The following is a 60,948-nucleotide window of genomic DNA, read 5'->3' on the forward strand; positions in this document are numbered from 1 at the left end:
ACAGAGTTGTATAGTGGGGAGGTTCAGTGATGGAGAGATCTGGATTTAAGTCATGGCTCTGCCAGTTATTAGCTGGTGACTTTGGGCTCAGAACCTCAGTTTTGTTAACAGCAAAATAAGTTTTTACTTTCCAAGGTTGCCATAAGGGCTGCAGGTTCATAGAGTGGCTGGCTGAGCACCGGAGGGGTGGTGCTCAGTATGGTTCCCTTTCTCCCCCGTTCATCGTCCTAAGACTCACAGTAGAGGCAGGAAGGCTTTCCTCTGTGGGCCCATTTCCTCCTGCATCAATCACTTAGGTTCCTGAACACATCACATCCTTCTAGGACTAGGCTTTACCATGCTTTTTAAGGGTAGGATTTCCTTAACTGAACATAGTAAACCTGATGATTTTCTGTTATGAGATGATGGGCTCCATATCGCCTTGAATTTCCACCTTTGGACACTAACTCTTACACCCACTTCATTCTATTAGCCTTTGTGCTGTGAAGAGAAACACAGAGACCTTTTTATACCTGCACCATTATGGTGGTTGCTGGCATCCATCAGTGTTAGAGAGGAAGGGACAGCCTCTCAGAGCTTGGCCTGTAGGGATAGCCCTTTGGTGAATAGCGATGGTAAAATTTATATGTAGTAGGATCCCAATTTCGTTTGTAAAAGATTACACACACACACACACACACACACACACACACACACACACACACTCACAAACATGCACAACTGATCTAGTTCTCTTTCTCAAAAATATTGTTTGGAAACCAATATTAGAATATTGGTTGAAATATTCTGAAATATTAGAAATAGTTATTATATCTACATTCTAGGGCTGTTGAATAAAGCATGGTTTCTTTTTTTTTAAATTTATTTTTGGCTGCATTGGGTCTTCATTGCTGCGCGTGGGCTTTCTCTAGTTGTGGCGAGCAGGGGCTACTCTTCTTTGCGGTGTGTAGGCTTCTCATTGCGGTGGCTTCTCTTGTTGCAGAGCATGGGCTCTAGGAGCGCGGGCTTCAGTAGTTGCAGTACATAGGCTCAGTAGTTGTGGCACGTGGGCTTTAGAGTGCAGGCTCAGTAGTTGTGACGCACGGGCTTAGTTGCTCCGCGACCCATGCGATCTTCCCGGACCGGGGCTTGAACCCGTGTCCCCTGCATTGGCAGGCAGATTCTTAACCACTGTGCCACCAGGGAAGCCCAAAAAGCATGGTTTTAATGTTTTTCTTGATACTTGCCTTTATTTTCAAAATCTAAATTGAAGATGTTTCTAATTCATTTTTCTGTCAGCTAAAACCCCAGGCCTTGCGTTTGCAATTTCATCTCTAGAACTGGTTTGGAATATAAATGCCAAGGTTAGCTTCAGTGCCAGCAACTGGGGATTTCTGCTAGTTTCTGGCTGATAGTGTGCAAGTTGTGTTTCTCGTTTTGTTTCTTTTCTTAAGCCATCATTCAGACACCAGACTTCCATGGCAACGAGGAATAGCAACAACTATTGTCTATCAAGAATTTTAGCCAGGATTACTTCAATCTGCTCCTCATTTTTTGCAATCTCGTTGGTTCCTTTAATGAGAACTTTTCTTGAGGTATTATGCAGACTTAATTTAAAGCATTGATCTCATCACACTTTTTAAGCTTCTGGTTAAAAATAGAATATCTCACATAATTCCCAAGGAAAGTCAGTGCTGTCCAATCTCATTGATAATTCATGAAGGGCATTTGAGTGTTCAAATAGAAAAGTGCAAGAATCCAATGGATGTTTCCTAAGTTATTGTTCCTTAAAGGAGTTTAACACCTTATCTTTGGCAACTGTGTGGACCTGAACCAGTTAAACTTAATCCAATGGAGATAAATTTGATTTTGCATGAAGGGCAGGATTTGCAAAGCTCTTGACAGATGTTTCATTCATATTCAGTTCCAGTATCTTTGGCTTTTCTTTTAAGTTTGGGAAGAAAAGGGTCTCAACCACACATTGTAGGCAAATGTGTTACATGCTTTAATGTGGAGGGAACATAAGTTGTTATTATGATAATTTTAATAACACTTTTCATGTATTACATTTTGGTTGACATTTAATCCTAATTGAGAAAAATCTAAAATTAATCTTTGTAAGAAACAAGACCAGAGTGGCTAATCAGGTTTCGAAGTGGGACTAATTGTACCATAATCAGATTGATGGGCTGTTAAATATCTGATGTGAAAACCATGTCACGAAATGATAAGAAAGAATCTGTGCAAAAGTCCGCCTGAATTTTCCCCTTGTCCTTTATTTTGCAGTTTGTTCAAAAGGCTTATTACCTTGGCTTCAAAGCACAGATCCAAGATCTCTACCAGCTGGTTACTTTTATTTTTTAATTAGCTCAGCTTTCCTGAGAGAGATGCAAAAGGAGGCCAAAAAAAAAAAAAAAAAAGAGTCTTTATTACCTATTTGTCCAGGGTAAGATGCTACAGTGATGATGAATTGAGGGTGGGGGCACTGAAGACCTTGTTGATTCTGATGTTTTGTAGTCAATTTTCAAGCCTGCTTTTCGTTAAATTATTGCTTGTATGGGGTGTGGCAGAGAAGCAGAGCAGAAATGGGCCTGGGAACTTGCAGAGTGGGATAAGTCTGAGTGGCAACTATTAGGTTTTTCACCAAGGTTAAATCCCTCCCTTCCTCCTTGGGCTGAAAGTCTGTCTGGTGAGGGCCCTGGTCCTCAGGATCCTCCAGTCCCGTGAGGGTTCTACCAGGGTGATGCCAGACATGAAACACTAGTTCAACTTTTGATTTTCTCCTGAAACAGGCATAAGTCAGAGCTAGGTAGTCTATGGAAGGACTCTATGCATTTATATTAGAGACTATCTAAAAATCCAGGACTGCCCAAACCCATGAGAAAGGACAGTCGTTGTCACCAATCTGATGTCACTGATAAGGTCAACAGCCACGTGCTCACTGCTCTAGTCTGTTTCAGAACTGAGGGATTATATCAAGTTACAGAGCTGTCTAAAAGAACCAGGCTCGGGCTTCCCTGGTGGCGCAGTGGTTGAGAGTCCGCCTGCCGATGCAGGGGACACGGGTTCGTGTCCCGGTCCGGGAAGATCCCACATGCCGCAGAGCGGCTGGGCCCGTGAGCCATGGCCGCTGAGCCTGCGCGTCCGGAGTCTGTGCTCCGCAGCGGGAGAGGCCACAAGAGTGAGAGGCCCGCGTACCGCAAAAAAAAAAAAAAAAAAAGAACCAGGCTCAGTATTTGTGTACAGGATTTGAGGCTAAATATGGTAGAAGCAGTGGAAAGGCATCAGAAATGAACTCAGACAAGGAGAAGGGTTGTCAATGCTTTAGAAACATAGGAAAGTCTAACCCAGAGGAGAATACTGTGTATTTGTATATGCAAAATATACATGGAGAAAACATCCAAAGATCATGTAACTTTTATTGGGGGGAGGGAAGAAGGACACAGATTAATTACACAGGATTCAAACCACGTAAATCCCACTCCTCTCTACCCTGGTCCCCCCACCAGGTGAAAAATTACATGGAGGGCGCACTTTAACCCAGCATTTTGAAGAGAGATTTAATGAACTGGAAAAAAAAAACCCAACCCCCAAAAAACATCCATTAGCTGGGCAGCGGGGCCCCTGAGAAAACTGCTCAGTCTCCTAGTGACTGGGGGCTGGAGTCGGAGATTTATCTTGTTCTCTTCCCCCTGGGCCTTTCTCAGTGCTCTGGGCTAGGACTGGGGTCAAGACCACTTTCTCGTCTTTCTTAGCAAGAAATCTGGGGCACCTTTGAGCTTCTCCAACCTCCTGGCAGGGGAAGCTCTCCCCATTGCCCCTCCCACTCTCCTCCTGCTTGGTTAGAAAGCTCAGGACCTGCCTTGTTCTATAGGCGGGGATCTCTGCCTTGAAAGTGCTAGACTGGAGACTGGCAAAGACAGAGGAGGAGAATCCCATCGGAGGTGTGGTGTCTCCAGCTCTGACCTTGCTGGCTAACCTTGACTCCCTCACCTCCAGGCTCCCTTCCCAGCCCACCAGGACCACCTTCCACACTGCTCTTCCAGCCTCCCACTCACGCCTCAACCCCAAGGGCAGGTCAGCAAAGGAACTTCATTTGCAAATCATCTCTGTGGAAGCGGGGACGGGAGCAGGTGACACAAATGCCCAGGGTGGCTTCAGCTGACACCCAAGGCTCTGGTTGGGGAACCGAATACCGTAAGTTCTGGCCAAACCCTCCTCCGCAATGCAATGTCCAGGCACCCTTTTGCTTCATGGGATTGAATGATCTCAATGAGGTCTTTAAAAATGTGTTTGCAACATTCAGTGGAATAAATATCTGTTATAAAAAATAAAATGCACGGAAGCAGATAAAGTGAAAAGTGAAAGTTTCCATCCACCTTCTCCCTCACCCCCATCCTTGACTCCTCAATAGAGACATTGCTGGCATTGGAAATGAGTCCTTCCAGGCCCTTTTCTCTGCAATAAGAACAAAGAGCATTTAAGCCTCTGAGTGCTGAATCATTGTATCCACAAACGTGGAATCTAGAAGCTTCTTGGACAACCAGAATATGCCATCGGGTTATCAATCCCAAGCCCTCTCGACATTGAAGGCTCAGTTCTTTTCATTTTTTTCTTTTACTTCTCTATCCTATCTAAAAATGTAAAGTCCTAACGAATACGTCTGAGAGAACCTTCACTTGCCCCGAAACTCACACATATCAAAATTCATAGTATTTAATGCTCCCCATTCCTTCTCCTCAATCCCATCTGGATCTGTGCAGCCCACGGTTGAAATGAACTTAGCTAGACTCATTCACGGAAGGCTCTGGGCTTCTAGTTTCAGCCTGCCTTATATGTGATGCCTAGAAAACAATCTTAACTATTAAAAAAAAAGAAGAAGGAGGAGGGGGAGTGGGGAGGAGGAGGAGGAGGGAGGAGGGGGAGAGGAGGGAGAGGGGAGGGGGAGGGGAGGAGGAGGGGGAGGAGGAGAAGGAGGAAAAGACAGTAATCTTTCCCATGCTCCAGATCCTCAAAACTTCTTGTAAAATAACTGCTTTGAGAACTTCCTGATTTGGTTGCTTCAGGGTGGAAATGATGGTAACCTGGGTTCTGTTCCCTTTGCTGGGTCACGCAGCATGCATTGAAGGCTCCCCAGAAGTGGCCTTTTTTCCTTATCAAGAGACGGACTCAGCATTTCCTCTTTTCCAAGGGTCAAATGCTCTCCAGGGCCCACACAGGCTCACGTCTCTGAGTTCTAGTATCTTAGCTGAAAAGAGAAGCTTGTTAAAGTCCAGGTGACCGTCCTACTTTACTGTTTCTTTCAAAGAATGAGACCCAGGAAGGTGAGAGACTCTGCTAGTTTCATGAGAAATTTTTGAAAATAATAACGTAAAGGAGGGGCTTCCTTCTAGGGTCATGATCTGAGACTTCCCGGGCCAGGCTAAGTCAAGGAAGCTTCAGAGCATGAGAGTAGCTTCAGGGGACTCTCACCAAGGAGCCTATGGGACCTGAGAAAAAACCTTGGAAAGGGTCTCCGAGGCAGTTCTGGAATCTCAAGTATTACTGCTGAAAGAAACTCAGGCTTTTTCTAGCACAAGCTCCATATTTTAGAGATGAAGAGGAGAGGAGACGTGTAGGTGCTCCACGGCTGGAACAAGAGGCCAAGGCTCTGGCTTTTCACCCAGGGCACTTTGTATTATGTCCGGGTGCCCCTCTGCTGATGACTTCTCCAAATTCCTTTTCCTTTAAGTTTTTGCTTCAAAATTGTGAATGAAGTTGTATATATTGTTTTTCCTACATCATTTACTATGCTCATTTTTGAAATGATGTTTTCATTAGTTCTATTTGTGGCTGCCAAATAGGACCTGAGACACTTTAGGCTGGTGCTGCAGACCCCAGGAGGAGGGGCACGGGACACCCCTTGTATCTTATTCCTTATACCAAAATAAATTCCAGATGGATCACAGATTTAAGTATAAGAAAGTAAAATCATAAAAATGTTAGAAATAAACATGAAAGAATTTTAAATGAGTCCAGACTTTCTGAGGCTAAGATACAGAACCTAGAAGCCATAAAAGAAAAGACTAGCAAGTTTGACTACATCAAGAATTTAAGGGATTTCTCTGGTGGCTCAGTGGTTAAGAATCCGCCTGCCAATGCAGGGGACATGGGTTCGAGCCCTGGACCAGGAAGATCCCACACGCTGTGGAGCAACGAAGCCCATGCGCCGCAACTACTGAGCCTGAGCTCTAGAGCCTGTGAGCCACAACTACTGAAGCCTGCACGCCTAGAGCCCATGCTCTGCAACAAGAGAAGCCACCGCAATGAGAAGCCCGCGCACCACAACTAGAGAAAGCCCACATGCAGCAACAAAGACCTAACACAGCCAAAAATAAATAAATAAAATAAATTTATAAAAAAGTTTTAAATTTCTACATAGCAAAGAATTACCATAAAGACATTCAAAATACAAATAAAAACTTAGGAAAATATTTGAGACATTGCCCTAAGTTATTTGTATTTTGAATATTTTGCCTCCTATATATATATGGCAAAGACATAATTTACTGAATATATATTTCAAAAGTTTTACAACTCAGTAAGAAAAGGACCTACAACTCGGTAGAAGAATGGGCAAAGACCAGCTAGAGGCCAACAAAAGAAATACAACTGCTTTATAAACCTAAGGGAGAATGCCAAGTGCATGAATAATTAAATAAATGCTAACAAAAACAACAGCAAGATGACATTTTTCACCTATTAGATTGTTAAAAATCAAAAAGTTTTTATAACAAACAGTTTAGGTGAGACTTCAGAGAAAGGAACACTCAAACACAGTTGGGAGACCGGTAGGTTGGTACAACCTCTTTGGAGGGAAAATCGACAATATTGACAAAAATTTAAAATTTGAACACATTTCGACCTAGCAATTTCTTTGTAAGGAATTATTTTAAGAAATTTATGTAGAAAGATGTTCATCACAGAACGGTTTCTTACACCAAAAGTTGAAAATCACCTAAATGATTTTCAATAGTGAGTTGACTAAATAAATTATGTACCTTCCCAGGATGGAATACTGTGCAGGATATAGATATGTATGTGAGAGGACATTTGTAAAGACATAGTCATCTCAGCATTGTTTGTAAGTTGCAAAAGATGGAAGGGACACCCCAGGTGTCTTTCAACAGGGGCCTGGTTGAGTAGATTGTGGTACAGACCTATAGTGACTTGGGAGACAGATGAGAACAGGTGCACAGAGCTGTGCTATTAGTGTGGTAATCACAGGGACATATACATGTTTGTATGTGCTTTGACCATCTCAGGAAGTAATCACAGGAAGGTGATGACCTGCCTGCCTCTGGGGAGAGGGCCATGGTGTCTGCGGAACAGGGTAGAAAGGGAAGATGTGATTTTCATTGTCTATGCATTTGTACCTGGGACAGGGGAGGAGGAGGCATTCCTAAAGGGCTGGACCAAGACTGGGATAGGAAGGGATAGGAAGGAGAAGGGGGATAGGAAGAAGTCTATCTTTTTTTTTTTTTTTTTTTAGAAGTCTATCTTTGACTGAATCTTACTCTGGGTACTTAGCAGGCATTTGCTGACTTGAACCTCATAACCACACTGTGGGGTGGCTATTATCATCTCCACTTTACAGATGAGGTAACTGAGGCTCAGAGAGGTTAGTTCACCTGCCCATGGTCACCCAGCTAGTACATTGTGGAGCCACACTCTATACTGTTGGACTCAATGTCCGTGGCCTTAACCACTTGAGCATACTACCCAGGAGCCCTCACCTAGAAGGTTCCCTTCGAGCTTTTTTTAAAATTAATTAATTAAAAAATTTTAAGCTTTTTTTAAAAATTAAGTAATTTATTTTTTGGCTGTGTTGGGTCTTCGTTTCTGTGCGAGGGCTTTCTCTAGTTGCGGCAAGCAGGGGCCACTCTTCATCACGGCGCGCGGGCCCCTCACTATCGCGGCCTCTCTTGTTGTGGAGCACAGGATCCAGACGCGCAGGCTCAGTAGTTGTGGCTCACGGGCCTAGTTGCTCCATGGCATGTGAGATCTTCCCAGACCAGGGCTCGAACCCGTGTCCCCTGCATTGGCAGGCAGATTCTCAACCACTGCGCCACCAGGGAAGCCCCAGTTCCCTTTGAGCTTTACATCTTTGCCCTACCCGATTTTGGGAGGAACCATCCAGAAACACTTTATCTCTTGGGAGATATGACAGGTAAAAAATGTGATGGGGCAGGAGATGGGACATGTGCCTTTCTTTGAAATCTTGATGAAGTTTTATTTGCAGGTAATTCTATACAAAATGAATCAGACCTAGTCTCACCACTCTCTTTATCACCTCCGGGGAACTAAGGAATTTAGGTTCAGGTCAGAGACGTGACTGAGAAGATGTTAAATCGATGGCTCCTCAGGGTCTCTGGCACTATGTCTAGGCTCTAGGTTGCTGTGTGACTTCAGCAAATCACTGATTCTCTCGGTGACCTTTAGTCAGTTCATCTGTAAAGAGGTTTGGACTAAGGGTTTTTTCTTTTTAAACAAAACAACAACCACATAATTCCCCCAGCTAATTCCAAGCTCCATATTAAATTCCAAAACAATATGAATGGTGGGACCGGGTCTGATTCATTTTGCATAGAATTACCTGCAAAAAATACTTCATTAAGAATTCAATTAGTGGAGTGTTGATTTTCTTCTCAGCGTAATTGTTTTCTGACAAACTTGTGCAGGGGCATGGCTTAATCCTCCACTTTTTGTTTGGATTTCACAGTACATGCATAAGCAAGATCACTGTTTTTTGCAAAAGTATTCCAAGGCTTTATCAGTTTTTCCCAGGAGCTTCAGCCCAACCCTTTGATATATAAATAATCTCTTTTGAAGCACCTGTCTTGTCATCACCCTTAGATTTTCTCTTCTTCAATTGTTAGCTGGTATAGTTTTTCCAGATTCTCATTTGTTGATGGCTTCATGTGTCTGATTTGAGCACTTTGCCAATATCACTTTTACCCACTTCACAAAAGTTTATATTTCCCAACGTTTGCCATCTCTTTGCATGTTTGAATATATACTTGCAAAACAGTCAACAAAGAGCATAACATTCTTACTTCAGGGGAACTGGCTTGTGTAAAAATGGGACAGATGGCTGAGGAGGTCTGACATAGAAGAGTGGTCAGTTCCTTGAGTGAATATTTTTGTGTTATGATGACTTTTGCTTTTTCTGCGCAACCTCACATCTGAAACTTGGGTAGTTTAACAGCTATGGGAAAGTACCCAGCTACATACTTAGACAAGGAAGCACAAATAGGTGTCACCCTGTGGGCCAGCTCTAGTTGATTTCTAGTATACAGTTGTCTAAAGCATTGTGTTGAGAAGGACTCTGAAGCTCTTTTCAGCCTTACTAGGGAAGAGTAGTACGACTGATGAATAATGACTGATGAGGTGTGGGAGCAGTGGAGTGGCAGTCTGTTTGTTAACATAGCCCACACTAAATACTCAGCAGCTGCTAAGTTTTTCTCTTAAAATGTGGCAACGTTGGGAGAGATTTTTCAAAAATGAAAAACTTCCCTGGCGGTCCAGCGGTTAAGACCCTGTGCTTCCACTGAGGGGGCATGGGTTTGATCCCTGGTTGGCGGAGAAAGGAAGGAAGGGAGGGAGGGAGGAAGGGAGGGAGTGAGGAAGGAAGGAAGGAAGAAGAGAAGGAAAGGAAGGAAGGAAGGAAAGGAAGGAAAGAAGAAAGAAAGAAAGAAAGAGAAACTATGAACATTACTCAGAAGTAATTCGTGTCTGAGAAAAGATAGAAACCAGAGCTGGTTGAATATCTATTCTGGTAGCACCCGCCTGGCTGCTTGGCCAGCCAGATGGTAAAAAAAAAAAAAAAAAAAAAAAAAAAGCCTAGTACTTCTTGGAAACATTCATGACATTTTTATTTCTCTCTTTATCTTGCAGTTGTGGAAATGTAGACGTAAAACAAGGACGCGAGATAAGGCAGAAACGTTACTTATTGTAGCCCAGGCTCTGGAGTCAGAGAAAGTTGGGTTTAATTCCAGCTTCAATATTTATTGAACTGTATTGGGAAAGTTACTAAATCTGTCTAGACCTCGGTTGCTTCATCTGCAAAATGGGAATAATAATTGTAGGTGCCACACTGGATTGTCATGAGGACTGTCAGTGTGCGTGCAGCCATTCCTTCTTCCTGCGATGGGGATAGCAAATATTTCCCCCAGAAAAGTGGTAGGACGCATAGCTAAGGGTAATGCATGCAAAGTGCTGGGAGTTTGAATGCCACCAAACCCACACATCAAAGTCTTGCCCCTAGGGTCACCCACATGGCACTGAAGCCAGGGAGAGAATTTACAGATGCAAAAGAAGCTGGTGAGCCAGCGAGGCTACTGCTCAGGATTCTCAGCTCTCCCCTTCCTGCTTCTCTCCAGGAATGTGCTTGTTGCTCAAGTAATACTCTCATTGCCACTAATTATCTTAAAAGCTAATCAGATGATACCAGGAAATACAGCATTCTCGGCATGCCTAACCTTTGCCAAATTCTCTTAAATGCTATTGTTTGAGAGAAAGTTGTTTTAATTCAAGTCTATTCAATCTTTCAGTTTCAACCTTCTCTGTTTCACTCAGGCTAAGGGTATACTTACTCTCCGGCCTGGGAGAGAGCTCAAAGCTCGGTTTCATTTGCACTAGAAAAAAAAAGAGAAAAGAGGAGGGGGAAGACGGGGTGGGGAGAAAGAGGGAGAAGGCTAGTTATTTTACAGTAGGAGAGTAGATAGGGTGTTTGTTTTACCAGCTTGTTTTGAGATTTTTCTTGTTGACATGAAGAGTTAAGATTTTTCCGGGGTGAAAAATGAAATGATTCAGGAGCAAAGGAGAGCAAAGATTGAACAGGTCACAATTTAAAATATCAATAATTACTTTTGCAGTCATAAGGGTAGTAAGATAAATGATGTGAGCATTGATTACTCTCCTAACATAAATTGTCGATGAGTACCCTTTGTAAATCTGGTTCACTTGTAATTTCATCTTAAAGTGTGGGAGCATCAATTATGGGGCAGGGTGAAAGGGGCTGGGAGAGAGACTGCGCCTTCTGTGCATGGAGAATATGGAATCAGTTTTAACCATCCTCTGGGCTCTTGAGAGAGACAGTCCTGGCATCTACCAGTTCCGGGCTCTGTCACTTTCTAGCTGGAGGACATTGAGCCATACCTCTCAAAGCTTTGGTCTCCTAGACTGTAACACAGGGATAATAGTGGCTGTTATTAGGCCACGCTAAGCTGTGCTGCTATGCTTCCACTCCATGATGAGTAATAATTGTAATTAACACTAGGCATTTTATAGTTTACTCTCTCCATTTCAGGAAATAAAAGACTTGTCCTGGGTCACATGGTAACTAGAACAGCCAGGATTTAAGCACAGCTTTGATGAACAGAATCCCTTTCTCATTGATCTTTCAGGTGGGAAGCATAGGCACCACAAACAGTTGCTGCTCAACCAGACTGAAAGCAATTATCTGGGCTAGTCCTGGTATAGCCTCTTTGGAAAAGTAAACAAAAGGAAAATTACTTATGTGGCCTATACCACCAAGCACAATTTTTCGAAGAGGTCCATTACCCTTTGTTAATTGGGAAAACAAATCTCTTTTCTTTTACATTGCTTTAGGCTTCCTTTGAATGAACTGTATTCCTCGGGGCCTTGGCCTTCTGTGGTTAAAGGCTGAGAACATATGATAGTATGTAGAGGGAGAGGCACCTGTGCTGTCCTTTTCGTGGAAGAAGCTAAAGCTGGGCCCTCTTCCTCTGCCTCTTCATTGCCATCTACACCATCTCGCTGTGGCCCCAGGGGCTGTTTCTAGTTCTCCTGCCCAGTGAGTGGAAGTGGGCACTGAACTGGCTATAGCATTACTCCGTGTTTAAAGCCAGCCAGCACTTAGCTATCAACCTGTCTCAGTTCTTCTTTTTGCCTAACTTGCTCTAAAGCGGTGCTTTTAACACTATAAGTTGAACTCGAAGCTTCCAGGGATCTTGTTCAAATGCAGATTCTGGTTCAGTAGGTCTGGGCTGGGGTCTGAGATTCTCTGATTGTATTGGGCTCCTGGCTAGTCTCAGTGCAGCTGGTCTTCAGACCCAAATTACAAATAACATTTACTAGCTTTTCTGGCCAGGGCAAAATGGAGCATCTTGAAGCCACGTAGTTCTAAGAGATTTTAAAAAGTAATGGTAAAATAATGAAAGCTGCCCACCATGCACAAATAGTTTCTTAAATGGTCTACTCCTTAAAAAGACTCCCCCTGCCTCCCACCAGCATCCTGAGAATGCATTTAGAGTCAGCTGGCATGCTAAGATGTTTTGCTAGACTCTCTTGCCCTGTGTTTTATCCACATGTGCTTATATTAGCCTTTACCTAGTACTTCAGATGCGGGTCTCGCAGAGAGCAGTGCCTCTAATTTGATCTCTAAGTTAACCATCGGCTGCTGACGGATGGCAGATGAGGCTGACATTCTCCCGTCTGCGCCTTGCGGTGGGCTCTGGCCTTGGTAGCTGTCTGCAGTTGTGAAGTTTGGCTTGTAGAGCCATGGTTTCCTGACGTGGCTTGGCATCCCCTCTCCTTGACGCTGGTGACAAGCTTCATCCGGCACTTGACAGCCCAGGATCCACTTCCTTACAGCTCTCTCCATCAGGCTGTTTCTGCAAGTCAATGGGCTTTGGCTGAGCAGGTGCTCTGGAACGTTAGCCCCAGTATTTTTCACATTTTCATCTCTTTCCCAGTAGATCTAAGCAACTGCTGGCCTGCTTCTGTCAGTCAGACATGAACATCCCTTCAGGGGGAGGTATGGGAAGTTTGATTATTTCAGTCATTTTTTTTTTACCCACAACCCCTCCACTGCCACCCCACTCTGGCTGTGAACAGCTGAAAATGCAGCAAGAAGTTGGACACCCTAAGAAAGAAATCTGCAATATGGCTTTATGGACATCATCCGGGTATTACTTTCCTCCTGAGTCTCAAAGCCATGATGAAATGCCTTCCGGCCACTGTTCGGATGATACCCATTGTGCAGATTAAAGAAGCTCTCTGGGTCTCAGGAGTGCACAACCTCGGGGATGGAGAAGGAAGGCGTCAGGTAAACTCTCCGTTTGGTCTTTAAGCCCAAAGCCGGATGCCATAGCAACCACTGACCCTGGAGATGGGTCTATGGAGGGCCTTCCTGAGTCAGTAGCATCCCCAACGGGCCACTGCAGGGACAAGATAATGAACAAAGGGTTTCCCGTCAGTCACCAAGGCCTGTCCCTTCTTCACAAGGCTTTCCGCACGCAGCCTCTCCCCTCCATCCCCCCCTTCTCCTCCACCTTGGTTCAGCCCTCCTCCCTGCCCCCCTCCTCCCCCGCCCCGCCCTTGCCTTGAGGCCTGCAGCCCCCGAGCATATGCCAAGAGACAAATCTCTGCAAAGTCTTGCTCTCCTTGAGCTGTTTCTCCACTTGGAAACCTGAAATAGCTCCGCATCGCCTTGGAGGTGGAGCGTGAATCCCTCTGCCCATATCAAGGAGCTTTGCGCTCTGGACTTCCCAGGCTCGTCAGCCTGTCTTGCCAACACTCCCTGCGGCCGCTCCGGTCCAGCTCCTCCCCGCGATCCCTTTGAGACTAGGCTTCGGGACTCCCTCTGCCCAATTTTGTTCTTTGGGTGCTTTCAAATGCCTTGTCCTCGCCTTCCTAGTACCTGGCACAGTGGTCACTGAAGTATTGACTGTGTAATTTCTGTTTATTGTCTGTCTGTCTCAACAGACTCAAGCCCTGTGGGCGCTGGGGGCGCCGTGTTACTCTGTCAGGGCTGCCGTGACAAAGTACCGCAGACTGGTAGGCTTACACCGCTGTGTATTTCCTCACACTTCTGGAGGCTGGAAGTCCAAGGCCAAGGCGTCTGCCAGTTTGCTTTCTCCTGTGGCCGCTCTCCTTGGCTTGCAGAGGGTTCCTCCTCACTGTGTCCTCGTGCGGTCTTCCCTCTGTGCCCTGCATCCCTGCCGTCTCCTTGTGTATCCGTGTTTCCTCTTCTTATAAGGACACCAGTCAGATTGGCTTAGGACCTACCCAATGGCTTCGTTTTAACGTAATCACCTCTTTAAAGGCTCTGTCTCCAAACACAGTCACATTCTGAGGTACTGGCAGTTATGGCTTCAACGTGTGAATTTGGGGGAACACAGCTCTGCCCATAACGGGCACTACCCTTCACTGTCACTCGTGTGTCCCCAGCGCCCATCCCCGTGTCTGGCTCGTGGAAGGCAGCACTCAGCGTAGGCCTGTGGCTGGAATGACTGTATGAAAGAAGCTACTGTCTGTCCCTGAAGTGTCCTGTCCCTCATCCACACATCATCTGAGGCCTGGGTCCAGCCCTGCTTCACCTGAGAGGCCTTCCCACACCTGGCTGACTTCTCTGCACTTCTCTGCGCTTTGCACAGGCTCCTGCTGCTGACTCTTTCCGGGGTGTTATCCTTGACCCCTTACTTAGAATGGGTGACTGGGACTGTGCCTCCCATGGATTGCACACATAGACTCCCTTCCCCCACATGAATGTGTGGGTGATTTTCCCTTAGGACTGACCTGGATCTGCCATGATTAAAATCTTCGTTGGGGAGGTCCTTGAGGGAGCTCCAGCAGGGTCCAGGAAAAGGGTCCACTCAAGCCCACCCAGCCTCCCAGAGCAGAGATAGAACAGAAGCTGTGGGTTTGGGTCCCAAGTAACAGACTGACACATTTTACTACCTCAGAGCATTTCAAATCTGCGTGGATTGTGTTTTGTTTGCAACCACTATTCTCTTGCCAGCCCCGGGAGCATTTCTCCTGGAACTGAAGGAGTTAAGGTTCGTTATGTCTTGTACACATTCCCTAGCAACTTAATTATTGACCCAGCTTGTAAATCATTCATAGCTTTCCAGAGGTATCCATATACTCCTGCTGGCAGCAAACTGGTACCCTGGGCTCTTTGTGGAATGGAAGTTGGGGTCAGGGAGAGTGTGAAAAATTAAGAAGAACAACACTTCCTTTCCTGCCTGAACTTTAATTGCCCTTTTAAAGAAAGCCAGAGCTTTCTTCCTTTGCCACCTGCTCAGAGAACCTCAGTTCACTGCTGAAAAAGCTTTAGTTTCACTCACCATTCTCTACACCATGCCACCCCAAGGACACCAGGTGACTTCAGTTTCATCTAGGAGTGAAGTGGTTGGGACAGTCATCTTGCCTGGAGCCCCTCTGGGTTACAGCCAGGGCCTTAGGAATGTAACATCTTCACATTTAAGTAACTCTTCTAATCATATCCCTAAGGGGCTGGGTAGGAAGCAGCGGCATTCAGCTGGCCCGCCAGGGAGGCAGGTAGCTGGGTTTGTGGTTTACCAAGGCCACACACCCAGCAAGCAACAAGATGGGGTGTAATCGTAGCGGGGCTGGTGGGGGGCCGCACCTCTGTGGTGTCACGTATCAGCCAGGCCTGCTGACTTTCAAAGGGGAGGAGAGGTCCGGTCAGGTCTCCCGGCTGGCTGTGGGTTCAGCTTCAATGCCTGTGAAAACAGACACCAAAATAATCAAAGCACTGCATTCCTGTGGCTAAATGGCAGCTAATCCTCACTCCTTCAAGGAGCAGAAGCCGCAGGTGAGAGTCAAGCCCTTCGCTCTTTGGTTCATTTGTCCCCAAGTCATGTAGCCCTCAGAGCTGAAAGGAACCTTAAAGATGTCTCGGTCCATCTTACAGGTGAGGAAATGGAGGCTGGAACGTGTTTCTGGATTGTTTCTGGTAACCACGAGGGAGTGACTGGGAACCCAGTTCTGCAGTCTTCCGTTCCAGTGCTTTCTTCCCATCAGACCAGGAACTGTTTTTTCTCAAGTGGGTTAGATAAAGCTTCTTTCCTTAAGAGTTTAAATTAACACAAGCTGGAAGTAGGCCTATTTTATTCAACCCAGACAAGACATGAATGCAAGAGGCTTTTCAAGGTAAACAATTGAATATTTAAAATGCCAAGAGATGATGTCATAATGTGCCAAAGCTAGAGGCAAATCTTTCTCAGCTTGCTCAGTGAACGCAGTCTGGTTCCCAATCAGTTGCAGCCAAGCATGTCAGGACGCACATCTCCCCCCCTGGGGAAACTACTGGAATAGTTGGGCAGCTCCTTTGTGCTTTAGAATTGCTTCTTTGTTTCCCTTGGATGTGTAGTGGCTCATTGGTGGAGAGTGGGGAAGGATCTGGGAGAAGAGATCTGCTGGGAATTTTTAATAGGCTTTGAGTGTTTTACAAGCACCCTTGCAACCGGCGCTACAAGGTGCGGCATTGTGACTGCTCGTTCCCTTATAGAAGCTTCTAAGAGCCCGAGATTTCACAATCAAACATGGCAGGCGGGCGGGCGGCTCTCAAAGCCTCGTTACCAACCAGCCACCGCCTTTCTCACCAACCTCGTTTTTTCACCTTTGGAGAGCATCTGTTAGAGCCAAACAAATCCTTTTTCTAAATTCTACTGTTGCTTGTTACTATTTCTGGCCAGTTGCTTTTCATAGAGTAATTCGTTCATTTAGTATTCTTGCAAATTCTATAAGGCGGGTTTTATCATCCCCAAATTTTCAGATGAGGAAACTGAGGCTCTGAGCAGGTAAGTGGCTTCCTCAGGTAAATAAATAGCAGTATCATTGGGACTGCCTTTATTCCATCCATGATGCCTCTTTAGCAAAGTGCAATATCCTATAATTAAAAATAAAACCAAAAATCTCTTGACCTTAGTATAGAATTCTGCTTAGATAGATGATCAGTGAATGTTGGTGACTTTTAAGAGAATTCACGCTGTGTAATTTTAGAATCCTATGCCTGTAAATTGTGTGTGTGTGCGCGCGTGTGTGTGTGACAGACCAGATGTTTGTGGACCCCCAAAATCCATATGTTGAAATCCTAACCCCAATGTAACAGTGTTAGGAGGTGGGGGCTTTGGAGGGTGTTAAGGTCATGAGGGTGGAGCCCTCATGAATGCATTTAGTGCCCATATAAAAGGAGACATCAGAGCTTGCTGCTTTCTCTCTCTCCACCATGTGAGGACACAAGGAGAAGGTGGCCATGAAACAGGAGGAGGGTTTTCATCAGAACCTGATCATGCTGGCACCTTGATCTTGAACTTCTACCCTCTAGAACTGTGAGAAATAAATGTTTCTATTGTTTGAGATACCTGGTCTATGGTAATTTGTTATAACAGCTCAAGCAGACTAATCCTACATTATGTATCATCATCATTTTCTTGCCAGGGTGAAGTCCTTGGTGGCTTAAGGGTGAAGTCACTGACTATAGGCCGCAGGGCTCGTCAGTTTATTTGAAGCACAGTGCTGCGCTGAGTTGTTTTGGGGGTAGGTTGGAGGGGGGCCTCATGTTTGTTCCCAGAGGCTGTGCACATCTTGCCCTGGCTTAAGCAGTTCACAGAGGGATGTACCAGTTCTATGTAAGGGAGGACTTTACCAAAACTCAGATGAAAAAAGCTGCCTGGCTGCACACCAGAAATGCCACTTCAGGCTGTTAGGTTCCTGCTGTTCTCTCTCTCCACACCTTTTTGGCTTCAAGGAATTTGCAGGAGCTCCAACCCCCAGTTCCCTACCAGACCTCTCTCCTCTGCCAGTTTCGATGCTCCCGCCAGGCTGAGCAGTTGAGCTCAGCAGCCCTCATTCCTCAAGGGGCCCCGCCCCACCCCAGCCCCGATGTTGGTCAGGGAAGTAAAATCCTGCCCCAGAGTGTGTATACCATAATAAGATTCTACTTAAAATCTTGCTTTAAAAAATTGTAAAATGGGCTTCACAGACACTGGAATATTGGTGTGGCTCTAAGGGCTGGCACAGTACCTGGAATTTATGAGGGATGAATTCTATGATGTTTTCCCATGCTGGAGTTAGGGTGTAGCTTTTATGTGAGGAAGAACCTTCTTTTATCTGAACCCACACCCCTTCAAATTATCTAACATTACATCTCTATTAAAGGTAAGAGAGATAATTGGATACATATCAGCATTTATAATTTATTATTGTTATATTTATTTGTGACATTTATTAAGTCAAGTTTTGTTGCCTCTTCATGATTTTCAAAGCATGAGCTCTTTGACATATTTACTCTCTTACAATAAAGAAATAGTACATCAACCAACAAGGATGGTTGAAATATATGCTTTTTATGAGTGTGTGGCCCTGGATTCATTTCTGTCTCTGAATTGGGTTCCCCATCCTGATCTCACTATAAATTAAGTCCTCTTATCTCTCTCTGGCAGGGAGGGTGTTCAATGGGATAAAGATTGTTATGTGGGAATGTCTGCAGCCTTCCTCCCTTTCCCAGATAACAAAAAATAATGCTGTCCTGGCCTGCCCAATTTCCTCCCCCCTTCCCCCCCTAAAAAGGGAGTGGTTTTATTCCTTTTTTAATTGCTGGGAGAGGGGCTGTATCAACATACACAATCAAGAGATAGAAAAGGAGAGAAAGTAAAGAAAGGAAAGACAGGGGCTGGGTTTGGAAAAAGGAATGGGGAAATTGTGGAAAGAGATTCTTTAGAACAAATGCAGCAGCTATGAGTGAGATGGGCAGAGAAGAAAGGAAAATTCGTAAATGTTGCTGTGCGCCATATTGGCCTTCATGGTTTCCAAGAACCTCAACTAAAGAATGTGAGTCTTTGAAATTCCTTTTCGTGCTGGACTGTATTTCTTTCTTTTTTTTTTTTAAGAACACATTTTAATGAATGGATGGCTTTTCATTCAGGAGATTACTAAAATATATTAATCATATTTCTGTTTGTTTATAATTTTAATGGTATTAATAAATCCATAATATATACCATTGTAATGCATTTTCTATATTTTAATCTTTTCTTTAGTTTCTACAAGTTGAATTACAGGCTCAGAGTATGAATATACTAATGACTCTTGATACATATTGCAAATTGCTTCCCCAAAAAGTTCTGCTAACAAACACAGCCATCAGCAATGTCTGAAGGTGTCTGTTCCACGTCATCACTACCAACAAACCAATGTGTTGAGATGGAGGTGGTTTTTTTTCTGTATTCTCTTATGTAAAAAAAATTTTTTTTTAATTGAAGTATAGTTGATTTACATTGTGTTAGTTTCAGGTATATATATATATAATATATATATATATAATATATATATATATATTCTTTTTCAGATTCTTTTCCATTATAGGTTATTACAAAATATTGAACAGAGTTCCCTGTGCTTTATAGCAAGTCCTTGTTGGTTATCTATTTTATATATAGTTGTGTGTATATGTTAATCCCAAACTCCTAATTTATCTCTCCCCACCTTTCCCCTTTGGTAACCATAAGTTTCTTTTCTGTGTCTGTGGGTCTATTTCTGTTTTGTGAATAAGTTCTTTTTCTTTCTTTCTTTCTTTTTTTTTAGACTCCATGTATAAACAATGTCATATGATGTTTGTCTTTCTCTGTCTGGTGTTCTTCACTTCATATGATAATCTCTAGTGGACTGTATTTCTTTGACCACCACACCACTCTGAGACTGAACCATGTGGATCCTGGCTTTGTACAGGTTATCCATGAAAACTATTCCTGTGTTCCCTCCTTTTCTAAGCCTTTCTGCTACTTAGTTCCAATTCAGGGGCACAATATTATGATCACACAGCTTCATGATTTGGCTATCCTGAGGTAGATCACAGTCCTTTGGATGTGTCTACAGTAACTGTAGACATAGTTCATCTCTAACTAATCTGATGAATCTGAGAAGAACTATTTTATTACCATGGGTGAGAAACGTTCTTTTTTTTTTTTTTTTTTTGGCCATGAGGTGAAGCTTATGGGATCCTAGTTACCCTACCAGGGATTAAATCCAGGCTGCCTGCAGTGGAAGCGCAGAGTCCTAACCACTGGACCACCAGGGAATTCCCTGGTGAGAGACTTTCTAATCAGAGTTTATTTAAATAGTGAGGATCTGTGGAACTTATTCCAAATGTATTGACTGGCATATTTGTTAGATAAGTTTCAAAATATTCCAGGTTTGTTCCATCCTCTTGTCTGGAGAATCCTCTGAGGATCACACCTGTCTTGCAGAAGTGTAGTCAAAACAATTTTTTTAGAGGGAACAGTGTCCCTCTGGTGTCCTTCCAACTTGTTTTTTTAAAAAAATTATTATGAGAGAAATCTCTACTTCCATAAGCCGTCAGAAAGATGTGGTGCTATATTTATCTATAACAAATATCTTCAGCTATTTTTTCCCTATGTATTTTACTAGAGAAGTTGTTAATATGATTTATCAGGTTCAAAAATGCATTCTTAGGCCGTGTTCACCAACGCAGCCTGTAAAGAGCGCTCATGGAGTCCAGGAGATGTGTGTGTGCTTCCCTGAACTGCCGAAAGCCTCAGAACTGGGACTTGTCTCTCATTGTTATGGAATGGTGCGCTCTTAATCTGGGGGCAACGAACTAACAATTTATGTTCATCTGGTTTTTCCTCTTTTTTACCGTTCAGGTGTTTGTTACCCCAGCAAGAAGCTTGTGAAAGACAAGTTTTAAGCGATCGACAAACTAAAGGCTGATTTTTGGTGGTTAGAGTTTCCTTGGTTCTTTTTAGAACCGAAAATTAGAACTTGCCTGTATTTCCTACCTTTTTCTCTACAACATTTTAATCATTTAACTGATTTTTATGTACACAAGGCCTCATGCTCCAATTCTCTGGCTTCCCCCATTATCCAAAGTATTTTTTCCCTTCCAACCTGCCCAGCTCATCTCTTGGACCGTGAAATATAGCTGGGGTTATGCTTAAATTTGTACCAGTCCTACAAAGGTCACCTAATCCGGGAGGACTTCCCTGATTACCTTGGGTTGGTGGAATGGAGTGGGCTTTCCTCAAAACAGTTTAGATGCTTACATTGTATTTCTTATGTGGCTTAATTCCACTTCCAGGGTGTTGGGACCTTCATGTGGGGTCCCACTGGGAAGCACCATCGAGGTCATCAAAGTTGAAACTGACTTCGGTAGGAGCTGGGGCTATGGGTTCCTGCAAGATCCCAGGAGGTGCCAGGGTCCATAGGCAGACTGAGGTCCAGGTACCAGGGTGCACACAGATGAATGTGACATCTTGGGACCCCTCCTAAGGCCGGGATCTGAGTCAGGGCCTCAGAATCTAGAGCTGCAAGTTTGAGAGAGCAAGTGGAAGTGAAGGAAGTCTGGGGTCAAGGCTAGGGTGGGAGGAAGGAAAATGTCTAAGCAAATTTGTTGAACCATAGCTAATGCGTGCTTGAGTCCAGGTGGGGCATAGCAGGTGGGGCAGACATACCTCAGAGGTTAACCATACATCGTTTGTCCAGTAAATGAATGATTAAGCATTCGTAAAGACACTTCCCGTTTGAGGAACAGGCAGGATATTTGAGTGTCAGAGTAGAAAGGCCCAGTGTTACGTAGGATTTGTTGTTCCGGGTCGAGAATATATATTTTCATGCATCTCCACGGGGCATTTTTATTTCTTGCTCATTTTCCACCACTCCAATCAGTATACAGTTAACACTTGATCTTCTGTTCAATCAACAAATTCCACGTTCCGTCATTTAGAGCTTCTCTGAGAGGTAATCGGTACAGAAATCTGTGTCCGTCAGGGGTTGATCAAAGATGCAGGAGCACTGGAGGAATGTGGAATAGCGAGGACAGGGGTCCTGTCTTTGCATTTGGATGAGCTGAGGGAGCTGCCTGTGTGTACCTTTGGCCCCGCATCTAGGGTTAAGGCTGAAGTTGCTATGGGTCAACGAGATGGGCAGTTGAGAAGGGAGCTGGGGGTGGATAAGAACAGACAGACACAGCAAAGACACACTGGGACCTCCATCTGTCTCTCATTGTCCCCAACCTTCATTACGAGGTGACCTGAAGGAGAAGCTTGCTCTCTTTGCGACACATCTGCACTCGTACCTGGCCTAGGACTCAGAGAAACTGACAGAGGAGATCTGGCAGGAGCTGGAGGAACCTTGGACTGGATGTTGCCTCCCGCTAACCAGCCCAGCCAGCAAGTCAGTGACAATATTCACAGGCGACCACGGTGCCGCTACTCTGCAGGTACCTCCAGGAAGTGAGAACACGGCTACTGCTTTCCTGCCACCTTCCAAATCTGATGCAAAACATCGCCTGTGGCCAATGCAAACCTGGAACTCTACAGACGAGGGAATTCGTGGAAACGTAGTTCTACTGCCTCTCAGTTCCCATGGTACAAAGCCGCTACAGTCTAGGCCTTGTCGACTTGGCATTCGCATACCCTTCTTTTATTCCTGCTTTGCTTCCAAATAAAGACAATAGCAACGTTGTGTTTTTGCCTAACATGGTGTAATTATTCTTGGACCACCTAAAACATGCTACCCTCTCCTGTAAAGAGGTTCTAGAGTCCTTGTATCTCTCTTTGGGTGACGTTAATTCCTGTCCTAGAAAAGTCACACTCCCTTGTTGCTGTTCTGTGACTTGAATACTAGAGTATACAGTTAATTACCAGGAACGCATCTTACGTTACACGGGAGGAGAATGAGAGGGGATCTTCTTTAGACAATCAAACATTTTTGACCAAAGCTAGACTCAGTAAAACCTGTATATTTTGAATGAGATTATGGATGTGCTAAACTGATGACATAGTCCCTGAGCTTAAGTTGGCTATATCCATCCCTTTTTTTTTTTTGGTGGTACGCGGCCCCTCCCGCCGTGGAGCACAAGCTCCGGAAGCGCAGGCTCAGCGGCCGTGGCTCACGGGCCCAGCCGCTCCGCGGCATGTGGGATCCTCCCGGACCGGGGCACGAACCTGCATCCCCCGCATCGGCAGGCGGACTCTCAACCACTGAGCCACCGGGGAAGCCCTATCCATCCCTTTTTAATGCTGTTGAATTTATCCTGAGATGAGTGGGACTCCCAGCCAAGCCTAAACTTGTGATTCTGCAGTTTAGCCTAGTGGTAACTGATGCACTTGTGTGCAATGAACCCCCCAGGCGTCTGTTTACCTAGAGGATCTGGACACTGTGATGAAGGAGCTTTGAACAGAGGCCCCTGCGGGACAGAGGTGGAGACATAGGGAGGAAAGGCAGTGCCTGCCCAGCACAGCACTGGGGCTTAGAGCTGACCTCCAAAGACACGGGAATGGCAGTCAGAAGGGTTAGAGGGTGTATCATTCTGGCAGAGGCAATCTTGCTCCGGTACCCTGCTGGCAAACTGTGACGCAGCTGGAGAATGGGCAGTCTTTCCATTTCTTAGAGATCATCCTGGGTAAATGACACATATCATGGCCCCATCTGGCATATCCAAGGTTTGTAGGATTCGGGTGTTCCTGGAAACAGGAGGGCATGGACTTGGAGACAGCAATGGTAGAAGGGACAGTACTGGGCCTCCTCTAGAGGGCCTGTAGGAAGTGACGGTATCAAGCATGCTGGTGTGGGGAAACATATGTGAGGTTTCTCTGTGAGACATCTCCTTGGGACTCAAAAATAAATGGGGCCAGAGGTTAAGAATGGGGCAAGGAGGGAGGTGGAGTAGCACAGGGATCGTTGTGGAGATAGAACAGTTCTATATCTTGATTCTGGTGGTTGTTACATGAATCTACACAGGTGATAAAATTGCACAGAACTACACACACACACACACACACATACGCACACGAGTACATGTAAAATTGATGAAATCTGTGGATTGTAGCAATATCAATGTCCTGGTTTTATACAAGATGTTACCACTGAGGAAAACTAAGGGTACACAGGAGCTTTCTGAGCTATTTCTGCAACTTCCTATGAATCTATAATTATTTCAAAATAAAAAGCTGGGACTTCCCTGGTGGCGCAAGTGGTTAAGAATCCGCCTGCCAATGCAGGGGACACAGGTTCGAGCCCTGGTCTGGGAAGATCCCACATGCCACAGAGCAACGAAGCCCGTGCACCACAACTACTGAGCCTGTGCTCTAGAGCCCGTGAGCCACAACTACTGAATCTGTGCTCTAGAGCCCACGAGCCACAACAAGTGAGCCCACGTGCCACAACTACTGAAGCCTGAGTGCCTGGAACCTGTGCCCGGCAACAAGAGAAGCCGCCGCAAGGAGAAGCCCGTGCACCAAAACGAAGAGTAGCCCTCGCTCGCCGCAACTAGAGAAAGCCCACGTGCAGCAAGGAAGACCCAATGCAGCCAAAAATAAATAAATAGAGTAATTAATTTTAAAAAAGTATATTACAAAAACTGGGAGATATAATTGAACCGGAATATTTAGGACTGCGCCTGGGCATTAGTGTTTTTTGTTTTAAAAGCTTACCAGATTATTCCAATTGAAGCAAGACTGAGAATCATCACTTTATTGTGGAAACCCTGTGGGTCCGATTTTTGGATTTTAGTAAGGACATATGGTGCATATCCTGAATATATTTTTTTAATCCATTTATTCATTTATTTAATTTTTGGCTGCATTGGGTCTTCGCTGCTGCACACGGGTTTCCTCTAGTTGCTGAGAGCAGGGGCTACTCTTCGTTGCGGTGCGCGGGCTTCTCACTGCGGTGGCTTCTCTTGTTGCGGAGCACGGGCTCTAGGCACGCAGGCTTCAGTAGTTGCGGCTCGCGGGCTCTAGGGCACAGGCTCGATAGTGGTGGCGCATGGGCTTAGTTGCTCTGCACCATGTGGGATCTTCCCGGACCAGGGCTTGAACCCATGTCCCCTGCATTGGCAGGCGGATTCTTTTTTTTTTTTTTTTTTTGCGGTACGCGGGCCTCTCACTGTTGGGGCCTCTCCCGTTGCGGAGCACAGGCTCCGGACGCGCAGGCTCAGCGGCCGTGGCTCACGGGCCCAGCCGCTCCGCGGCATGTGGGATCTTCCCGGACCGGGGCACGAACCCGTGTCCCCTGCATCGGCAGGCAGACTCTCAGCCACTGCGCCACCAGGGAAGCCCGTTAAGTGTAATTTTTAAGCAGACAAGGTAGCAATAAATCTTTGTTAATAGTGATATCTATGGATGGTGAGTGTACAATTTTTATTTCCTATTTTATACTTTTTATACATTTATTTTTAAATGTTCTACAATATTTGACTTTTATCATTAGAAGTAAAAGAAATGTTGTTAGTTTTAAAGTATGCCAAGAAATGTTAGTGTATCAAAATAATGCGGATAGCGAAATTACAGTTGGTGATTTTCTGAGTTCTGCCTGAGGCTATCAAAGTATTTAATTATAGGTTATAAAAGTTCTTGGGAACACTAAATGTAAATCTGCATTGAAATGATAGCAATAGGGAAAGTAACCAATCAGGATTTATTATTCCTTCCAAAATGAGTCCTTCCAAAATACTTTTCTTGTGATAACTTTAATATCCATATGTTGCAGAGTACAACTTAATTTGAAGTTTTGTTTTTTTTCAATGTTTCTAGAACTTAAGGAAAACAATCTGTGCCCATTAGCCGAGGCAAAACCATAATAGAAATACAATTAATTTTTAGTGCAAGCTAACTATATGCTAGGGACTTCCTTTTTTTTTTCTTTTCTTTTCTTTTTTTTTCCCCATTTAATCCTGACACCAGCCCTACAAAATAGATGTTATTATTATTTGTTTTACAGATAAAGAAACTGAGTCTCGGTGAAGTCAGGGTCACACAGTTGGGCTGCCTGACTTTAGAGTCAGGACTGCTAACACTGCAGTCCTCAAGGAAAGAGACTTAGGCTGCACTGGCATGGGGAGTAAGGTAGAATGTGAACTCTTCACGAAGAAGGGCTTCTGACCAAGGCCTGTGAGGAATGGATGGAGCTCGAGGCAGGTTGAAGTTCTCTGTGGGAGAGCAGCTCTTGGAGCAGAGCGGGTGGACAGGGCCTGTGTTAGGGCCCTAGCTTTTGGTTCCAGACAAGTTCCACCTCCTAAACGACGTGGGTTTACTTATCTGCACAAAGGAGAAAGTAAATTATTTACCTCATAGGGTGGTTTTTAGAACTGCATGAGGTAAAACAGGTTTCTAAATCCTTCAACTTTCTGGAAATCATTTTTCTTTAATATCCACGTCAAAAGGCTCAAGCCTGCATCCCCAATTACACAAGGAATCTAGCTTCCTCCCAGCATGTTTGAAGATTCCCAGGGCATGTACGTTCCTATGGCCTCCCTCTCCCTCTGGGTCCTGCTCAGAGCAAGCCCTCAAGTGGCCCAGTGCTGTCTGGCTAGTCCAAGCCACCATCCTCTCTCTCCATTGCTTCCCTCCAGGCCAGACCTTGCTCCCCCATTTTGTTCTCCAGGCAACACATACCTCTGCTAATTAATGAGGGTAGGTGGTGTGAGTACATCTGGCTGCCTTTTACGGGAGATTTGGGAGTAGCAGAAGGGAATTACAGGTCTTCCCAACCCAGCATGAGCACATGCCAATAAGTCAACAGCAGACAAGTTTTTACAAGTTTCTAACAATCCTCCTTGTCTCTTCCCCAGGAAGCCCGGTCTCTCTTCATCAGCTGTGCTCTTTCTTGAAGATCTAGGGCCAATTCAGCAAATCTCCATCACCTTATTATGCCAGCTGGGTCCAACTCCTTGCCCAGCTCCTGGGGACAAAGGGAGATGCAGCAAGCCATTTTCTCTTCACTTTGGCCTGTGTGACCATGGGTGAGTTATGGAGCCATTCTGAGTCTTAATTTACTTGTCTGCATGGGGGTGGGGGGGATAGTAATAGAACTTAACCCCCAGGATTCTTGTAAAGATTCAGGGAACATAGTTCACCCAGCACAGGGATCAGAGCCCAGTGCCTGCTCGTCAGTATCATTTCTCTGACTTTATAGCTTCCGGAGACATTCAGTCTTGTCTCCTCCCCTGCCAAGTATTGAGTCCTGCTGCCCACCTCCTCCTGGTCAGAGGGAGTGAGGACTGTCCATGGGGCCTTTACCTCTGCTGTGACTGGCCCTTTTTTTTTTTTTTTTTTTTTTTTACTGTGGAGGCAGGAAAGAATCTGTGTGCCCTGAAACCAGCCAGGCCTGCCCCTGTCCAGGATGACAGGGAGAAAGTGAAAGGCACGATCACCGTGGTCCACTGCAGTTCAAGTGTTTGGATTTACAATGACCTCACAGGAGATCACAGATGGTCATAAGGCCCTGAAACTTGCAGAAAGGGCTAATTGAGGGTGACTCAAATGTTCGATTCATGATTTCCTTGGGAAAATACTGGGAGAGTGGGTGGAAGGGAATGGGATGGCGGTAAAGGAGGGGAACAGAATTTCAGCAGTAACATTTAAAGAGTCTATAGCTACTGAAGTGTGTTGTGCGTGAGATTTGGTACTTAGGAGTGAACATACAGGTGTCGGGCAGGACCTCCATAGAAGCAGGAATGGATAGAGGAAGAGGAAAGTCCAGCCGCCTTGCTGAGACCCTGCACGTGCACCCGAGGCGGGGCAAAGGGCAGAGGAATCTTTTGGGGGTCCCTCGGAGATCTTCAAACTCCACAGTAGGTTGTCCACTTGAAGTCTGGCCCACTCCTGGTGTCCTGCCCACCCCCTCCCTGACGCTGGGGTGCAGCCCCCTCTCCTCCCAGAGCCCCTTTCTCTTGTCTGCATCCCGATGGGTAGTGGTTGGACCCGGCCGGTTCCTGCCCTCCTGCTCCATTGCAGACCGCACTCCTTGGGCATTGGTTATCTGGGCCCAACAAGTGTTTTGCAGTGTGCCTGGCACAGAGGGCCTGCCTGTGTGCCGTGGTGGAAGGAAAGGGCTCTCAGGGGCACCTCCTGTGGTCCAGAAGAACACAGAGCCGGCCCTGTCTCTAGCTAATGGCCGCTACGTTCCCTGAAGAAACAGGGTAGCAGGTCTGGAGGCCCCGTGTGGGGATGGAGCTTGGAAACCTGGCTGGGAACTGAAATGGAGCTGCCCTGTTGTGCAGGGGACTTGGACAGGAGAGGGAAGAGATTCCCTTTTCTGGTGGGTGGAGTGTCTGGGGTGTCTGGGTTCTCCCACGCTGCTGGTGGAAGAAGGAAAGATGCTGCAGGGAGGACAAAACCCCATTCGGGACCAGACGCTGCGCCCTCAAGCCCTACTTGAGTTAGGAAGGGAGGAGGGAGAAAAAAAAGAAGGAAGAGGGGAAGAGGGAGGTGGAGACAGGAGGTGGAGGGAAAGAACCCTTCCTCAAAAAGCTCCCCTGGGGCTGGGCTGACTCATGAAGCTGCCCACCTGGGAGTAGGGGACCAGGAGAGGCCAGGGCAGGACCTTCCTCCCCTGGACAGGCTTAGAGCTGTGAGGCAGGCCGAAGAGGCAGGCTCTGGGCATCAGCAGGAGAATCAGCCCCTGCAAGAGAGAAGCAGCCTCAGCACGTGGGTGGGACCGCGCCTGGGATGAACCAAGGCAGGTACAGCCTCTGAGCCATCTCTTAGCCGGTCCCGAATGCTGCAGGGGCTGAGGCGGGGCTTGGCTCCCAGGAATTTTATTAGTGGGTGGTCAGCCAAGACCATATGTGTATTTACTTGTTGTTGTTACCAGTAGGACGGGGCTCACCTTCTCTGACTTTTACGCCTTTAGGTTAAAAGAACCTAGGGGATCAGAGGATTCCAAATAAGAGTTGATTCATCTTTTCAGGTCAAAGAGTTACAAGTGTCAAAACTCTCAGGAGAGATCTGCCCATGGCGTCATGACCACATTCCTCTACTGAAATTCCTCTTTGCAAGGAGAGTGGCATGTGTTTTTTCCAGCAGTGGAAATACAAATGATTCACTCTGGAAACCTTGGCTGTTGTACTGATAACTAATTTGTTTGCTGACAGTGATTACCCAGGAGCTGGGGCAGGGACCCAGATATCAAACTGCAGAAATTATTAAGTTCCCTCTGTGTGCAGACTAAATGCTTGGGGTGCTGCAAAAGAAGTAGGGGTACAGACCTCATCCAGGAGAGTTTATAGGCTAATCAGAGAAAGAAGACAGAGAAAACAACACGATACACACAGCTGCAACAGCCAGGATCTGTGCCTCTCACACAAGCCATGGTGTGATTAAAATAAGGTCAAGACAGGGAGGAAGACTTCTTGAAGGAGGTGTTCCAGCCATGTTTTGGAAAAGAGAAACCAGGGTCAGGCAGGGAGAAAGGAGGAGAGAAAACGAGCATTGAAACTGCCCTTATGGTATTTTTTAATGTTGCTCTTGTTCTTATTGGTTGATTGAGAGCAGCCATAGTACATGAAGGATAAGGATATTTGATTTAAGAAATCAAACAGGATCTTCTCAAATTAGGTCAGAGTTTTTGCCCAAGGAGAGGTCGGAGCCAGGTTTTGGAACTGTTTGGGAAATTGTTCGTTTTGGTCCCAGGACCTGATGCTTTAGTGGTTGGATAGGCCACGTGAATATTTGCCTTGTCTGCTCGTGCAAACTGTAGGTCTCCCAGACGAATAGCTCAGTAAGCCCTTCACTTCTCTGAAGGCGAGGATCTTGGACTGCCTTTGTGGGCAACGTGGACGCACTGGAGGATTTGAAGCAGAGCAGTTAGATAATCATATCTGTATCTCAGAAAGATCATTCTATCGTCAGTATTATGCTTGGGTATAATTTTGAAATACCAGCAGGCTTTCTTCTCCTAATATCTTTCTTCATCGTCTCACCTACCTCTCATCTTGCTCCTCTGAGCAAGGTTAGTCTGTGTTCATCACCTCAGTGAAGGATTCTCAACAGATAGAAGGGCCTGTTTGCTGGCTTTTGAGTTTCTCAAGTCTAAGCCCGTGTGTGTGAAGGAAGGACTCTGACATATACCAGAGGTTTGAGAGAGGACATGATACCCCACTTGAAGGTCCCTGTCCCCAGTCCCTGAGGACTCTGGGGGAAGAGGGGGCACAGAGGGAAAGCAAGAACTGTATACTCATTAAGGGATGTTTGAAAGCAGGATTGTGTGTCCCAGGTGAGTGGAAATGGAACCACCCCATGATAGAACCCACCGATTAGGTTGTGAGACTGGAGAGAGAGGGACCCGTTTCTTACTTCTAGGGTAGAGCCCTAGGAAAGTGGCAAGACCCTAAAGAAATGGATTTGGGGCATGTCTAGGCAGACAGGGCTGTAGAAACAGCCTCACAAAGTTCCCCATGCCACAGCATGGATTGAGAGTAAGGGAATGACCCCCATGCTGCTGAGAGGGGCAGGGCAGGGCAGAGTGGCTGGCTTTGAAAGGGCTTAGTGGGTAGGATGAGGGGTAGCTCAGCAGCCATCTGCATGGACGATGGCCAAGGTCAGATGAGGTGATGATGGTCTCAGCAGATGCCCTTGTGGACAGATGACTGAAGACTAGATGCCCGGCCTCACCGCCCTCCCACAGCCCTTTGTGCCCTAGAACGAAGATATAACCCCAAACTGATAAAGTTTTCACTCCTCTCGTGAAATGAAGGTTAGAGATTAAGTTGGGTTATAGAAAAGTAAAGAAACATTTACGTATCTGTAGACTAAGGTTGGTACCTGCTACTGTCTGCTGTTAAATGATAAAGATTTTCTTCCAGTTAATTTACCTAGGGTTCTAATCGGCTTTCTGGAGAATTTTGGAGAGAATTTTTAATGTCACAGCTTTTCGTTCTGATCCTGTGTTTTGGGCTCAACGTTGCCTTCTTATAACTCCTGAGAATGTTGAAAAGCAATTGTTAGAGTAGCCCAAGCTTATGTGAAGAGTAACCACAGCAGAGAGTTGGAAAATCAGCACGTAGTAGGTCCTGGCCAGGCCGGCTCATAAGCCCCTCAGTGGATGTAACTAGAAAATTCTTAGGTCCTGTAGAATAAGTGCAGGTAAAGGGAAGTTGCTTACCATGGAGCGCTGGCACAGGAAAAAAGAGAGATTGTTTACATACTGTAGAGTAAATATTTTATAATCCCAAACCTGGACATAGACCTGGGGTATGTGGCTTGTGGAGTGGCAGAATTATTGCTTGATACGGTGATACAAGTCATCTCTGGGGGCTGGCATGCCCCTTCGGGGGGATGCGGGGGGAGCCAGAGAACCCCTTAGTCCTGGGCTGCTGGGGCCCGGCCCACTCCTCACCCCAGGGGCTGCGCCCAGCACCATCCTAGGCTTATCCATCTGAGGAACGAAGGGGGACCCTGGGAGGCTGGCTGTTGTGTTGTATACGTGGTCATTTATTTTTAAATACCCTGGCATGAGTAACGTGATATGTGCATGAACAAGTAAATCCTAATCTGTTTTAGCTCTTCAGGGTGGGTTAATTAGTGGGTAAAGCAAGCCAATCAATTCTAGTCTCTGTCAACAATTTAAGTTGCCTTATTTGCATAAAAGTGTTCTAAGTAATTCTTTTTTTTAGAGAAGGAATTCTTGATTTAGTAGAACCCCCCGATTTTTTGGTGTGTGTTTGGTATGTGTATATAATAGGGCGAATTGCCTTGTGTGCATAAGGGTTAAAAATCAGCAAGCCTTCAGCTTAGGGCCCACTGGTGTGGTGTCTCCAGGGATAGGATGACTCTCACCCTCTCCCCACCATCTAACCACAGGAGCCCAGTCTTTGTGTTTGCTTCAAAGAACATGCCTCCAACAGAGGTTTACAGACCGGGGCAAGACGGCAGATGGAGACCCACATACCATATGTCCAAATATTGAAAAGCAGCAAATCTAGCCTAGAAACTATATTGTAGACTATGTTCTATCCTTTTGTCTTCAGAGGGACCTGGAATGCAGAGTCTGAATGTAGAATCCTCAGACCCCTCAGAGTTCCACCTGCTCCTCCCTGGCTGCCCCTTCTCTGCCTACCCCCAGCTCTATCCCACACTCCATGTCTCTGTGAAGAGCTGTCTCCCGGCCTTTCCTCAGGCCTAGGGGCGAGGCACAGCCATGGGCCAGTCCCTCCTCAGAACTCAGAGCCCGAGGAGAGGACCATGCAGGCTTTGGAGATGATTTCAGGACCCTTGGGCAGGGAACTCTGGGATCCCAGGTACCAAAGGGTGGTCTAGAAGGTGAGGTATGAGCTCTGGGTAGACACACTCCCTGGGCCCTGTGACTCATTGCCCTGTGTGGAGAGGGTGCCTGAGGAGGGCCAGAGAGTTACCCCTTGAAGGACAAGGCTGAGAACAGCAAGCCTTCTTGCCTGGGTGTTTCTGCTGATTTTTTTGTGGGAGTGAGAGGGGTGCAGGAAGAAAAAAGAGAAATATCTTCTGAACCACAAATGAGACTTGTTAGATTAATTTTGTCTGCTAGCTGACAGAGTTCCCTGCATTGGATGGGATTTGGTGTGAGCTGAGACTCGCAGTTATTGCAACAACTCCATTTGGCAGCAAGCTTGTTGGGGTAGAGATGTGCAGGCCCCACTTGTGTCCGACCGTAGCAGGCTACTGATATTTTCTATGGTTATGGGATCCTAACTTCCAGATGCAGAGCCAACCATGGCCTGAGAGTCCCGTTTGCACCTGCTCACGCCCACACTGGATTTAGCTTGTGCTGAATGAGTTCGTGTATGATCGGGTCATTCAAGATGGCTTTTCTCTTGCTCTCTGTACGTCCCCTGCTGGATCACGCCCTGCTTCACTCACATGACTATCCAATTCTCTTAATTATAAGGCTTAATAAGTAACTGCGTGTGTGCTTGCCCCCTGCCCCAGCCGCTGGTTTCCCTGGTAACTGATGAGCCAACCTGACATCAATTCCGCCTGTAAGTGGTAGCCTCCTTCTCCCGCTAAGTAGCGGAGGTTGCCGCCACGTGCTGCCTGCTATCTACAGTGGGGTGTTGCTCTCGGACCTTTTGCTGGCGTCTCTGTTGCTGTGTCTGGGCTCTTTCTTCAGTCTCTGGGCTGGGCAACTACGAGGCTTACAGGCCTGTGCGATGCAGCCCAACTGTTGGGTCTGGTAAGAGCTTTCATTTCTCCCCCTAAACTTGAAAATGGAGTTCTGAAAGGGGTGGTATAAGTTCACGAACCTAAGTTTTGTCTCTTCAAGCCCATCATGGGCCTTTGCCAAGGACCCCTTTCACACTGGTCCTTAAGCTTGGAGCTGGGGCACCTTGGAGGACAGCCTCATCCAGCACCACCTAGAGAGCTGAGGAAATAAGGATATGGGAATGCAAGCTCTGATAACTCCAGAGGTTTCAGAAAAGTGCAGTAAGCCAGGCGGGCCACTGGGCTCTCTGGGAGGCAGCAGAGGGGAAGGGAGGAGAGTGGCTCTGGGAGTCAGCTGGATTCTAGACTCAACATTGCCAAGAATTTACCAGTGAACTTGTACAAACTTCTTTCCCTTGCTGGGCCTCTGTTTCCCTGCCTATAAAATGAGTGTGAATTAAATGATCTAAAATCCCTCCAAGTGCCAAAATCCTTAGGCTACCTTGCTCTCATTGGGTAAGGTGACTCCTTCTTTTTTAAATTTTATTGGAGTATAGTTGATTTACAATGTTTTGTTTCAGGTGTACAGCATAGTAATTCAGTTATACATGTATTCATCCTTTTTCAGATTCTTTTCCCATATAGGTTATTATAGAATATTGAGTAGAGTTCCCTGTGCTATACAGTAGGTCCTTGTTGGTTATCTATTTTATATATAGTAGTGAGTGTATGTTAATCCCAAGCTCCTAATTTATTCCTCCCCCCGACGTTTGCCTTTGGTAACCATAAGTTTGTTTCTGAAATCTGTGAGTCTGTTTCTGTTTTATAAATGAGTTCATTTATATCATTTTTTAACTTAGATTCCCCATATGAGTGATATCATATGATATTTGTCTTTCTATGTCTTATTTACTTCACTTAGTTTGATAATCTCTATGTCCATCCATGTTGCTGCAAATGGCATTATTTCATTCTTTTTATGGCTGAGTAATATTCCATTGTATATCTGTACCACATCTTTTTTTTTTTTTTTTTTTTGGCGGTACGTGGGCCTCTCACTGTTGTGGCCTCTCCCATCGCGGAGCAGAGGCTCCGGACGTGCAGGCTCAGCAGCCATGGTTCATGGGCCCCGCTGCTCCGCGGCATGTGGGATCTTCCCGGACCGGGGCACGAACCCGCGTCCCCTGCATCGGCAGGCGGACTCTCAACCACTGCGCCACCAGGGAAGCCCTGTACCACATCTTCTTTATCCATTCCTCTGTCAGTGGACATTTAAGGCTGCTTCCATGTCTTGGCTATTGTAAATAGTACTGCAATGAACATTGCGGGGTGTGTATGTTTTCGAATTATGGTTTTCTCCGGATATATGCCCAGGAGTGGGATTGCTGGATCATATGGTAGTTCTATTTTTAGTTTTTTGGTTTTTTTTTTGCGGTTCGCAGGCCTCTCACTGTTGTGGCCTCTCCCGTTGTGGAGCACAGGCTCCGGACGCGCAGGCTCAGCGGCCATGGCTCACGGGCCCAGCCGCTCCGCGGCATGTGGGATCCTCCCAGACCGGGGCACGAACCCGTGTCCCCTGTATCGACAGGCGGACTCTCAACCACTGTGCCACCAGGGAAGCCCTCTTTTTAGTTTTCTAAGGAGCCTCCATACTGTTCTCCATAATGGTTGTACCAGTTTACATTTGCACCAACAGTGTAGGAGGGTTCTAAGGTGACTTCTAACGTAAGTGAAGGTAACACTCCTCTCTTCTCCTTCAGCACAAATGGACTTCATTCTGAAGTCGTGGTGGGCAGCCTGTGTCCTGGGGGCCCTGGAAAGAGACCCTGTCCATTTGCCCTGAGTCAACAGGGACCAGAGACCTTCCTCTCATCTTTTTGGCAGGTCTGGGCTGCTGTGCTCCTGCAGGCTTCACTGCACAATTTCTTTCCCCTCACGTCAGTTGAGTTGAGCATTCACTTGTGGGTCTGCATGTCAGTTGATACTCAGTGAATCATGTGGTTTATAGACGTAGAGATGTCATATGAACCTGGAATATCTTTCCTCTTGGCCTCCACAGCCCAGGTGATCTGTATGCCTCTCTTCAGCTCCTTTCCTTTTCAGGAAAGAAAAGTGATTAAGAGGTAAAAGAATACACCTTGAGAGGGAGGTATGCTGGAGCAAAAGCTCTTCCCGGCTTTAACGTCCTGTCAGGTGCCCAGTCTGTCCCCGCTCTTAGAGATTGTTCCAGATCTTAGATACTCGGCCGCTGTGCCCAGAGGCGAATCTAGCCTGGGCAGCAGCCAGACTCATAGATCTTCCAGCTGCCTCGCTGCCTCCCTTGAGAGTGGGCGCCCTTGAGTATCACGAGCTTGTGGCGGAGACTGAGTGTCTTAATTGCTGGAAGAAAGATCAACTTCCTCGGCCTTGTTTATGTGTCGCAAACTGGCAGTCGTGACCTCCAGGTGCGTTACAGGAGACTGGGAAGAGGTTGCATTGCCAAGACCTTGAGCAGCTGTGTAGTGCTGGAAGCAAACCTAGGTTTATGGGGCCCCTTGTCTTGCGGGTCACACCCCCCTCCCTCTTCTGGTGTCCACCTCAGTTCTCCTGCTGACCCTCTCCCTCCCTCAGCCTCCTTGGTCAGCTCAGGCCCCACAAGTGTCCCTCATCCTGACCCTTCTCCTCCCTGGGACCCAGTCCTTTGCTCGTTTGCAGGACTGTAGGAAAAAGAGGCCTAAGGGCCTCTCATATGAACCTAAGAAATGAGCAAAGGAATTGGGGGTGTGTCTGTTTCTCAGGAGGAGACCCACTCTCCTCCCTTCCCCCTGCTGCCTCCCCAGAGAGCGTGGCGGCTCTCCTGGCTAGTTGCAGTTCTCTGAAAACCATTAGGTCAGCCTCCTTTGAACAAGGTTATGAAGAAGGTTAAATGTACTTCAGCCCCTGGCTTCCCTTTCTGAAACATCTTTTTCACTCTCTGCTCCAGCCCGCATCCCCCAATCCAACGCTTTCCTATGAAAACGTCTTTCTGTAAAAATCTCCCCCATCATTTCTTTATTCTGCTAAGATGTAAAGTCAGTGCTTTACCCTCCTGAGAGATATTTGTATTTTAAGCCTCATCACTAATTGCGGAGTGAGCGAGAGTCTCTGTCCTCTGCTAAAGGAATTTCAGGCATATGCCAGCCCATGGGAGGATTTGGGAAGACATAGTGCCTTCTGTGATGTTCAGATCACACTGGCATTGAGCTCCCTGTGCCACAAAAAGGTCAGTTTGAAGTCTGCTGCTTGGTTGAAAATTTTCTTCTAGTCTTAAGGATTTTTGAAAACTCTTTCAATGTTGTACTATGGGATGCTAACTTAAGAGGAAAAAAAATCCTCCATAGATTATTTGAGAGTATCACTTAAAATTTATAAATGAGGGAACTAATTCTACACTCTACCACGACAATTTAACTTGGCCAGGTCATCTTACACTAAATGTGGATGATTTTTAATGACATCTTATATAACGTTACTCACTAGTAATTGATGTGGATGGAGAGTGTTCAGCTGAAAAAGACTTAAGTCTTTTTTCTTGGCTACTAGAGTGGGATTCGTTGATCAGCAGCATCGATGTCACCTGAGAGCTTGTTGGGCTACAGACGCCCAGGCTACACTCCTGAGTTGATGTATCAAATCTGCATCTTAAGATCCTTCAGGTGATTTGTATTCATATTAAAGTTTGAAAAGAAACACTGGCCAGGGGCTTTCCTGGTGGCCCAGTGGTTAAGACTCTGTGCTTCCACTGCAGGGTGCATGGGTTTGATCCCTGGTCAGGGAACTAAGATCCCGCATGTCACGCAGCGTGGCCAAAAAAAAGAAAGAAAGAAAGAAAACCAGGCCACCTATTGGAATTCCCTGATAGCCTTTAAAATCTACAGCGACTTGGACTCCACCTCCAAAGTCTTTTCAACATGTTGGGAGTAGAGTCCAGTGAATTCTGTATTTTTAAAAATCTCCTCAGGAACAGTCAAGTTTGGGAACCATCAATCTGGTCCATCTTTTCTGATGAGGAAAATGACCACCAGGGTGGTGAAATGACCTATCCAAATTATCAACAGATTAAAATCCAGACCCTGGACCCCCAGGCCAATCTAGCCTACACAAAAAATGTCACATTATCACATGAGGTTGAAAAGACTGTACGTCTGTGGTCCTTGTCCCAAGAAATAGAAGGGATTTTGTCGGACACAACACTGAAGCTTGGCAGTAATACGAAGGAATTAGAGAACTTGAGACCGGCTCTCAAAACGCTTCTGATTCAATGGGGCAAAGAAGATGGTGGCCATCCCATTAAATAAAAACGTACATAAAGGAACCTATATGTGCAATTTGCCGCTCCAGACTTGTGTATGTGCACATGCACGTGTTGGGATTGTTTTCCCCTCCATAACCCCATAGCATTTTGTTTCCCTAGTGGACCACTTCCAACCTCCACTTCTTTCAGAAATCTTTGTGTTAAGCTTTACGCTCAGCGCAAGTGCCGAACCTTCTCTTAATGACTGTTGTAGCCGGGCTGTCAGTTCTCCGCGCACGGTAGGAACTCAGTAGCGTTTGAGGGATGGAATGCAGGATGGGGGGCTGTCCTTGAAGTAGTCATGTGATCAATTACTTAATGGTCAATAGGTGCATTATGCTGAACTAAGTGGTGAGTAGAATACCAAGTTTATAAAACACAGTCCTGCCCCAAGAATGTTTATAATCTCGTAGGTGAGACTATGCATGGTCTCAAAAATATAACTAAGCTGATTAGGTAGTATGTAATAAGGGCCAACTGAAGAATGTAGCACCAACCCTACCAGACCCCAACATTCTCTAATACCTTAAAATGACTTCATTTTCTTAAAATAGAATCCATGAATTAAATAACTAGAATCCATGAATAATATAACTAACTCAATCTGTATAATGAATTCCTTAATTCTGATATGAAGGAATAAAATCAATTTGTAATAAAACAACATATTTCAATATATAAATGCTCAGGCATATTTATACCAAAAACCAATGAAGTCGTCAGATATAAAATCACTGTACTGGGACAGCTACCAAAGCACACTGATACAGATATATTGTCCTGGAGACTGAAATACTGTAAGCAGCATTCCTGTCAATAATGTGCTTCCAAAATGAAGAACGGGGCTTCCCTGGTGGCGCAGTGGTTGAGAGTCCGCCTGCCGATGCAGGGGACGCGGGTTCGTGCTCCGGTCCGGCAAGATCCCACATGCCGCGGAGCAGCTGGGCCCGTGAGCCATGGCCGCTGAGCCTGCGCGTCCGGAGCCTGTGCTCCGCAACGGGAGAGGCCACAGCAGTGAGAGGCCCGCGTACCAAAAAAAAAAAAAAGAAAAGAAAAACGAAGGTAAAATTCTGAACAAAACAAAGCACAGTCTTCCCTGAATTCTCAGAAGTTGAATTCCCAGAAAATTGAGTGTATATTAAAACTGTGCAAACAATACTTTGTGTCTGTGTGGAAAAAGGAATTCAGTTCCGGGTTCAGATAATTAAAAATAGGTTTTTCACCAACCTGCCTGCCTGGCGGCACTTTAGAAAGTCATGTGATGTATGAACCAAGTCTTCCTTATGTGGAGCTGTGCTCTACACTACAGGCTGCCCAGCATTCTCCCGTCCAGCATTCTCCCGCCCAGCACCCACCATTGTGACAACTCCCAAATCCCCCTGTACATTTCCAAAGCACCTGTAGGGGGTAACAACTCCCACTGAGAGCCACTGGTAGAGAAGGTCAGTGCGGGTAGAGCAGTGTTTCTCAAACTTCAGTGTGCTCCGGAGTCTCCTGGGATTCTTCCTAAGATGCAGATGCAGGAGGTCTGCGGTGGAGCCTGGGACTCTGCATTTCCACCACAGCCCCAGCTGATGCTGGAGAGATCAGAGGAGGAAGAAACGACCTTTGGCTCAAGGAGCAAGGACCTCACAGAAGAGAAAGGAACACAAACAGGGGCTTGAAGAACAAACGGCTGTGGCGCTGATGACGTCACATGAGGCCCAGGCAGCTGGGAGGCAGGCCCTGGAGAGGTCCAGTAGCAAACAGTGCCCGAAGCCAGTTAACAGCCTTGCGCTGACAGCTACAGTACTGCTCACCAGGCGGGGTAAAAATAACAACTCCCTATTGGGGTTGGGTCTGCCAGACTCTGGTTAAGTTCATTTCTTTCAATAAATCCAGCAGCTTCCCCTTTGATAAATACTGTCAAGGCTGGAACACGTGGTGCTAACAAAATATGGTTTCAATTTGGGGCCCACCGCACTCGTGGTTAAATACTGTGCGTGTGTGTACAAAAGTCGACTCAGAGCCAGCCAACTTAATATGCCTGGGCTGAAAATGGTTCCATCCAGGAGGATTCAGTTATACAGATTCTGCTGCTCTGAAAGACAACCTAATCCCCATCGTCAATTTTAATGCTCCAGAACTTCTCGTGAGCATGGAAGCTTTTTAAGCTCAGCCAGTTGTGCACTTGCATCCCGGGCAGAAGCAGTGCACGCTTGTTTTCCTGATATTTTTATGCCTGCTTTATGTTCATATGTTGTTTGACATTCAGGAAAAAACACCCTGTTTTCATCAACAACTCAACACTGCATTTAAACCTGATGGTCGTTAGCTTTGTAGGAAAGGGAGGTGGAGGCAGAGGGGGAAGACAGTGTGGGGAGAGGAAACGAGAATCATAGTTTAGCAACAGACGGAGGTTTGTTCTGGTGGGATTTGTTTCTGGGAACACAGAAACTCTCGGTGTTTTTGTCAATCTGCATGTGCCGGTCTTGGAACGGCTCAGTGAAAGAAGGAAACTGGCTAAACAAGTTTCGGAGGTGGACCCTACTGGTAACTGCACCTCTAGCTCATCGTGAATAATGAAGAAGTCTGCTCCAGAGTCCAAGTAGGTCACAGGAACTGCACGGAGGCAATTGCCCAGCAAACCAAAGATTACAGCACCTGGCCAATAAACTTATCGGGGAAACAAAGCTGAGAACGAGGTCAGCGGCAGGTGTCCTCGGCACGGTGGGATGCAGAGCAAGTGAAGAAGCTGGGTGGGCGGTGGGGGGGGGGGGCAGGAAAGAGGGCGAAACTACCAGAATATCTCTATGCTTCAGAAGACAAGCTCATCAGGAAGGTGAGGCTGAGGCGAGTGAGCTGAGTTGTTTCATCAAGCAAGCAAGGAGGAACTGATTTCCTGAAAAGACTAGGAATTTATCACCAAGGGCACCCGGGTATGAAAAGAGCTGACAGGAATTTTTTCCAGAGGCATCTTCCATGTTGCATTTTTAAATTCGTCAGAAGTATATTTCTCTTTTTATGATTAGATGTAATTGCAGTGACAGAAAAAGCCTGAAATGCTGCGAGCAGCGACTTTCAAGTCAGCCACTGGTTACAGAGGGAGCTTTGAAGGGGGCAAAGCGTTGTGGAAATTCTGAAACTTTGAATATCCGTACTTATTTTTTTTGTGGCAAAAGTGAGGCATGCTTATTGTAAAAAAAAAAAAAAAAAAGTGAGATCCTAAAAAGCACAGACGTTTTTGAAAAATTGGGGAGAGTTCTCTTCATTGCTTAGGGAAGCAATTAAGCCCCTTTCACTGGGCTATCTTAGAACCATTAGGTTCAAGTTAGAACGTGCTTAGGAGCAGTCAGTGGGGAGTGAGTGGATCGAGAGACTCCAGAGGTATTTTTCACTGGTCTCTGAGGTCGGCTATGTTTTCTCTGGTTTCCTGGAGGGGGAGAGAAAAGGAAGCCTCCACTTCCCCAGGCCCCCGCCCCCCCCCCCCCCCCCCCCCCCGCCAAATGCTGCTGGATGGTTTGGAGCCGGGGCAGGTGCCGGTCAGGCACTGGCCGAGCCAAGCGGACGTTCGGAAGCACTGCTGCATTTGGCGCAGTTGTCTTTTTTCCTTGGATTGCTTCCTCACTCATGGAAGAGATGGAGAGGGGGGCCTGGCAATTGATCTGGGAAAAGAATTCAGAACTCTAACGGTATAGAGAGCGTGTACCATTAGGAAGGGCGGGGGAGAGGAGGATTTGTTCTCGAGCATTCATCACAGTGATGAAATGCTATAGGGACAAGAGGTCAGTGGGCATTTAACCCAAACCAAATTTAGCAAGTGGAACAAGCCTCTCATTGGAGGCCTGGATTCCACATTAAAAGCCATTCTCCACCTGATACCTTTTAAAGATACCGCTGTGGTATCTAAATTTCATGGATTTTACTCATAGCAGGTGCCCAAGCACAGTCACCATGAAGCAATGACACAGCATAGCCCAGCCTCCAGCGGCCCTAAGCCAAGGGGCTAAGTGGAGAAAGAGGCAGGGTTTTTCCTTTAGGCCCCCTGCTTCTCTACTTGTAGCCTTTTAACCCCTTCCGGGTACCTTGGTTCCAGTCTCCTCCGATAACAACCTTAGTGGGCTTCCGTTGTTTCTGCCCCAGCGTGTGTCTGCCCTTCCAGTGAATAAGAATCCAGATATTTATCAGGGGAAGTGCCCCTTCCCCCCTCTCAGTCGGTGGGGGTCTGATGACACTGACACCCCTCTGACTGGGGAGTGGAGCATATGAGGCGCGCTGAGGCCAATCATTTCATCCTGTTTCATGGCCACGTGATTGCTTCCGATGGGCCCATGACCCAGGCAGAACCTATGAGAGGCAGTGAGATTTTCATGGGTATTTCTGGAAAATAGGCTTGCACTTTCTCCTCTGGACTGGACACTTGAGAGGACGCAGGGCTGAAGCTGCTGCCATCCTCTTGCAGTCACAGGAAGCTGAGATTAATTCTATCAATGCAACAGGCAGGTCTGAAAGCTGGGAACAGAAATAAAAAAACCAAACCCAAATCCCTCCATTCTGGGCTTCCCTGGTGGCACAGTGGTTAAGAATCTGCCTGCCAATGGAGGGGACACAGGTTCGAGCCCTGGTCCAGGAAGATCCCACATGCCGCAAAGCAGCTAAGCCCGTGCACCACAACTACTGAGCGTGCACTCTAGAACCCGTGAGCCACAACTACTGAGCCCATGTGCCACAACTACTGAAGCCCACATGCCTAGATCCCGTGCTCCACAACAGAAGCCACCACAACGAGAAGCCCGCACACTGCAATGAAGAGTACCCCCGCTCGCCGCAACTAGACAAAGCCCGTGCACAGCAGTGAAGACCCAACACAGCCAAAAATAAATAAAATAAAATAAATAAATTTATTAAAAAAAAGAAAAACCTGCATTCTGATGATACTATATGAGGTCTAAAAACTGCTATGCCTAGAGCCAGCCCTACCATGGAGTGTTAAGCTAGGCTTTTCAATAAATTCTCCTTTTGCTTACACCAAAATTATGTCAGGTTTTCTACCACTTGTAATCAGAATTCGGATACACCCAAGAACCTCTTGTTCCTTCTCATTAACCCCTATCACAATCTTCTTTCAGGAAAGGATTTTCCATTCTAAATTATGAACAACTGATAATGCTTCAAAGTATGGCTCCTTCAAGAGAATTTCCAGTTTTCAGCAAATTTTCATTAGCAAATATTGAGCCCCTTCTGGTACAAAGAGACGCAGGAGAGTATGTTAGGAGGAAAGGAGAGCCAAGCTTTCCCACTGAACTCAGTATTTTAGTGTCTAGTTTTGGCCATTCAGATCAGTTCCAGCTTTTGATAACGGCTGAGTAAATACTATCTGACTAATCCTTCTGCCAAAAACAATGATAAGTTCTGGACCTAAAACAAGACAATGACAAAACCTGTTCTAAGGTCCTGGAGGACAACCAAAATGGTTTGGTTCTGAAGACGAAAACTGGAGAAGATATGACCCTTGAAAAAAGTTGGGGGGGATCCCACTGGGCGAGGTCCATGTTGATCAGGCGTTTCCCCTGGCAGTACTCTCCTCTTCCCAGGATGGCAAGAGACAGAGCTCAAGTGGAAAGTGGCAGCCCTATGAGCTGAGGAGGCAGAAGCTGGGGTTTGGGACTTCCCCAGAAAGGAGGGAGCCTCAGAGGGGGAGCTCCAAAATCTATGTACAAACTTCCCTCAGCTCCTCAGCTGACTCTTGCACGGTGCATGTGCAAAGTGAGGTGCAGGGAGCCAGGGAAGAGCAATAGCTGGAAGGCTGAAATGATGGCTGCCTTGTGTTGGAAGATGGAGCTTAGAGTTCAATTCCTCCCCAGTTAGAGTGGTGTGGCAAATACCCAAGACTTTCCACGGAGACCACAGAGGGCGCACCTTAGGAGTAAGGACTACTTCCCAGGACTGAAGGTTGTGCCCTAGGAATAAAGGCAAAACCCAAATAGACCCACCCTAACAGATCTTAAAACCAATTGTTCACAGCTACACTATTCAATACAATAACCTCCATGTACATGTGGCATTTGAAATGTGATTAAAATTAAATAAAACTTAAATTGCAGTTCCTTAGTCACTAGCTACATTTTAAAGGCTTATAGCCACTTGTGGTTAATGTCCATTATAGTGGACTGCACAGAGTATAGAACATTTCTATATGGCATTTGAATGCCATAGCTCTAGGGGCTCAAGGTGGTATGCTAGTTATTTAACTGCTTACAACAAATCTCAACTTTCTTTAAAGAAAGATAGCAGAATCTAAAGTCTCTTTAATTTACTGTCCATAAGGCTCAGTATACGATAAAAACACTACTCAATGTGCGAGGAAGCAGGAAAATGTACTCCATAATGAAGGGAAACAATAGTCAATAAACACAGACCCACATAGGACCCAGATGTTAGAATTAACTAAGTCTTAATAATTATGATAAATATGTTAAGGAATCTGTGGGAAATATGCGAATAGTAGGTGAAGAGATGGGAAATTTCAGAAAAGATATGTAAACTTGAAAAAAGAGTCAAATGGAAATCCTAGAACTGAAAAATACAATATATGAAATTGAAGACTCATTGGTTAGGCACAATGAACACAACACATGAAATTATCAGTGAATCTATAGACAATCAATGGATATTATCTAAACAAAGAGGAAAAGAAAGATTAAAAGAAAAAGAATAGGGCCTTAATAACCTGTGGGATAGTATCAAGCAATCTAATGTACATGTAATTAGAGTCCCAGAAGGAGGGGAGAGAGCAGATGAAGAAGAAAAAGTATTTGAAGAAATATTGGAATTTTTTTTAATTTGATGAAAAATAGTAATGTCAGCAAACCTCAAATAGGATAATTTCAGGCATTTAGATATCTTTGACCCAAAACCCAGCCCCACCCACTCACTGACAAGATATAAAACTTCTGGGGTAGGATACAAATACTGAGAGGCAGTGGTGATGCTGACAGAATTCCAAAGATGTCATCCCAGAATTTGGCTGACTCCAGAAAGCAACTCTAAGGTACACTCTTCTCACATTCCTCTTTCAGGCTACCCTGAGATGGGGTCTCCAAACATTTTACCTTGATTTGACTCCAGCTTAACTTCAACTTGAACGTCATATTATATTTAGATGGAGAATAACTGATTTCTGAGAGGTAGAGAAAATGGGGTGGGGTGGGGAAGAAACAACGGAAAGCTAACTCAAAGCACAAATAATCTCATATCAGGAATCAGGTTGAGGGAGGGGAAATAGAGAAAAGATTGGCAGGAATTACCCCTAATCACTCACATTCCTGCTGGGTTCTCCTCTGCTACACAGCTCAGGCACTTGTGAGTACCTGTGATACCTGGGAGGCTTTCCATGGCCAATAATAACAATTTTAAAAAATTAAAAAACAAACTGTACCAAACTGACTTAAAGATAAAGAAATTCATTACCTCACAAAACTGAAATTTCCAGAAGTAGCGTGGGCTCCAGGGCTGGTTGATTCAGCAACTCCACCATGTCAACAAGGACCCGTGTTTTCTCCTTCCCTGTTCTGCTGTTCTCTGCAAAGCCTTCACCTTAAGATTGACTCCCTTCAGGTTTTAAGAAATCTGCTGGGGCACGGGGCTACGTGTATAGATTTGTTCACATCTAGCATGAGGAAGAAAAAGCAAGAAAACTCCTCCTTGAAGCAAGGAATATAAATCCTTCCCTTTGGTCTGATTCAGCTAACTTAAGTTGTGCCTATAATGAAAAAGGTATTTATCTTAAATGCTAACAATAAGGTTTTAGAACAGAGTTGTGTGGGGTAACTTTAAGCCTGAGTTTCTACTCAGGTTCCTAGGAGGGGCCTCTGATATCAAGAGGGTGTTGCAGTTACCTATCTCTATCACTTAGAAGTAAATTTCCTGTAGCAAGAGTAAATTACATTTTTCCTTTATGTTCCTAAAGGGTAAACTGACAAGCCCGTGGAGTTGCTGTGGAAGCTCTGTCTGATGGCCAGCACCGTGGGGCTTTCCTTAGGATCAGCCATCTCTCCTGCCCCTCGAGACGACCTCTGACAGCCAGCAAAGGTACGGTGTTTGAGACAGTTTAAGAGCATTTTAGGTAATAGATGATAATGATCATAGTGTCAGTAATAGAGCCAGTCTGCTCACAGTGTCATCCAGGAAATATTGAGGGCTCTCACAACAACAGCAACAAAATTCCCAACAATAATCACAAGACAACATGGGCGAGAGAACACTGAATTGAAGGTTATGTGAAGAGTTTTGACTGAGAGTACCCAAAGGGCAAGAACTTGTTGTGTGACTGCTCTAAGTCATCCTGTTGCATAAAGAAACCAGTTTGTTAAGTGCGTCTTTCACATGTGATTAGATACTGAGTTGGCGTGTTCACCATGGTGCGTGAGTATCCTTAGGAATGAGAAAAAACAACAGCATACACTGGCGATCTGTTTGTCAAGAGGAGGTCACAGCCTGCCTACTAAGAATTAGTAACCAAGTCAAACGGAAAGGAAAAAAGCTTATTGGGAAAGTCAAGGGGAAAATTGGTGAGTTCAGTTTCACCGTTTACACATTGACTTTTATTTTGCTTAGTGATACCTGCAGCGTTTGTTTAGCCATCTATGGTGCAACTAAAAAATCCTGAAAGTTTACTCTCATGTCATCTTTTTTATTGAGAACAGACATCAGTTACACTGTCATCCACCTGGTGATCTTAGAGGCACCCTGGCTGCCCCGTAACCCCATTCATTGCCCTAGATGTGCTGAAAATGGGTAAAGACAGAGGATGGATACCCACGCAGAAGTGAAGTGGGGGTAGAACAGCACAGAGAAATCTTTGGAGGACAAGAGCAAAGGATGTGACAAGGCCAAAAGATGTGGTGAGAGGCAGACAGAAACCCTAGAGAAAACTGGCCTAAACAGTCCTTGGTGGGAGGATTCTTTTTAAGAATCTCCTAACCAAGGAGTTTGGTAAACTAGGCAATATGGAGACAAAGGTAAAACTCATGCCAGACTCAGCAAAAAACAGCTGGAAACAAGGAAGCCCAAGGACAGCCCTGAGTGTGGAGAAAATACTGCTGGTTAGGCATTGTTCCCGAGTCAGACCACACACACAGCGGGTCACTGTTGAAAGTGAAGGACAACTGGGGCTGGCATATGTGTCTGTCTTTGAAAAGCAGTATAATGCTTTCTGGACTTATTATAGATTCTATACTTATTTCGAATCTTCCTAATGGCACTTTTTTTTTTTTTTTTTTTTACAATCCGTGACCCAAACGTACTCAAGTTGAAGCCTCCCCCTTCATCCCTGGTCACTTCTGCTGTCTCTGCTTGCATCGGCCCCCTGGAGAACCTCTGTCTCCTGGCCTGAGTTGAAACTCCGCTCTACCCAGAGGGTATCACTTCTTTTGCAGCTCTCTTAAGTATTCTTCCGCAGCCCACACCCCCAGGATGAAGGGGAATAGCCCGCTCCTCATTCCCTGGAGCAGAGTCCAAACATTCCTGTAAAAATGGCTGCTCTCTGAAGTGCTGGTGTCGTTGACAGCCACTGGCCGCTGGAACACTCCCTCTGCTTCCCTGAGAACTTTGCCTCCTAAGGCACACTATTCCCTCACACCTCAACTCTGCCATATTCCTGGAAGACGTGAGGGTACCCACGGATGACCCAGTCCGTACTCTGGCCTCCCAGTTCCTTAATCTACCCTGCCACCTCCAGCACCTACTTCTCTGTCACACTGTGGACTTTGTCATCTGTCAAAACTCCCCTCTGTTCACAGTCCCCTCTCATTCTAGTCTAGTCTGCTTGCTCACCTAGTCTGTGCCCCAACCCTACTGAGGCCCTTAGCCTCCTGGCCCCTCTACTTTTCCTTATCCATCAACCCACTCTATCTGTTTCCCTTTGAAGCCACGTTAGATACATGGTCCATTATGTCAATCACTATCTCACCAACACCGAAAACTTACTGGTCTATTTTGTCCTTTTATCACTTTTACCTGGGGAAAAAGTCAGTCCTAGAAGAACTCAACCATAGCCCTTTTCACATCTCTGCCTAGGCAGCAAAGCACGACTCGAGAAGAACCCCCCAGCCTAGCAGAGTCTTCTTCATTATCACCTCCACCCCTGAGGAATCCCACTGTCCTCTTGCCCACTCACCTTTCAGTCTCTGAACAACCATTTCAAACTTTCCTCTTCAAGTCTTTAGTCCCTATCTCATCCCTCTCTAGTACCAGGTGTCTTTGTTCCTATTTCACAGAAGACATAGAGGCCCTCAGGTGGGCCTTCTCAGAAAATGTGTGTCACCAACCATCTCACCTTTTCTAGCCTTGATCTGTTCCCCTCTAATGGGTTCTTTTCATCAGCATCTAAACGTGCTCTAGTCACTCCTGTTCTTAAAAAATCCCGCTCCCAGACCCCCAATTTCCTTCCTGGTTCTACTCTTTTCCTCTCCTCCCCTTCACACCCAAACTGCTTGGGAGAGTTGTGCACAGTCATTGTTTGCCCTCATTCAGCACCTGTTTACCCATCAGCCCCGTCCAGCTGGCATCCTCCCCTACTTCTCTGTTAAAACTATTTTTATCACAGTATCCAGTGGCCTCTACACCCCTACATCTCATGGACACTGCGGAATTTTCACAGTATTTGACCTCTCAGTAGACTGTAGCCAATTTAACCTTCCTTCTTTGGGAAAAACTATTTTTCTTGGTATCTAAGCTGCCATATACTCTCCTGGTTTTTCTCCCACTTCTATGGCTCTATCTCTCTGTCCCTTTGCAGATTTTCCTCTTCTAATTGACCTTTAAACATTGGAACGGCTCAGGTTCAACCCTGGATCCTCTACTTTTCTCACTCTACACTGTCTGCCTAAGTCATCTCACCCACCTTCACGGCCTCATCTCTATCCTCTCAAATTTGTACAACAGCTCAGACTTTTCTCCAATCTCCAGAGCTTCTTGACTACCTGCTTTACATCTATGCTTAGATGACACAGACACATTTGTTTAGAACTAAACTCATGGCCTTTCCCATCATGCCAGAGATCTTGCATTTTCCTCTCCAGATCCGCTTTCACAACCCAGGAGGCTGATTTAGTTGACTATATCCACTGGCTCCCTTACCTCTGGCTTCCACTTGGGTTTGGCCACTGGGGATCCCTGGGGAGAGGTTGGAAACTGGGGAGAGAGTGAGGTCAAGGTGTTCACTCCCTTAGCTCCCTGTCTGTGAGGTTGCCAGGAGCTGCCTGATTCCCTTAACTGAAGGTTGCTGCTTCTCTTAATGGGGCGTCTCTGCATGACCCTCCTCCTCAAGTCTAGGGCAGATCTGCTCAGCTGCTACCAGCTCCTGGTTATTGCTTTCTCTCTTGTGATTTCCCTATATTCTGTCTACACCATTGTAAATAGTTCCCTCTTGAAATTATCCTCATTTGAACACCTGCTGTTTCTTTCTGGTACTTGGCTGATAGAGTCATTGATATTAGAAGTTGCACCAAGAAATAGATCCTCATAATGTGCTTCTGGGATTGGGTTGGTCATGTTCGAGGAGCTGAACGATAACCTTGGGAGAATGCGGAGGTTTAAAGGATGGAAATGGACGCTCATCATCCTTGCATGCAGTAGTATCACAATCATTCAGCTGATCAGCGGTCATAGCATGGCATGAAGAGCAAGTGGAGAGCAAGACATGGGGAGATCGAAGGCTGTGGCACTTAGCTGCTCTGTTGAAGGAAGTGATTTTACAGATTATAGAGTCATCTACGTTTTTCTTACAGCTCCAAAGTGCATATATAGGCAAAAAAGATAAGAGTATGAATATATATATGTACATATATATATCATATATATAATATATTTAAGAACACTTGTGGAGAATCGAACCTCCATGGCAAACTTGAAGAAATCTCTTGTCCTGAAGTTCTTACCGTGAACAGACAAGCCCTGGGTCTCATTGCAAGGGTTGCAGAGTTAAAGTGCCAATGAAAAGTTCAGCCTTTCGGGCTTCCCTGGTGGCGCGGTGGTTGAGAGTCCGCCTGCTGATGCAGGGGACATGGGTTCGTGCCCCGGTCCAGGAAGATCCCACATGCCGCAGAGCGGCTGGGCCCGTGAGCCATGGCCGCTGAGCCTGCGCGTCTGGAGCCTGGGCTCCGCGACGGGAGAGGCCACAACAGTGAGAGGCCCGTGTACCGCCAAAAAAAAAAAAAAAAAAAAAAAAAAATTCAGCCTTTCTAGGTCTCTAATGCTAGTGTAAGGCACTGGTGGGACATGGATAAGGCTGAAAACTTTGAGCTCTAAATGTCCCTGAGCCTTGTTTCTGCAAAACAGTGTTTTCAGTGACTATACATGGAGCAGTTGCCTCGAGAGCTGCTGCTTATTCTCGGGCCTGCACTCTCTCTTCTCTGCCTCCAGCTCTGTAAGAAGAGTTAGAGCTCAATATAGCCCATAAGGAGAAATAGAAAAGTCCTGCTCCAGGGTAAAATAGTCTACCCACCAAGAGAGTTACAAGATCTTGACATGTGGTATCTGGAGGAGTGGGAAGATCATATGTGGGAGGAGACTGTAAGGGTGTTGGGGGAAGATAGTGAGACTCCATCAGGCTGAATGTATTGACATGGGATAGCACCTAGGACTCAGGGTTGGCTCAAGCGCCAGGGAGTGGCGTGAATAGTATGTTGGATTGGATATGAGAGCCTGGAGTCTATGATGGTCTGTGGTTCTTTAGGTCAAAGTTCTGTAAATTCTCTGGCATAATGTAGAACAGTGGTTCAAACAGAGTGGTGACCACATCACCTGGGACCATCAACATCAACTGGGAATGTATTACAGAAATGGAAATTTTTAAATCTTATCCCAGATTTACAGAATTAGAAACTCTGGAGCTGAGGCTTGGGCACTTTGCACTTTCAAAAGTGAATCAGGGGCTTCCCTGGTGGCGCAGTGGTTGAGAGTCCGCCTGCCGATGCAGGGGACATGGGTTCGTGCCCCGGTCCGGGAGGATCCCACATGCCGCGGAGCAACTAAGCCCATGCGCCACCACTACTGACCCTGCACTCTAGAGCCTGCGAGCCACAACTGCTGAGCCCACGCACCACAGCTGCTGGGGCCCGCACACCTAGAGTCCATGCTCCACAGTGGGAAAGGCCCACACACTGCAGCGAGGAGTGGCCCCTGCTCACCGCAACTAGAGAAAGCCCACGTGCAGCAGTGAAGACCCAATGCAGCCAAAAATAAATAAATTAGTTAATTTTTAAAAAATGCCCTGGGAGGACCCACCGAGGAAGGAAAAAATGCATTGGTAAAGGGCACCAGAATCATTGAAGAGTTCTGAGGTGGCTCTCTGAAGATCGGAAATAACAGAGGACTTCCCTGACAGTCCAGTGGTTAAGACTTTGCCTTCCAATGCAGGGGGTGCGGGTTCGATCCCTGGTCGGGGAGTTAAGATCCCAGACGCCTCGTGGCCAAAAAACCAAAACATAGAACAGAAGCAAAATTGTAACAAATTCAACAAAGACTTTAAAAATGGTCCACATCAAAAAAATGTTAAAAAAAAAAAAGAAATTACAGTGCTGATGTGGCAATGAAATTGGTTTCTGTGGTCTCTGGTTTCCATCAGAGAGAAGGTAAATGCAATTACCTTAATAAGCCACAGGGATGGAGAAATAGAATTTTATATGCAGGGATCTGTGGCAATCAATGGCTAATTGATCACCTAAAATGAACTGGATGGGCAGTGTACTAAGTTACTTCCTTACAAATGAAGGGAGAAAAATTCTAGCTCTGCTGGGCAGAGACCAAACTTGCATCATCATATTGGGAATATATAGCTTCTTATCCAGTTCCCAGACCTAAGCCAGTTTGCAGACCAAGAACCTTTTGAGAAAGGACCCTGCAACTTACCTCAAGCCTAGAGGGACAAGTGACCATTTATCAGGATGACTGAGTACTGGGGAAAGGGTACTATCCATCTCCTTGGGGGGTTGTTATTGAGCTTATGCTGATGCCTAGATCAGAAATGCCATCTGGGTTCACTAGAGGAATGGCTATTGAGATCAGATGATAGAGCCTTGACCTGAACTAACAAGGGGTCCAGTGAGACCACAGTCCAACACGATCCCCTGTCCCAGAATGGATCGTTCGAGGAGATGTCCTCAGGAAATGGAATGCTCCCCATGGTGGTTCCCTGAGGGTTATGATGGCAGTGCCACCACCTCCCTGATAAATGATAAATGCCCTACCCCAAATAGCAAACCAAAAGCAATATTTTATTCCTGTCCCCACTGGGAAACCCCGAAAGCGTCGCTCTCCAGCTTCCCTCTTACTCTCGACTCTGCGTTTCTTCCCAGGATGCTCCTCCCTCACTCAACCCTTCGCTCAATGCCTGTTCCGCTGCAGACCACTCCCCTTTCTACATCCTTCCGTTCCTCTCTCAGGGTCCTGTGCTTCGTTGCCTTCACTGAAACTTGCCCTTCCAGTGAGCACCTCCTTGGGCCCAGTTTGCTTGAGGAGATACAGCTTATACTCTAGAGCAGTTGGTTAACCCTCATGTTGGTATATTTAATCTCTCCGTACAATTAAAAAATGCTTAAATCAGGGCTTCCCTGGTGGCGCAGTGGTTGAGAGTCCGCCTGCCGATGCAGGGGACACGGGTTCGTGCCCCAGTCCGGGAGGATCCCACATGCCGCGGAGCGGCTGGGCCCGTGGGCCATGGCCGCTGAGCCTGCGCGTCCAGAGCCTGTGCTCTGCAACGGGAGAGGCCACAACAGTGAGAGGCCTGCGTACTGCAAAAAAAAAAAAAAAAAAAAACTTAAATCACAAAAGTCAGACATGTTGGCTGTAAAGCACTGCACAAATACGGACTAAAAATGGACTCCCTTTTTCCCTTCCTTCCTCAGAGGTAAGCAGTGTTAAACGTTCTATTTACCCACATGCACACACAAGCCGATATATGGCTTTGTTTGTTTATCACGGATAATACCGTACCCATTATTTTGTGACATGCTTTTCTCACTCAACAGTATATCACAGATCTCATATTACATCATATAGATCCACCTTATAGCTTTTTAAAATTAAACTTTATGTTTTGAGATAATGGTAGGTTCACAGGCAGTTGTAAGAAATAGTACAGGGAGATCCCATATACCCTGTAGCAAGTTTCCTCCGATGTAACATCTTGCAAAATTATAGTACAGTATCACAACTAGGATATTGATACTGATACAATTCGTCAATCTTATTCGGACATCCCTAGATTTACTTGTACTCATTTGGGTGTGTGTATGTGTGTGGGTGTGGGTGTGTTCTATGCAGTTTTATCACATGTGCAGTTTCCTGTGTGAACCATCACAGTCAAGGTACAGAGCAGTTCCGTCACCATGAGGATCCTTGTGTTGCCCTTTTATACCCACCCCCCTGCCCTCCTGCACCTTCCCTCACTCCTAACTCCTGACAAGCACTCATCTGTTCTCCATTTATATCCTTTGGTCATTTCAGAAATGTTCTATAAATGTAATCATATAGTTTATAAGCTTTGGGAATTGGCTTTTTCATTTAGCATAACTCCCTGGGGATTCATCCAAGTTGTTGTGTGTATCAATTTTTTCTTGCTGAGTAGTATCCATGATGTGGATGTACCAGTTGGTTTAACCACTCAACCACAGAAGGACAGCTGGATTGTTTCCAGTTTTTGACTGTTATGAATAAAGTTGTTTTGAACATTCATGACAATTTCTGTGTGAACATGAGTTTATATTTCTGTGGGATAAATGTCCATAAGTATAATTGCTGGGTTGTATGGTAATTGCATGTTTAGGGGAAATGGGCACACTCATGCTACAGATATAAGTGTAAAGCAGAACAATATTTTAGGAGAGTAAATGGGCAGTGTTTATCATTTTTTTAAATGCATATACATTTTAACTCAATTTTGCTTCTAGGAACCTATCTTATAGAAATATTTGTGTACTTGCTAAAAGATATATGTACCAGGATGTTCATTACAGCATTGTTTGCACTGGGAAAAAATTTAAAACAACCGAAATGGCCATATAATACTGTATGCTATACCTCTTTCTATTTTTCTTTTTGCCATTGAGTAGGTGCAAACTGTCATCTTGTTTTAATTTGAAACTCCTTCTGTAGGAACTAGAGTTCAAGCATTTTTTTCCCCAAGATTTTTGATTATTTGTATTTCTTCTTCTGGCCTAACCTTCACATTCTTTACACAAAATACACACTTGAGTGATTGTTCTTTTATTGATTTTTAGGCATTTTTATACAGTTGATATTGTGGTGTTACACACACACACCTTACCTGTTGCCCTGCTGCTTGACCTTTGCAACCTAAAACTTTTAGATTTCTGTGAGATCAAATCTGTCACACTTCCCTTTAAGGCTTCTTGTCTTGTTGGGTAGAGCTTTCCTACCTCCCATCGTGGTTTCATTCCTATTTTGTTAGAGTTATGCTATAACATTAGTTTGTCAGATGCCTCAGATCCTTTTGAAAGAGACAGGGGATACATAGATCCCATAAATAAAGACAAATGCTGTGTGTGATCTGAGAAATAATTTTTATTTATTCATAACTGTCATGTTCCTTGACAAATATAATTCTTGCTGTGCTGTATACATGTTAGAGTGATGCCGGAAGGAGTAATTATGTCATAACTTTAAAGGATTATGAACACCTCAGGGAATGGTGCTGTTTAAACACGTTGCTAATACCGTGTTTGCACATTTTTCAAACTGCTCTAATTACGTCCACGTGGCTCGGCAGCCTGGCTTGGACTGGCCTCCTCTGAGAAGGATGGAGAATGAGAGGAGGTCAGAATCTCAATCCAGGAGAGGTTGTTTAGGCAAGGAAGTCATTTATCTTGCTGTGGACACAATGAAGAGCTCGCCATCCAGCAATTTGTAATTGATCACAGTTATGTTGCCCAGTGGGGGTCAGGGGAGGAAAATGAAGGAAGGTGTTTGGTCAAAAGCACAACTCTGGAGTGTTTAGTCAGGTCCCCAGTTTAAGTTGATTTAGCAACAGCAACAAAAATGAAGTCATTCAGAAGAACCCCAAATGAAACAAAGACATGAAAATGGAGATTTATTCCACATGTTGTGGGTTGATGTTTCCTTGGAAGGAGCGGTCAGGAATTTTTGAGCCTTAAAACAACCACATATTTAAGTAATTTAACTAATTTAGGCATGCTTGCTGCTACCACAAAGAAAATAAATTATAGTGAGCTCTAGCCTGATGGCTAAAAAGCCAATTCACCGAAAATGGAAGAACGTTGATGGTACTCATATTAGGTAATCGGTACAGTATGTTAGCCCTAGTGGTCTGGTTAACCAAATGAATGCATATTTAGTGAAATTCAGTATAATCTTTTCCAAGAACTACCCCACTCAGTTACGGCGAAATAGGTTCTACTAATCACAGGCTGCATAACTTGGAGATTAAGCATGGTTTGGGGGACAGAGATGCTTTTTATTATATCGTTTGGTCTTTTGTGGAGCATAACGGAAGACGTGTCAGCGAGGCTAATGTGGTTTCTTTTTTTGCTTTAGGAATCCACTTAAGAGTTTAAGTGATCACAGGACTTGAACAAACGTCAGTGCTCATTCAGTCAACTCCTTTCATTTTACAAAAGAGGAAAGAGGAGAAAAAAGGCTGTGACTTGTCTGAGGTCATATAGCGAGTTCATGACAGCCTGGATGATACTTGGGTCTTCTGACGCCCAGACCTGTGTTCTTACCTTTGTAAGAAAATGCACGCTCCAAAAGTCCAGGCTGGGTGTGACCTCTGGCCCAATTTCAGGTAACTCAAAGACATTTTCAAAATCTTTCCTGGATGTAAAGCCATGTTGAGTTAATTCCATTGAGTAAAGGGATCCAGAAACTAGGTCTCTGAACTTAAGGTTAAAGCTTTAGTCATTTTTCCTTCTTTTTGGAGCTGATTGGACTCTTCGTTTCAGATGAAGACCAAGATGTGGTCACCTGTTGTGGAGAAGCCACGTCACCTGCCTCTGCTCTCTCTTGCTTGCTCTCATTTGCTGGTGGCTTTGTAATTAGGAACAACGCACCATAGGCTGAAGGTTGGGGAACTCTGAGCTGGGGGTAGGAGTGTCACAAAAGAGGGGGAAAAGGGTAGCTAACTGCTGATTGAGCACTTAAAAATTTTTTAATTTGCGATTTTTCTTTATGTATTTTGGCACCTGTAATTTCCCCCCGACTCTCAGATATTTCCTAAGGCCCTGAGAAACTCACGGGCCCTAGACACTATGTTTGTAGAGCCTGTGAGATGAGGACTTGAAAAGGAGTGCCGTCCGAGTGATCTTCTCTTCTTAGTTTCTGCAGTCCCCACCCTTCACATCCACCCAGGACTCCCTCAGTCAGGGTTGACTGCACGGTAAAGGGATCATGGAGTGACTCAGACTTGCTGAAAATGACAGACAGTTTAGCAAACTGTGAGTCATTTGATCTCATCTTATTCAAGTCCATTGGAAAACAGGTTAGCAAATCAGGTTTTATTGTCCTGTCAAATTCCCTTTCCCTCCCCACCCTGTAGGCCCAGGCCAGTGTTCTTTCACCACTTCTTTCCTGATTAACATCCTGGTGTGAAAGGAATGCTGTTGAAGTCAGGACTGTGGTGAACGTGTAGTATTTCTTGGGCTACGCGACATCCTTTCCCCGTCTCTGACGGCATCTGATTTCTTTTAGGGAATCACCTCCTCCCCACGCATGCAGTCGTAGTGGGGTATAAACCCAGGTGCCTACCCTACTATGGAAAGTCTAGGAGAGACCTGCTTCTGCCTCTCCCAGCCCCGAGGGTGGACATATGGTCTAAGCCAGCAAATCTGATGAGCTCTTCTGGAACTTTAACCTGGAACTCCGGAATAGTTGGCAGGAAGCCACGCTGAGTAGGCTGACGTGTCTGCTCCTGACCTCTTAGACCCTCCTCGATTCCTGCCCATCTCAAGCCTGGCCCTTGACACTCCTGTCCATTCTGTGAGTACCCAGATGGCTTTTAATCCATTCCCACTTGGTTATCTTAGCTTGAACTGGTTTCTGTTGCTTGCAACCAAGAATTCTGGTACAAGATCCCTTTCTGGCTAGACCATCCCAGGTGGGTCTGCAGTGTTAGCTTCACATCCACCCTGTCTAGAGTATTCTAGAATTAGCCTAAATGAGCTCTTTCTTCCACTGGTGACACAGCCTCCAGGACTGGTTTTTTAAAGCTGGTACTAATAGAAAATGTTCCTCTAGCTTTCTAGCCCTTACAGTTTCTTGTTATTCAAACAAACAACAAAATTCATCAGGACTCCGCTCCCATAGCTATCACTGATAGGAGGGCTCCATTCTCCTGCTCAGAACTCCCAGCTCAGGAATCCACCTGTCTCAGGCAAACATATCACAAATATTTCTCTACCAGAATAGCTAAAATTAAAAAGACTGACAACACCCAGTGTTTGCAAGGATGCAGAGCAACTGCAGCTCTAATATATTTGCTGGTGGGAATGCAAAATGATACAGTCACTTTTGGAAATCTGTTTGACAGTTTCTAATAAAGTTAAATATATGCCTACTCTTTGACCTAACAATCCCACTTCTAGATATATATCGAAGAAAAATTAGTGCATATGTTTACAAAAAAACTTGTATAAGAATGTTCATAGGGGCTTCCCTGGTGGCGCAGTGGTTGAGAGTCCGCCTGCCGATGCAAGGGACGCGGGTTCGTGCCCTGGTCCGGGAAGATCCCACATGCCGTGGAGCGGCTGGGCCCGTGAGCCACGGCCGCTGAGCCTGCGCGTCCGGAGCCTGTGCTCCGCAACGGGAGAGGCCACAACAGTGAGAGGCCCGTGTACCGCAAAAAAAAAAAAAAAAAAAAAAAGAATGTTCATAGCTACTTTATTCATAATAGCCAGAAACTAGAAACAACCTAAGTGTTCATTAACAGAAAAATAAAGAAATTGTAGTATATTCATACAGTGGAATACTAAGCACCAATAGAAAAGACGGATGACTCATACATGTAACAATGTGTATGAATCTCAGAAAAATTGTATTGAGCCAAAAGCTAAGAGTTCACATGACTCAATTTACATGAAGTTGAAGACAGGCAGAACTAATCTATGGTAATAGAAGTCAGAACAGTGATTATCTTTGTGGGAATATTGACTAGGAAGAGGCACAGGGAGCCTTCTGGAGTGCTGGAAATATATTTAATCTAGGTGGTAGTTACATGGGTGTATAAATATGTAAAAATCCATTAAGCTGTACACTTAAGACTTGTGTGCTTTATTGTATGTGTTATACTTCAGCGAAAAAGATAAAAAGAAAAGGTAAAAGAAGAAAATGATCACATGGACATCAGCAGTTCTATAATTTAAATGTTTTGTTAATTCTGCATCCAGTCAAATTAGATGTATCCCCAGTCGCAAGTATGATGTTCAGGAGAGAATGGAAACCTTTTGTACTTTTCCCCTCTGTGCTTTGTTACATCAAAGCATTAGGAAGCTAATATGTTTCCCCTTCCAGGAGGATTTGTATGTTCAAAGGAAAACCATTGGGAGAAAGTAATGATTAACACAAAGGAATGACCGGTTCAATGGTGGGCTTTCAGGCATCAGTAGAGGAGGTATTTCAGGTCAAGGGAGGGTCAAGGGAAGCTCCTAGCATATTCCACACTGAATGGGTAGAAGTGAGCAATAAACTCCTAATAGCCATTTCTGCTGATCTACTGGGGTGGTCAACAGCCTTTGGTGTTCCGCTTCTGTAATGGAAAAATCAACTGGCTTGTTTCCAACAGCCCAGAGGAAGCGTTTGTCTCCTGGGGTCAGTCTTTTCCTTTAAAGCTGGTGGGGAGGGTGGGTCTCTCGAGCAGCTTTCCATCTGCATTGAGAATGCAGACAGAAAGCAGGAAAAAGAGAGGCCAGGATAGAGGATGCTGAAGTGAGGGTGAAAGTGAAAAAGCACGGGAGAAAGTGAGTACAGGGCAGCACCATGGGGAACAAACAGAAGACACAGCAGGAGCAAGGAGAGGGGAAGGGAACCCGGCAGAGAGTTCAATGAAAACGTAGATGGTGTGAGTGGACGAGACCCCGAAGCCAGGGCCACTGTGCCCTTGGCATCTGCAGCCTGTGAATCTGTGCCCCTCGGGAAGCAGCTGGGTGGGTGAGCTGTCTCCTGGCTTCTTCCTCTCAGACTCTGAGCTCGCCTCTCCCTCCACTGTGCCTACAACATAAAACCTCATCTGATCACATTAATCCCCAGATTAAAATTATCTAATAGCTTGACATTATCTCTTTAAAAAGTCCAAGCTTCTTAATATGGCTTACAAGTGCCTTTCTTGACACATCCCTTCTCGCTCCTCCACCCTCATCTATTTTGTGAATAATGAGTTAATGTGTTAGTAAATTTTAGTTACAATCCTGTTCACAGAATCTGGCTGTCTAGTTCCACTTGAAGAATCCTAGGAGGGTATCAACTGTATTTACCGGGCCCAACTCCAGGAGAAGCTGTGAGAGAGTTCCTGAAACAGGTGCCCTGCAGGACTTGACCCCTCCAGCCGGGATGACCCGCACCCTTCCCTGCTGAGTGGGCGCAGGAAGTTGGGATTGCCTAATTGAGGTTGGGATAAAGGCATGCCTCCTCACCCTCCGAATCTCATCCAGGACCCTTGTTCTGACAGAAAGTTCTCTTCTACCTTCCAAATCCTGGCTGCCCTTCAAGACTCACCTCAAATACCACGTCCATTATAGCCCACCAGGCTCAGGAGTAAGGCTTTCTGGTATTTTGGCAGCAGCCCTGGTCTGGGGGGGAAAGGAGGATCTTAGGACCAGAAGCTGACAGGCCTTGGGGTGGTAATGTGAGTGGGTGCTAGTGGCCCAAGGTCCAGTTTCCAGGGGCCAACAGCAGACTAACAGCTTAGTTCCCGTAAGCATCAGTCAGTAACCTGGAGGGTCCAGCTTCCTGCTGGGGCAGAGAGGCAGACGGTTGCAGAGGGGGCGACAGCTGAAGTTAAGGGACAAGTCTCTCAGTGTGGCTCCAGGTAACCAGCTTCCTTAGAGCAGGACCCCACCTGGGGATATGGAACTACAATTCCGATTCCAAAGCCCGAGAGAAGAGGCAGGCAAGAGCGAGGCAAAATGTCAGGGCCCCAGCCTGGATCAGGAGAGTGACTCAGATCCCAGTCATGCAGACCAAGTGGACCCACCAGGGAGAGCTCAGAGAAGGTGGAAATTCCATGGGCCCCAGGTGGTAAAGGCCCATGGACACTGCAGCAGTGAACTATCAACAAACTATTCATTCCAGCCTGACCAGCTGCTAGTCATCCCAGCTACAGCTCAAGGACTAGGTATGGCTGAGTTTGATGGGGAGGGGTGCTGTGAGCTGCAGCCATTCTGGGCTGGGAGAGGCAGGGGCTGAACCTTCTCTGGGAACCTGTCCCACGCACCTCACACCCCTCAACATAGCTGCTGGTCACTTTTTCTATATCCTCCTACTGTAAGTAACCCCTGAAGCATGTAGCAGAGGGCCAGGCACACACAGTGAATGTGATTTACGTTGGACTGAATTGCATTTAGGTGCTTGGCAGTGCAGGCCTTGATGTGGGCTATGCTGTCTCAAGGAACCCTTTCCCTTGTGTCTTATATTGCTGATCAGGACAGTCACTTCCCGTTCTCCTGGGACCCATAAAGAAGTGGAGGACAGTACGTGTACCCCACACCCGCCTTCCTCTGCCATCTCAGGGTTCAGCGCCTCAGCAAAAGTGATCTATCCCTTCTTCCTTTCTGCCTCTAACATCAGTGGAAAAACTTGATCTGGTTGCCATGGAGACCAGCCACTGACTTCAGAGTGCCTGTTTATTAAAGATGAAAGTAATGCATGCCTGGTTGATCTGAGCAGCTGTCAGAGAGAGATTCGGCTGTTAGCAAAGAAAGTCACTAATTTCAAGGCATAATCACTCAAGAGGGAGACGGCCCCCCTTCATCTTCCAAGTGGAGCTGAGCAGTGTGGGTAAGATCCGCCCCAGCAAACATTTCTTGTTCAGGTTTTTTGTTTGTTTATTTTATGATTAATATGGTAACTGTACTTCTTTTCCCCCTTATTTCCTACTAAAATATGTAGCCTTTCAGTGGTGTGATAGATTGATTCGGCTTTGTGGGCAGGCTCAGGAAACCCAAACCCTCTCATGACGTCGTTTCCTTTGGAAAACGTATCCTGGATTCCATGCCACCTACTTTCCAATGAGCTTGTCTGTTTATTCATTCAACAGTCTGCACCAGGTGTGCGAGAAGAAAAGAGGTGGTGTTGAGAGATACAGAGAGCAGACTTGTTGTGTTCTGTGTGTGCCTGGACAGATGGGAGAGAAGCGGGCACCTTCCCAGGGAGACGATACCTTCGAAGAGAGGTGGGGTGTCTCCCGTCTCCCAGCCAAAGGAGTTGTGTGATCAGAAAATCAGTCCATTTGCTTTCGCTTTTTCTTCTTTTCCTTCGTTCAATGATAAAATCTGAGAGAAAATTTGAATTCCGAGATCCGTTATTTTGATTCACCAAGTATTCTCTAAAACCGGCGAAGCAAACTGGGTTAACCCCTGCTTGGCTGTAAAGGAGCAGCACGGTCCCCACTGCAGCGCTTTAAGATGAGCAAACTGACCAGGGAGGCTGAGTGCTCAGAGAAGAGGCGGCTGGTAGCTGGTCCTTATGGCTAGAAACAAAGATCTAGCCCAGTTGTCTGGTCAGAATCCAGCCAAGTCTCTCATCCTTTCTGACCTCAGTTTCCTCATCTGAAAATGAACTAATGAGCAAGCTGACCCTTTCCAGTTCTGAATTTTCTTTTGTTCTTGGTAGGGATTGTAAGTGTAGGTCTCCATAAAGAGAAAGGGCTCTTAACCTTGGACAGCTGAGCAAGGGTTAACTCTGGGTCTAGGTCCCTGTGAA

At 45.7% G+C, this 60,948-nt stretch overlaps 1 long non-coding RNA gene across 1 annotated transcript; it reads left to right on the plus strand.

Moving 5' to 3' along the window:
• Positions 1-26,392: 26,392 nt before the first annotated feature.
• Positions 26,393-60,458, plus strand: LOC137205012 (uncharacterized). The gene is made up of 3 exons (XR_010933955.1): positions 26,393-26,554; positions 54,574-54,823; positions 60,284-60,458. It is a non-coding gene; the product is annotated as an uncharacterized lncRNA (long non-coding RNA).
• The last annotated feature ends 490 nt before the right edge of the window (positions 60,459-60,948 follow it).

The sequence above is a fragment of the Pseudorca crassidens genome, chromosome 13, assembly GCF_039906515.1.
Source record: "Pseudorca crassidens isolate mPseCra1 chromosome 13, mPseCra1.hap1, whole genome shotgun sequence".
In the NCBI taxonomy this organism is placed as follows: Eukaryota; Metazoa; Chordata; class Mammalia; order Artiodactyla; family Delphinidae; genus Pseudorca; species Pseudorca crassidens.